We start from the raw sequence: 72,089 nt of genomic DNA on the forward strand, positions 1-72,089 counted from the left end.
GCAAGGCTATGCATTTATTATAGTAAAACTTTGAACTTAATATCAACATGCTTCTGTAACTCCCATTCTATGTACCCTTTTTATCTCTGAGGTAATTTTCTAAAGACCTTTTTGTTTAAGAAGGTATTAAAGAACAGAGAAAAGAAATAAAGTTGATTGGTTGAAAGGTTTGACTTGAGGAGCATTGCCCCATTCACCCCCCACCCAAATGTATATGTCTGTTTGTCTATGTGTTTGTATGTAGGTATATGTGTGTGTATATAAGCATGCATGAATAGTTGTGCAGTTGATTGAGACAGATGGTCAGGCCAGGCCAGAGTATGGGTATATGAATATTTGAATGTATACGTGTCTGTGTATATTTGCCTGTTTAGAGCATCTTAATTCTATTCTTTTCATTCCTCTCATTTACAAAGAGTTAACCAGAGAGGCTTATAGCTGAGTCACCAGAGAAAGGAGCAACATCAATAAATCCTTTCACTTAATCCCCTGCGATTTTAAGATGAGGTGCTAAACAGTTTCTTGCCTCAGAGGAAGTCATAGAAGGCAGGTCTGCTATTGAATAATAGTGTCTTAGGTTTAAGACAAGTAAATGTTTTATTATTATACAGCAACCCTAAACATCTTGTAAGATGAAGTCTTATCCCACCAACACTCTTCCCCCCTCCCTCAGTTGCCTCAAGAAAAACCAAACCAGAAAGAAGAACCACCGTCTGGGGCTGGCCCCCAATATTAGAGAGCAGTTGGTTACTGACAAAATATATGCACCACTACTACCCTTTTAGTGTTATTGCTTCATGCTTGCTGTTGATGTGATTCATAGTCATCATAGCTAGGTAGGACTCTTGTTTTACCCCTTTCTTTGAAAGCCTACATTGTGCATTCTGGTACCATGAAAACAAATCCTCACAGAAGCAGCATTTTCATCTCAGAGGTCTCTAGATCTTATTTCTGAAGTGCTTGTCACCTTCATCAATATGGACTTACCTTCCACCTCTGGAGTGTAATGAAAGGTAACAGTGAAAGGATATGTACTGGGGGAGTCTTTTGAACATCACTGGCCAACAACTCAAAAGAGGGCTTCTCCTGTCTGGTATTTGTGTTTTTGTTAAGTGGCCTTTGGTTCTTGGATGAGCACCATAATCTCAGATAAGAAAAGTTCATTAAACTAAATATGTATATATGAAGAAACACACACACACTCATACATACACATTAACTTAAAAAGAAATTAATAATGGAAACTTTAGTGTCTTTTGAAGATAGATAATGTTAAAAATAATCACTATACTTTACTTACTAAACATTTTACCTCAAAACAATCTTGGGAAATATTATGGCAATTTCTAGATTTAAAAATCAAAGTACATTTTATTGATTGTTGAAGAAGAAACAGCCAAGAAATGTGGAAAGTAAGACATCAGAGTCAGCCAGTAAATGGTCTAGTGGGATTGGCTATGGCATGATGCCCAAGCTTTTCTTTGACAAGAGGTTTGCATCCACAAAGAGCTTTTGTTAGTGTTTGGTTTGTTTGATTTCATTCCCCATGAAGTGATGCTCCTTTAGTAACAGGTCCAAAATATAAACTATGAATATAACTATCCATGATTAAAGTTTGTACGTATATGAGTAGAAAGGGGAGAACTGTTGACCTATTAATCAAGAAGAAGTTGCAGACTGAACTCTTGGGATCCACATATGAGCTGTTGTGAGGAACTAACATTAGAGAACCCTGAGAGCCCAGCAGTTCTCAGCTAAATGTAAAACCTAGTGACTTCTTTCATTTAAAGTTAAAACCCGTGACTCCCAGAATGAGCTTTGTACTGGTTATTTCACCAGGACACTGCTTATTGGGCGAGTCTAGTAAGGGAGCATAAATATTTAAACCTTGTCTTTCTTTAGATGCAGAGTAGCAAAGATGATTTTCCATGGAATTTAGCATTAAACTCAGGCAATTTGTACAGCTGTGCATATAAATGGCTTTTCACATAATCTCTAGAGGCCAGGGTCAATGTTCCTCCTACATTTTAATGCTGTAGATGACACAGCGACATCTTTCCAATTTATGTCCCCTCATAATTGAAAGGGGCTTAATAAAAGAGAGGAAAAGACAGTGTGTACACAGTAACATCGATTTATGCTGACAGTTGAGCAGAAGTTAATTGTAATTTTAATGTAATTTGTTCCATGGTTAACGTTGATCCCTGGAACATACCTAAATCCATTTTAAAGGAAACTGTGTTTGTGTGTATACTATATCAGAATGACCCAATTATATAGCTGTCATGAAGACACCAAATACAACTTCCCCAGATGAATTCTTTAATTATTTTACTCACAGGTTTGTTTGTTTAAGAAGTAGAAAGTTGGTCTGCTATCAATACTGAATGTTTCCCAGTCAGATTTCTAGGAAACACCAATGTTATGTTACTGGAAATAAATGCACACATGAGTTGCCTAAGTAGCAGCACAACACAGTTCTAATTACTAAATTTAAGCTTATCGGTGTGAGCTCTAGTTAATATTTACTCTGGGTGAAATACTTTTTATTAAGTTATTTCTTTCATGTACTCGAGCTAATAGTTTTGATGATAATTCAAACATGTCCTGCTGTGAGTTAAAAACAAATGTAAAGCTACAGAATGGTGGTTGTTCTTCAGTTCAAAAATTTGCTAATTGCACAGTTATTTAATTGTAGGTAAAATTCTTTCATTGCTCATAAGATTACCATGTGTCAGCACAACTGCAATGCTGAAATGGAATTCACCCTGTTTGTCTTGGATGGAATTTAAAACTCTCCTGTATAGAGGACTCGGGAACATGAACACTGAACTATGCAAGACAAGGCAAAGAAGTTACTAAAAGGCCAGTCTGAATGTTTTCCACCCAGATGTTTTTCTTGTGGAGGGTGCTTTTACAGTGGATTGGTAATTTTTTTTTTGTTTTGTTTTGTTTTCATCCAAAAACAAACAAACAGTCCCCAGTATGCAATTGGATCTATTACCATCTACATTTAAAATTCTTAAAGTAATTTAAAACTTTATGTAATTTAATGCTATGCAAACATCCTAGTCAGTGGATAGTATATGCAGGGTATATTATAAGCTATGCCTTTGGTGTGAGGCTTGAAGTATCAGGCTCCAATCGTAAAGGAGATAATGGAATACAAAATGCATTATTACTAAGTCTTGCCTCAGCAAATTCTTATAATACCAATTCACAGGAATGTGTATGTTTGCAGTGATCTTGTGTTTTTCTACCCTTGAATCTCAAGAACTACGATCCTGAAAGGATCATCAGATGTCCAAGTTATGGCTACTATGCATATCTGATTTGGTGGGTTTTGACCTTGACTTTTGGCTATCAAAACAATAAAAATGGCTTTCATCTTCCACTAAGGAGATCATTAGTTATCTATTTACTGGCGAGCAGAGCTAAACAGAAGTGTTTCAATGTATCCTGAATGCTAGCTCGTGTATTACTAGTGGTTCATTTCTAGCAGGTGCTGCTGCTCAGGCACTTTGGGACTTAGTCCCTCTCTCCTCTACTTTCATATCACATATGTCTTAGAGCTTTTTACTCATTGTGTATTTCTAGTGTTCTGGATTCTACAGATATTTCAAATCAAGCATACACCTTAAACAGGAATGATATAGGAGGGCAAGATGTAGGGGAGGGAAGAGAGGAGGGCTAATCAAAATTAAGGAAAAGTGAAAATTCTACATAGGAACCTACTAATGTATAAGCCAATTCAAATATAATAAAACAGACTTTGAATGGGAATAACCAATGTGGATGGATAATTTTGCTCCCAGAAGCTATTAGAGAAAAATCCCAGTATCAAGTGTGGGATACTTCCCTATAGGTTGTTGGTTTGGGGAGCCTCTATGGATTCTATGTAGGCTATTGCTCCTGGTCCTGGTTGCATACCAGAAATAGTAAGACAAGATTACTGAAGATATCACACTACTGTACTGTTTTCTTGACAGAGAAATCAAGCTGGAACTGAGCTTAAATCTGCCTTCCAGCTGGCTAGCTCACATAGTACTGGCAGGTGCTAGGCAGGCTGCTGAATGAGTAAAGATATCCATACTTTCCCAGAAGTAGATCTGCATGATTCAGTAGCAATATTCCAAGCATGATATGACCATTAGAGGAAGAGTGGCATGGATGTCATAGGGATAAGCAAGTACTTTCTGCTTGGATTTGAAGGGTGCTTCACGGGAGAAAATTCATTCTTGTTACTGTAAACAAACATGGCCCCCAAAACTCATGATGGGGAGGTCATAGACCCCAAGAAAGGGCCTCAAACTGCAATTTCCTTACATGGGTCTATTTCAAACTATCTTATGAGTATTTATGTTTACACCCATAGATAAGTGATCCCTGCTTTCAACCTTGGTCAGAGAAACTTCTGTGTTTGTATGGCAATTAATGCAGTCTCAGAACCCTCTTAATAGCTCATGGAACATAATGGCAGATGAAGAGGAAGTAATATAGGAGCCAAAGTTGGAGATAAGTACTAAAGTAACCCTGTTCTGTGATTGTGATATGGCTGCTGCCAGTGGTATAGTCATTGTTCAATTTCCCATGCCCCAGTAAATAACATCCAAATGTATTCATGTCTGCAACCCTAATTAAACTCAATGGACCCCCCACACACACACACACACAAGCACGCACGCGCGCGAGCGCGTGCTTGTGCGTGCTCGCGACATGAAAGAAGGAATGCAATTTGTTGGGAAGGAGAAAGGGTGACTGGTAAGGGATAAAAATGGGTAATGGGTGAGGGCATAATCAAAATACATTCTATGGATGTATAAAATTGTCAAAGAATAAATTTAAAATTATCTTCACTATACAACTTGGTAGGAAGGGGGCTATATTTAACTCATTTATTATTTAAATATTGTATCCTGTTCTTGTGTGAGATAAAGAAGGAATGAAATTACAGAAAGTATAAAAAGAGTATGAAGTAACAGATCACTTGGGAAATGTGATTTTTTTTTCTTTGTAAAATGCTATTCTCTAAGTGTCATCTGTGGACCCTTGATCTCACCACAACTTAAAAAGATATCAACAGTGTATCCCATACAGTTAATTCCAAGAGAATGGATCAAAAAAATGGATTACCATGTTTTTTCACAATGCAATCCTGGTTCCCAGTGGAGTCATATACACGAGCTGAACTCAGGGAAACTCTTTCTGCTCTTCCTCCTTCTCCAAAACCAAACAAGTACGTCTCAGCCTCTACTAGCTTTAATTCCGGAAGTCACGTGTCCTAGGAAATTCCTCATCCCAGAGTAAACCAGTATAGTTGTTTTCATAAAGCCTAATTTCAAATTCAGGTTTACCAATATGCATGCCCATAATCGGGCTTTGAGAGTAGCACTGAACCATGTTAAAATCCAATTTCTTCAATGTTTAGTGTCCATTCTATAGAGATATTGTGTGGATTAAATGGAATTAGATGTGATTACATATTTGAATTATCTATCAAGCAGACCTTCCACAAGCATGATTTCCTTTTCCCACCCTTGCACTAAGTATTCCTAGTCCCAAACAGAGGCTCCTATTCCAACAGGAAGGTTGATTTCACATAACTTATTTTACTTTCCCCCCACAAAAAAAGGAGATACTTCTTTGTCAGTAAATAACAGGTTGTCATAAACAGCTTTTAGGCAGATGTAGATTTTTTTCCAATTTGCCAGTATGCAAATTAAGTCATGATTCACTTCATTTCCATGTAAAATTAATTAACTATAAGGCTTGGTATGTAAACAAAAAAGAAGGAAAGGAAACTTTAAAATATGGAGATGTATGTCTTAGAAATTATTCAAGATGGTTGAACCCGTATATTGCAGAGCAGGTAGTCCTTTTACAGTTTGACCTGTATTGATCCATGTGATTTCACCTGTTGGAAGTGACCATGACAGTACAACATTTGACCTTGTTAGTCTTAGTTGGAGCAGATGGGAATATTTGCATTAACTTTTAACTTACCACTGAATAGCTTCATTGCACACTGATAACTTGGATAAGCATATGTGGACAAAGCCCTGAGGTCAGGTTATATCCCCACTGTTGGCTTCAATAAACAGCATGGATTTAGATAGGTTTCTATTTTTTCAGACCTCAGATTCCAATCTTACAAAAGGATGGGCTTGGGGAGAACATTAAATTGATCTCAAAGGTTCCTTCAATTTCCATGATCCTATTTGAGATACATTATTTTGCATCTATTTGAATCCTCTCCATCAAAGAGATAAACTAAAGCAAGGAGATTGGTTCTAGATTATTTTCTTTTGTTTTTAATTGAAATATTTGTTTTCTATAATGGACTTCCAGCCGGGCGTGGTGGCGCACGCCTTTAATCCCAGCACTCGGGAGGCAGAGGCAAGCGGATTTCTGAGTTCGAGGCCAGCCTGGTCTATAATGGACTTCCACTATTTATAAGTCTATTGTTAGCCAGAGTCAGAATCTCTTTTACTTCCTTTGCCACAGAGCCATTTTATTTTTATTTATTTTTTAATTATTTAAAATGGAAAATTATATTGATCATGTGATTTCACCTGTTGGAAGTGACCATGACAGTACAACATTTGACCTTGTTAGTCTTAGTTGGAGCAGATGGGAATATTTGCATTAACTTTTAACTTACCACTGAATAGCTTCATTGCACACTGATAACTTGGATAAGCATATACAGACATAAAAGTATCGGGTAGCAAAATGAAAGGCATTACTATTTCTAGGAAGTTCAGTTAGAAAAAATGTCAGAGAGTGAAGACAGCATGAAATGGAGAAGGTTAAAGCTTTGGAAAAGCTCAATTCTAGAGAAACCACCAGAACAAGTAGATTCAGAAATGTACCTGATAAGGAGACTGGGAGGATGGTGTGAAGTTAATTTCTCATTAGTAACAAGAACCATAACACTTAAGGTAGAAAGGGTTTGTTTTGGTACACACTTTTGAAGCATTCACTCCATAAACACTTGACCCAATGTATTTGAGCAGAACATCATGGTGGCCAGAGCATGTAGTGGACGCTACTTTTAAATATTGGAAGACAGGAGACAGAGAAGGGGGGATTCAGGAAGAATTTAGGGCAAGATGTTTGTAGCAACTACTTCCCCCACCCATGTCCCACCATCTGCCTTTTACCAACCCTCCCCCCCCCATAAAGTCGCTGTAATATGGATCAATGAAAGAAGAAATAAACCTATTGCTTAGATCAGAGCCCTCATGATCTCAAGGTTCTTCTGAAAATTCCATCATACACACAAGCACACAGACACACACAGACACACACACACACACACACACACACACACACACACACACAAAGGTATAGTTTTTCAATGCAACTCAGTTGACAACCTAAATTAGCCACCCCAGAAAGTGTTTAATCAATACTAATATCCAAACCCAAATCTGAGTAACAACAGGCCTCAAATTTATATGATAGATAATAATCCCATCAATAGCCTGGTTTTTAAGAACTCCCTTCTGTCTTTCAATTGCCCAAGTGTAAAGATCAAATTTTACTAATGGTGACTGTGAAACCAAATCAGGAACTGCATTGTTGTTAAGGAGCTACATTGTTATATATTGTTACTAAATCTCCATTGTTGTTAAGGAGCCTCATTGTTACTAAGTCTCCATACCTCACTTAGGAAAGTCTATTTCTTAAGCTCAATGTATCCTGCAAACCATGTTTTTCAACCTGTGCTGAATTGGTTTGTATCCCCATGATGTCTGCCCACCCTTCTGCCTTGCTAATCTCCCGAACCTGTGATATATGATTGCCTTTTTGCCTTATGAAAATGTGTCTTCAAGGGTATCTTGAGGCCTCCCCTTCCATGTGGTGTATTCTTGCACTTTCCCTCCCAGGCAACCTTGAGCCCTGAGTTGCCCACTCTTCATTCCAGGTGCTAGTAACCAATACCAATTATATCAACAGTTCTTTTTCTATCAGCCTTTACCATTCCCTATAATAGAGACCTCAAAAGCCTAAAAATGAGCTTCTGCTCTCTGAAGCCCTGGCAGGTGTCTGGCCAGTCCCTTGTGCACTTCTAAATACAGCTTGCTTTAGTCAGATACTCGTGAAAATATGTTTTTCTCAAGTCTAAATGTAACTATTGAAATGTCTATCATTAACATATAAATGATATATTTGAAGTCTTCTTGTCACTAAACTGTATGAAAAAAAGATAGCATTTCAAACCTGTAGCCAGGCATAGTGTGCACAAATTATGATTCCAGTTCCTAGAAGGCAGAGACAGGAGGATTACTGTGAATTTAAGTCCAGCATGATCTGTAAGTCAAATTCTAGCCAGAGTGGGCAACAGTGAGATATTCTCCAACTAATCAATCAATCAATCAATCAATCACACATGTAATTTTGATTGACAGGTTTAGCATGAGACCCAAGGATACACAGTTTAAATATACCTTCTTTTTTTTCTAGAAGTCAGGATTAGATATTTTGAAAACTTACTAGAAAGAGAAATCAGATTGTGTAAACAACAGATTCTTTGAACTATTCAGGAGTCCTACCTATCCAGGACAGCTGAAATAGTATTTCTATTTATGATACATGACTTATTTGGAGCCCTGACAAATTCCTCATCATTTTACATATTCATGATGTCTTCTTACTTTAAGGGACAAATAAGGTAATCTCTTTCACCAAAGTGTCTGAAAGATACACAGGTACACATCAGTTGTGGGAATTACTAAGCACTACTTAATTAGAATTAAGGTGTACCCTCTCTATTGAATGGAACCCCTACCAGACAATGCCTGGGTAGCCAAGAATCTGAGAACCGATAGGCCGTAGACATAGGGGAAAAATCAAACACTACTGCTCTTCTACAGGAACATAGCAATTAAATGACTCCTAAGGACATTCTGCCCATTCTTACTCAGCCAACCACAGAGAAACTTTCTCCTGCAGAAGATGTGGACAAATACAGGGACTCACAACTGGACAATATTCAGAAAGTACGAGACCCTAGAACATTTAGTCCTAAACAAGAAGTCTCCATCAAATCTACCCTCATGGCTCAGGAAACTCTGAAGAAGTGGAAGCAGAAAGATTGAGAGAGCCAGTAGGGATGGTAGACACTAAGGAAACAAGGCCTTCTAGACACACTAGGATTGATAAGAGGGCAGATACACATAGGAAATCACAGAGGTGGTGGCAGCATGTACAGGGCCTGAAGCACCCCAGGGCTGAGAGGGGAAGCAGACACAAACCTCCATCTCTAACCCAGAATCTATCTCCAATTGATAGCCATTCATAAAGGAAAAATTCGTGTTCTCCAATGAGTCTCAGTAGGAATGCAAACCACATTTGAGGGTAGCTCCCTTGCTCAGCAGTAGGTCATCAATACAATATGAACTGGGTTGTATTTTTGGAGGTTTTTTTTTTAACCTTATAGATGTTTTGTTTATGATTTCTGATTTTGTCTTCATATTTTCTGTGTGTATGAATAGATGCTTGTTTGTATTCTAATGAGGGACAGAAAGAAAGGGTGTAAATTTATGTGGGTGGAGAAAGGAGTATCGAGGAGGAGTGGCAGAGGAGAAAATGTATTACAAATATATTATATGAAAAAATATTATTCCAACACAAAAAATAAAAAAGAGGGCAATGGGGAATAGTAATTGAATTACAGTAATCTACATAGATTATAGATATGTGTGTGTATGAATTTGTAAAAATAAAATCAAAGTTGTATGTGTTCTCTCAAAAATAGCCTAGAATTAGCCAAGTTTTTCTGATACTTTCAACCAGCTTGTTGGTATTTTCACCTTTATATTTTTGACAGCAAACATTTACTAGTGAGTTAAAAATGTGCATTTATTCTCATCAATGAAGTTATGTTTTCACATGTTATTGATCTTGCTCTCAGAACATTCACTTCTTTGGTGTGTATATATATATGAGATGAAATTCCACCATCCAGTCATGTCTGTTTATCTATAAGATCAGTTCTTTACTGAGCAATAAATCTTCCAGTTTTTAATCATTCTAAGTTTTACCAAGTTCACAGTTCCTTCAAGGGCACAAGTTGCAGTTTCAACGCATTTATGACTGTTTTCCATATGGTTTCTCCATTCATACATCCTTGGGTATAAACAGACACCCAACATTCAGCACAGTCTAGTGTAGGGATGCTGATTGTGGTACTTCACATTTCACACACATGAGTGCCTCAATCCTCTTGTTCCTTCTAGAATCACATCACAAGCATTCTCTATTTCATTCTCACCCAGTTCTTTTACTGATGTCCTTATCCTCTTGGTTAAGTGAAATGTGACTATGTCAAAGACATCATGCCTCAATCACCTTCTAAATGAAGATACATTCATTTACTGCACTCCACACTATTCATGTATGCTTCCAATCACTGAGGCTATTTGAAGAACATTTTTTCTGAAAAGGGAGTTGTTGTTTGTTTGTTTCTTTTTAATAAATTGAGTTCATGAAACATATTTTAGCCCCCGCTTTTTCACTATTACCTATACCAACCGGCATTTATCTGCTCCTGGCTTGTCTTCATCTCCTAAGTCCTGCATTTCTAGAATTATCCATGGAATTATGCAATCCCTATAATGACCACAGTCCTGAAACGTTTACCTATTTGTTTCCAAAATTTTATTTCAGGGCAAGTGGGTCACACAATTATATGATCTATGACTTTTCATTGACTGTATAACATATAAGACTCTAAACATGATTATTCAGATATTTCAGTCCTGGATTATCAACTCCTTCCCTTCAGTGATTAATACCAATATTTTCTCCAGCAATTCTTCAGCCTCATGAGATCCTGCAGTCTGCTTATCCTAAAACCATACCTCAATTGTGCCATATCTTCATTTTCCACAAAGGTTTCGATCCTTTGGCTCAATTTCTGAGCCCTTCAAGACCTTATAAATCCCACCCCCTTCTCCTGATTCTGTTCAGCTGGAATATCCTCTACCTTTAGAACAACTTAAAAAAAATTTATATCTGTGAATGAATGCCTCAGCAGTAGCACTCAAGGAAGCCTCATTGATTGGACTGGCTTTAAATTTATGTCCAGAGTATTAAAATAAATCTCCACATTGACAGACAATCTTGCTAAACTTTCCTATTAAATTAGCTTAGCCACTTTGCAAAGTGACAATCCATGTCTTTACCTTAAATCTTCAGTGCCTACTACTCACATACTAACGACCTTGAATACAGTAAATGAACTTAAATGAGAATTACTTCAGCTTCAGCAAAATACACAGCCAATTATAATGGTTCTACTGTTATAGTTTTCTTTATTGTGGCTTCACATACTATAGTAAAAATAATGGTGCAGCTTAAGTCCAAGTTTATTTCTACCACAATTTTCATCCATTATTAGCATCTTAAAAGTTTAATTTGTACCATTAAATAATTTATTTTCCAAGTAACTATTCTTTGTTAGTTTTCTCAAAACACAATAAAATATCGTCTCTCATTTTCATGTAAATTTGAAGTTTGATCTTTATTATTCTGCCCAGATTCATGGGGAAAAAAAATCATAGTTGTAGTTCCTTGCCTTTGTAGGGTTTTTTTTTTTCATATGCTTAATACATACCTCATTTTCTACTTTTGATAGTTAGAATTTTAACTTTATTGCTCTGAATAAGGTCACCACCATGCAACATATTATGGCCTATAGTTCAATCCTAGCTTTCCACTATTGTGAGAAATCATGGCTGAGACAATACATTACAAAGGAAGAAATATTGACTTTTGCTTATAGCATCAGAAGCTACTGATAGTTGTTAGCTAACTCCTTAATTTGGAGCCTGAGGCAACACAGAACAGGGTGGCATGGAGCATGCTCTGAGAAGAGCTGGTCACCTCATGACATCCTCAAGAAGCAAAAGAAGAAGGCAACATTACCATCAAATCACTCTCAGGTGTATCCTCTCATGACCTAACTTCCTTCCACCAAAATTCATATCTTAAAGGTTCTGCCATCTTTCAGCAGCAACCTGATCTGATGACCAAGTTTTCAATATGTTGCATTTGGAGAGTATTTAAATTCTAGATCATTATAGTTCTCTGTAACATTACCAAATGCTATTGATAATATTTAATGTGATAGATTATTTCAACCATCCTAAGATACTATTTCCTTTACTTTTATGCACCTATACGCTTCTGGGCTTCTCATTTTACTAACTTAATTTTGTAAATCTTATTTCATAACTCTATGGTGGTTATACAATATGTAATACATAAAATGGCTCAGGACTCTGGCCTTTATCTCTTTGACTGTAATCCTCTTTATTTATGCTCTTTAAGTGGATGCTTACATGTACAGATTGTGACAGTTGTTTCAGATACTATTTTCATTCCATTTATCTTTTAAGATCATTTAAGCATTTACTGCATGGAAATTGAATATGGAAGTTAAGAAAGCTGACTGACTGTCCTGGACTATTTCCTAGGTATCTAAGTCTAAATATGGCAGGAGAGGTCTATTAATTATAACTCTTGCAGCTTGCTCTGTCCTAGTATTTTGTCACCTCAGGAAATGGGACTAAAAATTTAAAGAGGATTTCAGTCTATTAATTTAGGAGTCATCATTCTTGGTACTTTTTTATTTCTTTCATATTCTAGATCAATTATATTAGTTTAGTCTTACCAATTGTCCTGCCAATGTATAGGCCATATTCAGCTATTTCTCTTATTGTCTTGGAGCTCATCACAGTTCCAGAAGCCTTCATAACTATGGAGTCTCTTTTTATGTTACCATGTATCTTAGTTAGGGTTTCACTGCTGTGAACAGACACCATGACCAAGGCAACTCTTGTAAGGACAACATTTAATTGGGCCTGACTTACAGGTTCAGAGGTTCAGTCCTTTATCAGCAAGAGGGGAGCAGGGAAACAACCAGACAGGCATGGTACAGGAGGAGCTGACAATTCTAAATCTTCATTTGAAGGCTACTAGCAGAATACTGAACTTCATAGCAGCTAGGAAGGGTCTTACGATAATGACACACCTACTCCAACAAGGCCACACCACCAAATAGTGCCACTCCCTGGGCCAAACATATTCAAACCATAACACCATGCATTAACTTTTAGAACACTTTCCACAAAACAGATACAGTGATAATTTAAAAAGCATGTTAGTGCATGTATTTTTAGGGTATCACTGTGTTATGGCCTTTTGTTATATTTAGAAGAAAATATTATTGAGTCCCATGAGATCTCAATAAGTATGGATTTACTTTCTTGTTTCAGTTGCAAACCTATTGCTGTTGCAAAACACCATTACCAAAGCAAATCATTAAGGTCAGTAATTAATTTAGCATTCAGAGGTTTAGAGTCCATGATGGCAGAAGGAAGTAAACAGCTGAGAGTTTATGTCTTGATCTATAACCATGAGACAGAAAGATGTACTGGAAATGGCATGATGTAGATATAACTTTTATTCTCCTGGCTCTATGTGTTTATCTGAACAAGCTCATCCTATCTAGTTCTTTCAGAACTCTGGCTGGCTAGTCCAACTCAGATGCTCTGGCCAAAACTCCTCTCGAAGACGACTGATTCATTCTGACTTCTCTCAGCTTCTCACCGAATTGCTCTGCCTGGTTTCAAACTACCTCTGACAATTTGTTCTAATCTTCTGGCTCTTCCTTATTCTCTGTCTTTCAGATACCTCTGAAAACATGTACTGAACTGTCTGAGCTCAAAAAGGAATTCAAGTCTACTGCACTGCACTCACTGTACTGACTCCCAACAGGCTACACTGAACAAAACTGATCTCACTGACCACTCTCCAGCTGACACTCTCTTCCTGCACTGCACTTAAATAACTTCCCTTTCCTGTCTGCTCTCATGAGAGTTGGACCTATCCTGTCTCTGTTTCATTCTGTCAATCTTTCTCTGATTGTCACTTTATCTACCTCTCAATTAGATGTCACTTTTAGACATGGCTATTTCCATCCACAAACTAACTTCACCTTCATTATTTGGGATTAAACAGCGTGTCTGTATCCCAGCCAGAGTAGTCATGTTGTTGGACTACAATTCCTCTACATCTTCTCCCTTTCTCTATAAGCTAAAATTGGAACACAGTTTAACTTTTATAGAGAAACAGTTATTAGTCTCATAAAGTTAACAGTCTGAATTTTCTTATGAAGATCTACTCAGCCATTTATGTAATGATTCCTTATAACTGTAGTCCTGATCATCTCTCCTTCAGCAAATGCCCATTCCTGCATCAAGGTTTTTAGTCTGCCAGTCTGTCAAATGATCTGTCTTTCTTCAGCTGGTTTGTTAAGCTGTCTCCATGCTGGGGAAATCAGCTTTGAGTATCATCTGTGATGTTATCTTTCTGTGTCTCTTCCTCCCTTGAGTTGTATAGATGCTTCTCTTATTCATATCAGATCTTTATTAATTTTGATGGAACCCATAGTCTTTTATCACCCGTGGAAATATAGACAAAACCTATTCCCAATGCAACACATTCACTGACTTTCATTCTGATGTTAGATCATTTTTGAAGGAATAGTTGAACTAACTCAGCAGTTTTTCTATAATTCCGTGTCTTCCAGCTAATACGTGGTCTTTTGAAATCTCAAAGATCATTTCTAGCACTAAAAGTCCTACAAGAAGGCCATACCCCCATAATACTTTCCAAATAATATATCAACAGGGGACCAACTATTCAACCATATGAGCCTATGGGCCCATTCTCATTTAAGCTACCAAGTCTAGCTCCTCATTGACATTATTTCTGATCTTCAAACACAATAAAATTTCCATCTCTGCCTTAGAATTAAAAAGAATTTTCTGACTATTTTAGACTATTATTTTCATTTTATATGTTTGCATAACTGCCTATTTATTATTTGGAATTCAGTATAAATATTAATTCCTGATCAACGTGTCCTCCTAGTTACTCCAAGCAAAGGAGACCTTTCAGCCACCCATCATATGAAGAGTTTTTATTACAATTCATATATTTAGTTTCTAAAATTCACTTCTGTATTTTATAACATTTCTCATCTATATAACAAAGTACAGGTTCTTATAAACATTAATAACTATACCCCCAAAGCTTAAAAATAGCATCTAATAAATAGTACACATTCAATACTTTTTGATTGAACAAAGGCCATGGCAGTACTTGTCCGATATTTATAGATCTGCTGAGCAACCACCCAAATGTAGACTTGCAAGATAGGTCAATATTCCATTCCCTTGGTTTTAGTCAGTTGATCTGACTCACTGAGACTCCCTTTTGCCATAAATCTTACACATCTATCTATTACCTTTCCTTTCTTTTTAATTTTTAAGCTTGATACACAACTGCATTCTGCTTTCTAACTTATAGTTATTTTATATACTTTTTGTGAAATATCCATCCACTTTGAGAAATGGAATTTTTAAGTTGATAGTTATTTGAGATGGCACTAAAAGGCTTGTTTTGTAATTAAATAAAAGTCAAACAACCCAATCAAAAACTGGGGAATAGAACTAAAAAGAGAATTCACAACTGAGGCATCTTGAATGACTGAGAAGCACTTAAAGAAATGTTCAAAATCTTTAGCGATCAGAGAAATACAAATTAAAATGACCCGAGACTCCTCCACCTTATACCAATCAGAGTGGCTAAGATCACAGCCTCAGGTAACAGTACATGTTGGTGAGGATGTGTAGAAATAGGAACACTCCTCCTTTCTTGGTAGAATTGTGAACTGGTACAACAACTCTGGAAATCAATCTGGGGGTTCCTCAGAAAATTGGAAATAAATCTAATTGAAGACCCAGCTATACCACTCTTGGGCATATACCCAAAAGATGCCACATGTTCCACTACCTTCATTGCATCCATATTTATGATACCCAGAAACTTGAAACAACCCAGATGTCCCACAACAGAAGGGTGGATACAGGAAAATGTGGTTCGTTTACACAATGGAGTACTACTCAGCTATTAAGAACAAGAGCATCCTGAGCTTTGCAGGGAAATGAATGGAAATAGAAACTATCATGCTGAGTGACATAACTCAGACCCCCCCAAAAAATGCATGGTATGTCTCACTAATAAGTGTATATTAGCCAGAAAAGTACAGAATTCTTAGGATACCATCCATAGAACTCAAGAAGATTAACAAGCTGAAGAGCTCCAGTGAGGATGCCTCAATCTCACTTGGGAGGGAGATGAAAACAATCACAAGGGAGGGAAGGAGGGAGGGAGGGAGAGACCTGGGTGGGAAAGGCTACAGAGAGAGGAAAATGAGAACACGATCAAGTATTGGGTGGGTGGAGGGACAGAATTAAAGACTTGACTTGAGGGCCAGCAGAAAGAATGGAAAGCAGGCAACCTTGGGAGGTAAGAAGTAGGAGGGGACCTTCTAGAATGTACTAGAGACCTAGGAGGCAAAAGGCTCTCAGGATTCAAATGGAGGGACCCTAGATGAAATGCCTTCAGTGGGGAGAGTGAACTTGTTGAGTCCACCTGCAGTAGGAAGATAGGACATCAAGTGGAGAGATACGGTTTCCATCGCACAGTCAAAAACTGACCCAGAATTGTTCCTGTCTGAAAGATCTGCAGGGTGAAAAGTGGAGAAGAGCCTGAGGAATAGGAGGCCCAGTGACAGGCCCAAATTGGGATCCAGCTCAAGGGGAAGCCTCAAAACCTGACACTATTACTGATGCTATGGCCTGCTTTCAAACAGGGGCCTATTATGACTGCCCTCCTCCAAAAGGCAGCTGAAAGAGTCAGTTGCAGATATTTACACCCAACCAATGGACAGAACCTGGTGACCACTGTGGTTGGACTTGGGAAAAGCTGGAAAAAGCTGGGAAGGAGGGCAATTCTATAGGAAGACCTGCAATCTCAACTAACCTGGACCCCAGGATCTCTCAGACACTAAGCCACCAAACAGGCAGCATACAGCAGCTGATATGAGGCCCCAAACATATATACAGCAGAGGACTGCTGGATCTGGACTCAGTGAGAGAAGATGCAGCTAACCCTCAAGATACTTGAGGCCACAACAAGTGGGGAGGCCTGGTGGGGTGGGAGTGGGGGAGCATCCTTTTGTAGACTGGGAACATGGAACAGTCAGAGGGTGGACCCTGAAGGGAATAAAGTTTGGACTGATAAAAAAAGAATAAATAAAAAATATTTTAAAAAAATTTTAAAAATGCAGACACACACAAACATATGTGTGTGCAGAGATTAGCCCCAATTGACTAATCTACAACACAACTTCTGCACCTAAGGCTCAGGATACATGTCAGAAGATTGGATAAAAAGGTTGTGTCAGTAGAACAAAAAGTCTGCTGTGAGATTATGTTTATTAGAAATGTCAGAAAACCTACACACATAAAGTTTTAATGATAGTGTTACCTTAACATGACCTGAAAAAGGATGACATAATAGACATGTTAATATAGAAGAAGGAAATCCCACAGGGCTCTAACCCTAGACAAAGAACTATAAGCAATGAATTAATGCTGAGAGTGGGAGAAAATAATCTTCTACAGGGAGAAGTCTCTCAACTGGTTATCCAATACCAAGTACTCTTCTCTGAAATCATTTGTATACAAGTAACATTGCATGAACTGAGTATATTTAACAAATGCATTTGAGTACACACACACACACACACACACACACATATATATATATATGTATATATATATATATATACATATATATATATATATATATGTAAAAAAAGTTACAGAAAAAGAGGCCAGAGGCTATGGATTTGAGAGAGAAGGGTATATATATGGCAAGAGTTAGAGGGAAAAATAGGAAAGGGAAGATAATATAATTAGATTTTATTTTAAAAATTAAAGAAAGGTATAAATGTAGAAAACTGTCAAAACATGTTTATTATCTCCACATTATCTTGTTTTATGGAAAGCAACAGGTTTGGCATCTGTTTCTCAGTTTCTCCTGGAGTTTGCAGCGTTTTGCTTGAAACATGGGATGTTTAAATTTCTCCCTGTGTAGCTCAATGTGGAGAAGTTGCACATAAACAGAGAGTAAGCCACATATTATCTGCATTCCTAAATGAGAGGTTAGTTCAGCAAAGCACAAATCAAGGCAGTCTGTCCTCAAATGCTATTTTATACATTTTAGGCTTACAATTTCATGCATTACAGAGTTACCATTTAATCTTCTATTAATTTCTTTCTTCTAAAATCATATGGGCCTAAGAGAAGAAATGGCTTGTCCTGGGCTTCCTGAAGAACCCATCTTCCTATTTCTAGTTCATTAAAGACTTGGAGTTTTGTATCTTGCATTTCAATCTCTTGCAGATTGGGAAGAAGAGAGTTAGGAAGCTGGATAGGAAAGATTCACACTGTGGATTGGAATCTTCCAAAGGAAGGTAGAGTTCTGATGTGGGAAATTGTAAGTAAGTATATATAATCAGCTTATTATGGGTCTCCAGAAATGAGAGGAATGAGAACATCAGGACATATTAGCAGCACAGTGAGAGGAAGGATGTTATTTTTGTTCAGTTACATCAGAGCCTTTACTATCACTGGCAAACATGAGCCTACTAGCACAGGATGAAGTTCAGCTTTTGTTATAGAAGATCTAAATCCAAAGACAATGCATGCTTCTAAGATTTAAATCTAAATCCATATTATTTATTATTATTATTACTATTATTATTATTATTTAGTTGATTTATGTGATAATTTGATATATGTGTCTAATGTGCAATATCAATTTCACGTAGTTAATATTTCCATATTCTTAGTCATTAAGAAATTTCTTGATTAATCTATAATGATACTTTTTAGCTATGTGACCTTCACCAAGACATTAAGTGTCTCTAAGTATCAATTGTCTCATTTGTAATAATTGGCATATCATCTCCCTCATAACTCTTACTTTAGATAGTTGCCCAGATAAATATAACATAAAATGAAACAATTAATCAATATTTCTCAGTCTTCCCTGATAATGAGAATCACCTGGATTTTTTTTCTCAAAAACACAAATTTTAATTACTGACCTCAAGAAAGTCTGACTCAGTAGAGTCTGTTTGGTGACTAGAATTTTTGCTTTTATTAGTCAACAAAATTATTTACCTTGAAACAAATGTAAAGATATTATGGTATTTTGCAATGATTGTTTTATAACTTAATAGTTTTGTAAGAGCTAGGTATGCCTTTTGTTGACTAAGCCCATGCAAAAGCAGGCAATGACAGCTTTCCCTTCATCCAGTTCTCATTGCATAAAGTATGTGGCACTGTCTGTCCAAAAGAATTGTTCTAGATAGTGAGAGATGGAAGGATTTCAAGACATTTTGGGTTTGGTGGTTGTAATAGGTCTCAGTGAGCTCAGGATTGCCTCAAATTCAACAGTCCTCCTGCCTCAGCCTCCAGACTGTTGAGATTGTGGGTCTGCAGCACCATTCCCACTACTAGTTAGATTTTAAAATTGAAATTGTCACTGAGTATGTACCTCATCTTCACATGATTCTTTAGGTTCCCTAGTGCACCAGTAAAGAATGAAAGTTTACTCTGATCTTTGCCTCACAGGGTAATAGTGGCATAGGATAACCTGGTTGCGTCTGTCTCTCTAATTAGTGGGCTGAGCTCAGGCTAAGGTACAGAATCTCAGAAAACAAAAGGCAGTGATGGCATGTCATATCCCTGAGTCACTCACTCACTGGATTACTAGTTGTTGAAATCACTAGTGATGTCTTAGATAGGTGATTTTGGTCTATGTGACCGGTGGCTGGACTACACACAACATTATGACCCTTATAATGAAGAGAGAGAGAGGAATGCATGATGCCTCATTTTAAGACTTCCCATGTCACTATCTTTGGCATCTGTTCCTGCATTATCATTGGCTGATCAAGCAAAAACAAACAAACAAACAAACAAACAAACAAACAAACAAACAAATCCCAATGACTTACATTCACCAGAAGTTTGCTTCCATCATGTCATAGAGTCCTGATTGTCTAGTGCCATCATCTTGGGAATGAGGATTTTTAACTTCTGGACTTAGAGGGGCTGTAATGGTTCCAGTCACTACACTTTTCCAGTTTCAATTGATGTTAGTCTACCTATTCTCTTAGGTCTCTGTCATGCCATTTCCTGATATAGACTTCGAATTGGACACTCTATATCTGGCAGGGTATTGTCAAAATGTTAGTCACAAACTGATTCATGAAATCAGCCTATAAATATATTGATGACCAGAGTTCATAGTGTTGTAACAAGGTCACATGGATGTTATTTACTTCCAGTCTAGATTACAATAGCCCACATATCTGTTCTTTATAAAACACCTTAGTGGATTCCAATAACAAATATTAGTCTCCTGTAAATTCTGGGTTTGAGACCTTGGAGGTTGTTTAGATAGGTTCTGGCATAATGTTTTCCATGGTATTAACATATAAAATGTATCTAGGACACAGTTATCTGCCATATGTAAAGTTAAACATAAAATTGACTTTCTTCACTCAGAGGATTGCCCATGGGTGAATGCTAGCATCTGGTTTTCTTTACGAGCCATAGTGACACATACCTGTGATCCCAGTGCTCCAGAGACTGGGGCAAGGGAATCACTTGCAATAGTCTAGTCTGTGCTTCATCCTGAGATGCTTGTCAGGGTAAATAAATATAAAAGTATAAAGAAGAGTGGAAGGATCCTCTTTTCACTTAATAGGTAATTCTCATAACTCTACACCTCTTATTATTAAAAAAATATATATTTTCATTTAATGACTGAAGGAAACAATTTATCCAATATTTCCCATGTAATAAGTGGGAAAGCCAGACTCTGAATATAGTCAGGCTAATGCTGGCAGTGTTTGGATTCTATAGAGTAACATGTCACATTACCCTCGTCTTGACTTTTCCTATTCATTTGATGCTCCTAAGTGCAGGCATCTTCATTATACCATCAATATCCATTTTGGCTTTTTCCAATGATAAAGTCAAGTCACAAATTAGGTATAATTTCCTCCCATCCAGATATATTATCTCTCTCTTCCTATGAATTTTTTTTCTACTGATCCCTTAGCAGATGAAAGATCAGAAGAGAGTCACTACTTTGGAATATCTAATTTCCCAAAGAAAAAGAATTTCCATTTGCCAGCAGTAAAATGCAACCTTTAATATCCATCATGAATGATTGCAGTTCTACTGCTATTCTGGTTAACATCACTCTTGGAAATCACCAGTGGACAGGCCCTTCTTTAGTCGGAATGTCGTTTTGTGTGTGTGTGTGATGTAGATGGAAAAAGGATATTTTATCTTCTACTCATGAGTCTTTGTGACTCCTTCTGCTTTCCCAGATTCATTATCCCTTGGGGAAGAAGTGTGTATAATAAGTGCAATTTTTATTCCTACCACACCTCTCAGGGTACAGAGCCCTGAGGATATGCTATGTCTTTGCCTTGATTTATGGAAATGTTAATGCCTATGGTTAGCATTTATTGCACAGGTTTCAACTATAAAAACACAGAGATTCTTGCTAAAGGGGTAGAATGAAATAGCAAGCTGTTCTTACAAGACAGGTAGCTCAACGTAGTCTCATCAAAAGTCAAAGGTTCCTAGTATGGTATGCTCATCAACTGAGTCACGATGAATTGGACTTCACATGTAAGTGTCAAGATCATAAATGTTGAATGTATAAGTCCTCATTTAATTTTACAAACTCTGTTGCTATAAACTGTCTTTGTATCTGTTTCATTTATTATTCTCCTAGACTCAAATAGTGAGACTGATTTCTAGTAATCCTTCATCCCCTAACAAATAAGAAAATTTTCATCATCACTTAGTGTTTCCTGACATGCCTGGCATGAGAAGGAAAGGCAGACTACTAAAGGCTCACCAGTACTTGAAGATATCACTGAAGATGGAAAGTCATGCCTGTGTTCTAATGACTAGTCTCTCTCAGGCTGAGCATGCCAATATTTCTAGGACAAGTCTGAGAGTCTGGACTTATTCTTCAAAGGAAGTAACATAATTAATGGCAAATCTGTAAGTTACTATCTACAGATGCTTGATCTTTTAAAATACAAAGAATTAAATTTAAAAAACCTGTTTGGTTTCCCTTTTTAATATTGTATTTTTATGATGATTTTGTATCATTTGTATGATAGAATATATGATTACATTGTTGAGCTTAAAGTATTTTAATTATCTTGGGTATAATAATGATATCGAATTCTCATAGGAAAAATGTCTTCATTTTATACTCCTTCATGTTTGATTGCACAGGATCAGAATGGACAGTTTGATCTATGTTATGTAGATGATTATATTATCTACAATTTGCTGTAAGCTTCATCATCAGTAAAGCAGGTAAGTCTGCAGGTGGCCAATGTAGATAATTAATATTTACAGATGAAATATTTGCTACTTCTTAATAGCAGGAAACAAAATGAACATGAAACAAGGTCCAAAATGTTGAAAGCAAACTTCATAGGTCAAGAACAGTGGTAGCTACAATGAGCTCTGAGTGGAGTAAAGAGACCATCAGCTAGTTTTATTGCTTGTTCCTCCTTAAGGCAGCAGTCATATAACTGTGTAAATAAATAATGAGCAAATATTTAAAAATATATTCAAATAAATGTTAGATGATGTGTGTGCCTAGAAGTTTGGCTTTTAACAGTAACTTCTTACATATCTCTAGGTCAGAAACAGAACTAGTGGAAGAACATAAGGCTGAAGAATTAAGAAAAGGATGACATCAATCATAGGACTACAGGAGGATCTTACATTAGGTAAAGTTAGATAAGAATTCTGTTACCAAGAAAGCTGACAGACAGGGCCTTTAGGGTGGGGGTAGTCTGCAGAAACAATTGTACAAGAGCCCCCAAACTATCATTACTTCAGTGATGTTCACAGTGACAATTCAAGCTTAACAATGAAAAACAACTTATTTATAGAATGCTTTGTAGAAAAGATAAAAATATAAAGTAAAAGTTATCAGAAAAGAAGGTTTATTATCAGATTTTATCAAAATACAAAGAAAGTGAAGTAAAGGCATAATGGGCAGAGAGGATGTTATGTGGCAAGTCATTTAGGGAGTGGTTTTGCTCTGTTAAACTATTTCACCTCACTACCATATCCAGAAAGCTTTTCTGAGCCTGGTGTAAAATGGTGAATTCCATTTTCTTAGCAGGGCTCCCTCTTCTGATCTCGCCATTGCCTTTCCATGCAAATGAGGTTTCCCCAGAACCTTAAACCTCAGGCAATGAAACTTCTACCTACAACCACTCTGGAAATCAGTCTGGCGGTTCCTCAGAAAATTGGACATAGTAATACTGGAGGATCCCGCAATACCTCTCCTGGGCATATATCCAGAAGATGTCCCAACCGGTAAGAAGAACACATGCTCCACTATGTTCATAGCAGCCTTATTTATAATAGCCAGAAGCTGGAAAGAACCCAGATGCCCCTCAACAGAGGAATGGATACAGAAAATGTGGTACATTTACACAATGGAGTACTACTCAGCTATTAAAAAAATGAATTTATGAAATTCCTAGGCAAATGGATGGACCTGGAGGGCATCATCCTGAGTGAGGTAACCCAATCACAAAGGAACTCGCACAATATGTACTCACTGATAAGTGGATATTATCCCAGAAACTTAGGATACCCAAGATATAAGATACAATTTGCTAAACGCATGAAATTCAAGAAGAACGAAGACCAAAGTGTGGACATTTTGCCCCTTCTTAGAAATGGGAACAAAACACCCATGGAAGGAGTTACAGAGAAAAAATTTGGAACTGTGACGAAAGGATGGACCATCTAGTGATTGCCATATCCAGGGATCCATTCTATGATCAGCTTCCAAATGCTGACATCATTGCATACACTAGCAAGATTTTGCTGAAAGGACCCAGATATAGCTCTCTCTTGTGAGACTATGCTGGGGCCTAGCAAACACAGAAGTGGATGATCACAGTCAGCTATTGGATGGATCACAGGGCCCCCAATGGAGGAGCTAGAGAAAGCACCCAAGGAACTAAAGGGAACTGCAACCCTATAGGTGGAACAACAATATGAACTCACCAGTACCCCGGAGCTCTTGTCTCTAGCTGCATATGTATCAAAAGATGGCCTAGTCGGCCATCACTGCAAAGAGAGGCCCATTGGACTTGCAAACTTTATATGCCCCAGTACAGGGGAACCCCAGGGCCAAAAAGGGGGAGTGGGTGGGTAGGGGATTGGGAGGGTGGGTATGGGGGACTTTTGGGATAGCATTGAAAATGTAAACGAGGAAAATACCTAATTAAAAAAATAAATAAATAAAATAAAAAATTAAAGAAAAAAAAAAAAAAAAAAGAAGAAGAACCCCTTCCCACTTCCCAGGGTTTATATAACCCCATGTATGATGTTAGAGCACAAGCTGTTTTGTTAACTATCATCTAAGAGAACTGTTTCCTAAAAGAACTGTAACATGAAAACCAGGACCACATTAAACCTCTTTACTCTTTCAGCAATGTGATATACGTACATTGGTTGTTTGAATCCCCACCCCCACCCCCCAATGACCACTGCCACTTTTCTTAAGAATAGGGGATTTCATCAAATGTATTCTAAGAAGTCTAACCCTGAAATGTGTGGTGATTCGTTGAAGAATAATTTACACATGGTAAGAAAATCATCATCACTGAAAGATTCTTTTCTTCCTTTTCTTCAGAGCAGCTTCCCAAGAGAAAACAATCTAGAATAAAGGTGATGCACAAAATGGGCTAACTAAGTGTACAACAAAGAGGAGAAACCTTAGAGGGAAACTGAAAATCTCTGTCCAGATGGTTCCTCTGACTTCATCACTGGTAACAAGTGTATGCTATTTATTAAATACTGTAGGTAGGGACAAGGTGGGAATTATGTCTTCAGCATTTTAAATTAAATCTTATGTTTTCCAATTTTTTAAAAGCAAAACTATTGTATACTTTTCAAATAACTCCTAAGTCAATAATGATAAATCTCAATTGGATATGCTATATACCACAATATATGTGTTATACGTATGAGTGTATGAATAGGTGTGTGGAGGTCATGAGTAGAGTTTTTCTTCTATTCTTTACTCCCCTTGTATTTTGAGATGGTTTTTTCATTGATCCTGGAACTCACTGTTTTGGCTCCACTGACTGGGCAGGAGTCCCTGAGATCGTTTTGTCTCTGGCACTAGAGTTACTGGTTCATACCACTGTACTTTGTTTCTTATATAGGAGGGGGGGAATCACACTCAGGACCTCATGCTTATTCATCAAATGTTTTAGCATTTGCACTGTCCCCCAAGCCCTAGAGATATTCTTTGCTATAATGTTAGCCTATGCTTCCTTGAGTAGCACCAACGTTGATGGAATGTGAAAGAATTGTGAAATTAGGCATATTCCTTTGTGTTATGTTTAAAATACAGTTTCAAAATATATCCTGGTAACAAAGAAACAGAGTGTTGTTTCTATTATAAATTATAATTTTCAGGCTTTCTTTTTTATGCTTAAAATGTAATTTAATTAGTGAATATTGTAATTCTGTGAAGATAAAAATATAGTCAAAATGAATGCATTCCTTTCTCCTAATAAAAATATTATTGCATTTGGAAAGGGGACTCACAAATCATCTTGTTTCCAATACTCTCTTTAGTTGGTTGAAATGTGAATTTGACAACAGTTTTGAATTAATTTTGTAATAAGGTAGAAGAATATTTCTTTTACACCACTATAGAGTTGAAACAACATTTGACTTTGTACGGAAATATTACTAGGAGAAGACACATATTTGATCATCACTAATAACAAAGATATCATTCAAATCATATGTTAAAAACAAAGGCTTAGGAAAAGAATAGTATTGCTTACTTTTCAATCTATCCATCTGTGTTTATCTCTATATTTATCTTTAGATATACATAACACATGAACACTTTTTAAAACAGTGATGTGCAATTAGAAAGACGAGGAAGACTATAGGAAACAATGCACCATATGGCTGGGGCTCCAGAGGAGACAGATTCTCACCTTCTACAGTGAAAGTATCTGTTTCAATAAAAAAATAAATAAATAAAAAGCTAAGCATACCTGTTTTTGAAAGAAGTACAACACATATATAGACTTCTGAACACACAAAAAAAATATGAATTTAGTGAAATTAAGTTGAGAGCTGGCCATCACCTGTTTGGATTGATCCCTGTTCTCACAAGGGTAAATCCTTTACTACCATTTTCTTTTCCCATTATAGATTCTGGCACCAGGGCAAGATATCTGGATTTTAATATCTTAATATATTCTATGAAATATACTAGTGTACTTTACTATTTTGACCTTTTGGTATATCATATTTTGCTTCAGATGGTCAAATCACTTTTGGCTTTCAAGCTCAGGAAGGCCATAAAAGAGTGAAAGAAACAGATTGACTGTATCTTGTCACCATACCGAATACTAAAAAGGTCACTTTAGCTCATCATCTGTACGGTTACTCATGGAATATACAGGATCTTAAATATCTGATAGTACAGTCTTCTGACAAAGAAATCTAAGACAAATGAAGTAAAAAAAAATCACTTCTCACATGGCACAAATTCACCATTATTTAAGGAAGAAAAATATCAAAATAATAGCATGAGAAGAAAACAAAATGTATTTCATTTTGATCTTCTCCTTTGTGTTTTAGCTTCTATCTCACCAGAAAAGGCTTTAATGGTTATCCTTTATTATTTTATGCCTATAGAATCTGTTTCTACATTCTTATTTTGATAGTAATTTTTGTAGTACCTCTCATACGTATATTCATATATTCTCCTCAATCATGTTAACCCCATTGAATGCTTGCTCCCACTATTCCTCATTTTACAACTTAAATGCTGGTACCTGTCTATATTAGTTAGGGTTTTTAAAGAAACAGAATTTATTGAACACATGTATAATGTATATGGTATATATGATGTATATGATATATATATGATGTATATGTATATGTGTATATGTATATTATTAGAGTAGCTTAGAGGCTAATGATATGTTCTCTAAATGGAAAGTCCAGAATTTCTGAGTTGTTCAGACTATGAGACTATGAGTGTGGATTTCTCAGCAGTTAATTCTGGTGCTGGAGTCTGTAAAAGTACTAGACAGCTACTAATCTTGAGTATTCATTGGAATCCTGAATAAGTAGGTTCAAATACCAGTGAGGGAATGCTTAAGGAACAGTAAATTAACTTGTCAGTCCAAGTTTAGGTAAGTATGTAAAAAGTTAAGCTTCCTTCTTCCATATACTACCTTCTATGTGGGCTGCCATCAGAAATTGTTCCTAAGATGGACAATGGTGCTTCTCACCTCAAATGATCCAATCAAGAAAATCCCTCATATGTACCCAGATGCTTAGGTCTTAGTTAAATACATATATACTTAGGTTGACAATGAAGATTAACTATCATAATATGCTTATGAATATTATGCAGTTCTAAAACTGTAGCTCTAATTTCCCCAGACCATAACTCTATGAACCTTATGGGACACAAGTGAAATGCTCATGTGTCTCTTACTGAAAGTTAATGTTGAATTTACTGTTAAGTCATTACAGATCTGTAGAAGTCTCCCACCTCCTCAAATAGCATAAACCTAGAAACCTAGTAATATTGAAATCAATACTGAAGGTAACACTCCAGGAGGCCAACCAAAAAAAAAAAAAAAAAAAAAAAAAAAAACAACCAAAAACCAAAAAACAAAACAAAACAAAACAAAAGAAAACCCCGAAAAACTGGGAAAAGAAAGAAAAAATTAAATTAAAAAGTTCATTCATTTGAATGGATGCTCAAAACACAACAACAAAAATAACAAAGAATATGAGCTACAGACCTACAATGACACATTTATAACCTCATAGCCCTGCAATAATGGAAACCAAAGGCACTGAGATATCACTCAACCATTAGAGAGAGAAATCAAAGTCTTGACTTTACAAAGATTAATGTGCATATGGAGGATTAAAATAAGCAAATAAATGATGAAAGAAAGTCAGTCCACAGCCTATACAAGATATTCAGTATAGACCTATAGAAGAGATCTAGTAAACTAAAGGCAACTGTGAGATATGTAAAAAAAAAAAAAAAACAAACAAACAAACAAACTACATACAAAAATTCAGCAAGGAAAATGAGAAATTAACAAAAAACTAATCAAATGCTGATAATGAAAAGTTAAATCACTGAGATAAAAATTGACAGTGATGAGTACCAACAATGAAGAAGACTAAGTAAAGAATGAATTTCAAAGATGGAGAGCAAAGTTGAGACAATAGCTTAAGAAACATATAATAAAAACAATTGATATGAACAAAAATTCCAAAAGGTCTCAAGATTATTTGAGAAAAAAAAAAAAAACCAAAAACAAGGAATATATAGGGTAAAAAGGGAACTAAGAAAAGTCAAAAGTCATAGATGATTTGTTCAGTGAAATTTGTACAGAAATTTGCCAAAATATAAAACAAGAAATAGACACACAAACACACAAATGGTCACAATTACTTGACCTGATTAGTTCTTTGCAACATGTAATTGTCATGGTGTCAAAAATACAAAGCAGAGAAAAAAAAATTTTATTCATTTTTTTTAATTAGGTATTTTCCTCATTTACATTTCCAATGCTATCCCAAAAGTCCCCTATATGCACCCCCCCACTCCCCTAAACACCCACTCCCCCTTTTTGGCCCTGGCGTTCCCCTGTACTGGGGCATATAACGTTTGCATGCCAATGGGCCTCTCTTTCCAGTGATGGCCTACCAGGCCATCTTTTGATACATATGCAGCTAGAGACAAGAGCTCCGGGGCACTGGTTAGTTCATATTGTTGTTCCACCTATAGGGTTGCAGTTCCCTTTAGTTCCTTGGGTGCTTTCTCTAGCTCCTCCATTGGGGGCCCTGTGATCCATTCAATAGCTGACTGTGAGCATCCACTTCTGTGTTTGCTAGGCCCCAGCATAGTCTCACAAGAGAGAGCTATATCTGGGTCCTTTCAGCAAAATCTTGCTAGTGTATGCAATGGTGTCAGCATTTGGAAGCTGATCATAGGATGGATCCCTGGATATGGCAATCACTAGATGGTCCATCCTTTCTTCACAGCTCCAAATTTTGTCCCTGTAACTCCTTCGATGGGTGTTTTATTCCCAATTCTAAGAAGGGGCAAAGTGTCCACACTTTGGTCTTCGTTCTTCTTGAGTTTCATGCGTTTAGCAAATTGTATCTTATATCTTGGGTATCCTAAGTTTTGGGCCAATATTCACTTATCAGTGAGGACATATTGTGTGAGTTCCTTTGTGATTGGGTTACCTCACTCAGGATGATTCCCTCCAGGTCCATCCATTTGCCCAGGAATTTCATAAATTCATTCTTTTTAATAGCTGAGTAGTACTCCATTGTGTAAATGTACCACATTTTCTGTATCCATTCCTCTGTTGAGGGGCATCTTGGTTCTTTTCAGCTTCTGGCTATTATAAATAAGGCTGCTAGGAACATAGTGAAGCATGTGTCCTTCTTACTGGTTGGGACATCTTCTGGATATATGCCCAGGAGAGGTGTTGCTGGATCCTCTGGTAGTACTATGTCCTATTTTCTGAGGAACTGCCAGGCTGATTTAAAAACTGGAAGGGAAAAATAATCAAATCAGGGACAAGGCAGAAATATTAAGTCTTTTATTAACAAGATCCAGGAAAGTGTAGAGAGTTACATTCCAAGTTCTGAAAGTAAATAATTAAACCAGAATAGCTATAGTGGGTAAAATGATCTCTTATTCTTGGTGCACAAATAAAAACACTTCAAGGCAAGTAGAAATTAATACCAATCTTGACAATAATCAATAATATATATAGAGAAAGAGAGGAGTAGAAAAGACAGGAGAGAAGAGAGAGAAACAGAGAGACAGACAGACAGACAGACACGCACAGAGAGAAAGGAGAGAGAGAGACAGAGATGGAGGCAGAGAGACATAGAGAGACAGAGACAGACAGAGAGAGACTCAAGCAGAAGAACAGGTAAAAGAATCATAGCATATAAAAAGAAAAAATGAGCCCTTATGGTCCACACCAGCACCAGGGTACCTTGGGCGCAGAGTCTGTGGACACCCCCAAGGTCTCCACAGGAGCATTCACAGGATCTTAAGACCTCCTGTGAGTGGAACACAACTTCTGCTCCAATCTAATCATGCGGGACCTGAGACTGCATTAATTAGGGAAGCAGAAAACCAGGCCTGATCAGGGTCACAAGTCCCTTCGTGTCCATGCCAGCACCGGGGTACCTTGGGCGCGGAGTCTATGGACACCAGCAAGGTAGCCACAGGACCCTCCACGGGATCCTACGACCTCTCTGAGTGGATCACAACTTCTGCCAGGAAGCAGGTTCGAACCCAGATATCTGGGCACCTTCCCCGCAAGAGGAGAGCTTGCCTGCAGAGAGTACTCTGAACACTAAAACTCAAGAGAGAGCTAGTCTCCCATGCCTGCTGACAGAGGCTAACATAATCACCTGATGAACTAGCTCTAACCAGAGACAACTATAACAACTAACTCCAGAGATTATCAGATGGAGAAAGGCAAATGTAAGAATCTTACTAACAGAAACCAAGACCACTCACCATCATCAGAACACAGCACTCCCACCCCAACCAGTCCTGGGCACCCCAACACATCTGAACAGCTAGTCCTGGATTTAAAGGCATATCTCGTGATGATGGTAGAGGACATCAAGAAGGACTTTAATAACTCACTTAAAGAAATACAGGAGAATACTGCTAAACAGGTAGAAGACCTTAAAAAGGAAGCACAGAAATCCCTAAAAGAATTGCAGGAAAACACGACCAAACAGGTGATGGAATTGAATAAAACCATCCAAAATCTAAGTAGGGAAGTAGACACAATAAAGAAAACCCTAAAGTGAGGCAACACTGGAGATAGAAACCCTAGGAAAGAAATCTGGAACCATAGATGTGATCATCAGCAACAGAATGCAAGATATGGAAGAGAGAATCTCAGGTGTAGAAGATACCATAGAGAACATTGGCACAACAATCAAAGAAAATACAAAATGCAAAAAGATCCTAACTCAAAACATCCAGGAAATCCAGGACACAATGAGAAGACCAAACTTATGGATAATAGGAGTAGATGAGAATGAAGACTTTCAACTTAAAGGGCCAGCAAATATCTTCAACAAAATTATAGAAGAAAACTTCCCAAACCTAAAGAAAGACGCCTACAGAACTCCAAATAGACAGGACCAGAAAAGAAATTCCTCCCAACACATAATAATCAGAACAACAAATGCACTAAATAAAAACGGAGTATTAAAAGCAGTAAGGAAAAAAGGTCAAGTAACATATAAAGGCAGGCCTATTAAAATTACACCAGACTTCTCACCAGAGACTATGAAAGCCAGAAGATCCTGGACAGACGTTATACAGACACTAAGAGAACACAAATGCCAGCCCAGGCTACTATATCCAGCCAAACTCTCAATTACCATAGATGGAGAAACCAAAGTATTCCATGAGAAAACCAAATTCACACATTATCTTTCCACGAATCCAGCCCTTCAAAGGATAATAACAGAAAAAAACCAATACAAGGACAGAAACCATTGCCTAGAAAAAGCAAGAAAGTATTCCCTCAACAAATCAAAAAGAAGACAGCCACATGAACAGAATCTAACAACACAAATAATAGGAAGCAACAATGACTTTTCCTTAATATCTCTTAATATCAATGGACTCAATTCCTCAATAAAAAGACATAGACTAACAGACTGGCTACACAAACAGGACCGAACATTCTGCTGCTTACAGGAAACCCATCTCAGGGAAAAAGACAGACACTACCTCAGAGAGAAAGTCTGGAAAACAATTTTCCAAGCAAATGGTCTGAAGAAACAAGCTGGAGTAGCCATTCTAATATCAAACAAAATTGACTTCCAACCCAAAGTTATCAAAAAAGACAAGGAAAGACACTTCATACTCATCAAACATAAAATCTTCCAAGAGGAACTCTCAATTCTGAATATCTATGCTCCAAATGCAAGGGCAGCCACATTCATTAAAGAAACTTTAGTAAATCTCAAAGCACATATTGCACCTCACACAATAATAGTGGGAGACTTCAACACACCACTTTCATCAATGGACCGATTCTGGAAACAGAAAATAAACAGGGACACAGTGAAACTAACAGAAGTTATGAAACAAATGGACTTGACACATATCTACAGAACATTTTATCCTAAAACAAAAGGATATACCTTCTTTTCAGCACCTCATGGTACTTTCTCCAAAATTGACCATATAATTGGTTACAAAACAGGCATCAACAGATACAAAAATATTGAAATTGTCCCATGCATCCTATCAGACCACCATGGACTAAGTCTGATCTTCAATAAGAACATAAATATTGGAAAGCCAACATTCACGTGGAAACTGAACAACACTCTTCTCAATGATACCTTGGTCAAGGAAGGAATAAAAAAAGAAATTAAAGACCTTTTAGAGTTTAATGAAAATGAAGCCACAACATACTCAAACTTATGGGACACAATGAAAGCATTTCTAAGACGGAAACTCATAACTCTGAGTGCCTCCAAAAAGAAACTGAAGAGAGCACACACTAGCAGCTTGACAACACACCTAAAAACTCTAGAACAAAAGGAAGAAAATTCACCCAAGAGGAGTAGACAGCAGGAAATAAACTCAGGGGTAAAATCAACCAAGTGGAAACAAGAAGAACTATTAAAGGAATCAACCTAATGAGGAGCTGGTTCTGTGAGAAAATCAACCAGATAGATAAACCCTTATCCAGACTTACTAGAGGGCACAGGGACAGCATCCTAATTAACAAAAACAGAAATGAAAAGGGAGACATACCAACAGATTCTGAAGAATTACAAAACACCATCAGATTCTTCTACAAAAGGCTATACTCAACAAAACTGGAAAACCTGGATGAAATGGACAAGTTTCTAGACAGATACCAGGTACCAAAGTTAAATCAGGATCAAGTTAATGATCTAAACAGCCCCATATCCCCTACAGAAATAAAAGCAGTCATTAATAGTCTCCCAACCAAAAAAAAAAGCCCAGGACCAGATGGATTTAGTGCAGAGTTCTATAAGACATTCAAAGAAGATCTAATTCCAGTTCTGCACAAATTATTCCACAAAATAGAAGTAGAAGGTACTCTACCCAACTCATTCTATGAGGCCACCATTACTCTTATACCTAAACTAAAGAAAGATCCAACTAGATAGAGAACTTCAGACCAATTTCCCTTATGAATATCGATGCAAAAATACTCAATAAAATTCTTGCTAACTGAAACCAAGAACAAATTAAAACGATCATCCATCCTGACCAAGTAGGTTTTATTCCAGGGATGCAGGGTTGGTTTAATATATGGAATTCCATCAACGTAATCCATTATATAAACCAACTGAAAGACAAAAACCACATGATCATCTCGTTAGATGTAGAGAAAGCATTTGTCAAAATCCAACACCCATACATGATAAAAGTCTTGGAAAAATCAGGAATTCAAGGCCTATACCTAAACAAGATAAAAGCAATCTACAGCAGACCACTAGCCAACATCAATGTAAATGGTGAGAAGCTGGAAACATTCCCACTAAAATCAGAGACTAGACAAGGCTGTTCCCTTTCTCCCTACCTATTCAACATTGTACTTGAAGTTCTAGCCAGAGCAATTCGACAACAAAAGGAGATCAAGGGGATACAAATTGGTAAAGAAGAAGTCAAAATATCACTTTTTGCAGATGATATGATAGTATATATGTGACCCTAAAAATTCCACCAGAGAACTTCTAAACCTGATAAACAGCTTCGGGAAAGTAGCTGGATATAAAATTAACTCAAACAAGTCAATGGCCTTTCTCTACAGAAAATATAAACAGGCTGAGAAATAAATTAGGGAAACATCACCCTTCTCAATAGTCACAAATAATATAAAATGCCTTGGTATGACTCTAACTAAGGAAGTGAAAGATCTGTATGATAAGAATTTCAAGTCTCTGAAGAAAGAAATTAAAAAGATCTCAGAAGGTAGAAAGATCTCCCATGCTCATGGATTGGCAGGACCAACATTGTAAAAATGGCTACCTTGCAAAAAGCAATCTACAAATTCAATGCAATCCCCATCAAAATTCCAACTCAATTCTTCAATGAATTAGAAAGAGCAATCTGCAAATTCATCTGGAATAACAAAAAACCTAGGATAGCAAAAACTCTTCTTAAGGATAAAAGTACCTCTGGTGGAATCACCATGCCTGACCTAAAGCTTTACTACAGAGCAAGTATGATAAAAACTGCATGGCACTGGTATAGCAACAGAAAAGTAGACCAATGGAATAGAATTGATGACCCAGAAATGAACCCACACACTTATGGTCACTTGATCTTCGACAAGGGAGCTAAAACCATCCAGTGGAAGAAAGACAGCATTTTCAACAAATGGTGCTGGCACAACTGGTTGTTATCATGTAGAAGAATGTGAATCGATCCATTCCTATCTCCTTGTACTAAGGTCAAGTCTAAGTGGATCAAGGAACTCCACATAAAACCAGAGACACTGAAACTTATAGAGGAGAAAGTGGGGAAAAGCCTTGAAGATATGGGTACAGGGGGAAAAATTCTTGAATAGAACAGCAATGGCTTGTGCTGTAAGATCAAGAATCAACAAATGGGACCTCGTAAAACTGCAAAGCTTCAGGAAGGCAAAAGACACCGTCAATAAGACAAAAAGGCCACCAACAAATTGGGAAAGGATCCTTATCTATCCTAAATCAGATAAGGGACTAATATCCAATATATATAAAGAATTCAAGAAGGTGGACTCCAGAAAATCAAATAACCCCATTAAAAATGGGGCTCAGAGCTAAACAAAGAATTCTCACCTGGGGAATACTGAATGGCTGAGAAGCACCTGAAAAAATGTTCAGCATCCTTAATCATCAGGGAAATGCAAATCAAAACAATCCTGAGATTCCACCTCACACCTGTCAGAATGGCTAAGATCAAAAATTCAGGTGACAGCAGATGCTGGAGAGGATGTGGAGAAAGAGGAACACTCCTTCACTCTAGGTGGGATTGCAAGCTTGTACAACCACTCTGGAAATCAGTCTGGTGGTTTCTCAGAAAATTGGACATAGTACTACCAGAGGTTCCAGCAAAACCTCTCCTGGGCATATATCCAGAAGATGTCCCAACTGGTAAGAAGGACACATTCCCGGCTCCCAAAAAGCTTTTGACGTAGGAACTCACACAATATGTACTCACTGATAAGTGAATATTAGCCCAAAACTTAGGATAAACAAGATATAAGATACAATTTGCTAAATGTATGAAACTCAAGAAGAATGAAGACCAAAGTGTGGACACTTTGCCCCTTCTTAGAATTGGGAACAAAACACCCATAGAAGGAGTTACAGCGACAAAGTTTGGAGCTGAGACAAAAGGATGGACCATCTAGAGACTGCCATATCTAGGGATCCATCCCATAATCAGCCTCCAAATGCTGACACCATTGCATATACTAGCAAGATTTTGCTGAAAGGACCCAGATATAGCTGTCTCTTTTGAGACTATGCTGGGGCCTAGCAAACACATAAGTTGATGCTTACTGTCAGCTATTGGATGGATCACAGGGCCCCCAATGGAGGAGCTAGAGAAAGTACTCAAGTAGCTAAAGGGATCTGCAACCCTATAGGTGGAACAAAGTTATGAACTAACCAGTACTCCGGAGCTCTTGACTATAGCTCCATATTTATCATAAGATGGCCTAGTTGGCCATCACTGGAAAGAGAGGCCCATTGGAAATGCAAAGTTTATATGCCCCAGTACAGGAGAAGGCCAGGGCTAAAAAGTGGGAGTGGGTGGCTAGGGGAGTGGGGGTGGAGAGGGTATGGGGGACTTTTGGGATAGCATTGGAAATGTAAATGAGGAAAATACCTAATACAAATATTTAAGAAAGTTAAATATAATCAGACTAATGCCAGTAGATCATTACAAATAATAAACAATGGAACATAAATTAATGAAATAGAGACAAAAGGAAGAACATATGAAATTAATCAGAATTTTACTTGGAAAAGATTAACAAATCCCTCGATAGTAAACAAAAAGCCAAACATAATAAACAAAATGAAAAAACATCATGTGAAACAGGGTTGTTTTAACACATACCAATGAAATCCAGATCACTTTAAAATAGCTTGAAAACATGCAATGCTAAAAACTAGAATATATAAAAATATATTTACAAATTTGTAAGTTGACAAATGCACATGACCTACACAAATTAAATGCCCAAAGTAGAAGAAATTTAAACAGACTCATGACAAGCAATGCGAACACATCAGTAACTGAGTTCCCAGACAAAGAATATCATGGACAGATTCACAAGTAACTTCTACCAAACTTCCAAGTAAGAGCTAACACCAACATTTTTCCAACTGTTTCACAAACTAAGCAAGGAAGGACTATTTTTAAACTCACCCTATGAAGAGAGTTCACCTTGGTGTCAAAGGGCACTACAGCCTTAGTATAGATCAGTAGTTTTTAATATGTATGCTGCAAACCCTTTGAGGGTGGGACAACACTTTTGCAGGAGTAGCATATCAGATATTCTGCATAAAAGATCTTTTATTGTTATTCATAATAGTAGCAGAGTTACAGTTATGAAGTGGCAATGAAATAAGTTTGTGAGGGGTCACCATGACAGAGGAACTATATTAAAAGGTTGTAGCATTTGGAATTCTGAGAACCACTACTATAGATCTTTCCCTTGATTAAAATAGATACAAATGTTCTCAATAAATAAAATTCAAGAACACATTAAGAAGATAATATATTATCCCAAGTTGGTTTCATACCACATATGCACAGAGATATCAGTAAATATACTATATAACTACACTTACAAACAGAAACTAGATGATCATCCTAGTGGATTAAACATGGCATCTGACAACGTTATATTTGGTTTCATTAATAAAGTTTGTAAGAAAGTAGGAATGAATGCACAGTACCTCAATATAATAAAGGATTTATTATGAACCTATAGCCAATATTTCACTAAGTGGTGAAACTGAAATTGTTGGTTTTAAAGTCTAGTGATAAGTGAATACTGACTTTTCATTCATATATTTGCTACTTTTTTGCTGCCAAGGCAATTTAAGGAAGTGTGTGTATGTGTGTGTGTTTCATGTTCTAATGACAGCAGAAGCTATAACTAAAATTTTACAAACATCATTACCCCAATGTGAAATTGAAACGGTTGGCACATACCAGCATGCCACACTGGATAGAGAAAGCCCACAAGGCTGCAACCTACATACATCAGTATAAGAACCTAAATAAAGCTTGGAGCAGGAGAGATTGTCCTTCGAAGGGAACAGCCCAGCAATTGGTTGTCTAGTGCCAAATGGTTAGCCATTGAAACATACATATAAGTAACATTATTTTGACTCATCTGGTTGTATTTAAGAAACATATGTATATACAAATATAAACAAGGACAGTTTTAAAGTATCAAAATAAGCCATACATCCTTAATGTACAATTAGGTTCCACTGTCATCAGGAATAAACCTTGATAGCTCCTCATTCCCTGTTGAGCTTCCATTTCTCATTCCTTAAAGGAGTTTTGAGTATAGATTAGTTCAACTTTAACTCTTAAGAGTGCAACATTTTTTATTTATTACAAAGCCATGAATGTACAGGTAAACAAGTTTACCTCTTTATAGGTTCCCTTCATTAAATTATGAAATTAGCCCATTGGGGAACCTTTCCCTGTCATAGTTTTCATTTTTTTAGAATGCCATTTGACATCAAATATCAAAAGCAACACATGCTACGGATTTTACTTACAAAGTAAAGCGTGCCACTTTGTTTTTTTGTCTCTGTATTTTATCACCCATCAGTTTAGAACTGAACCCTTACCCACAACTGCCCATGAATGACCTCTTAAACCTTTGTAAACTAATGTAGAAACATTATCTCGAGGGTGCCAGGAAGCAACAAGGGAAGTTTCTTTGGTTTTTTTAGTGTTTCTATATTTTTTAGTTGAAAAAGGAAGTATGTCACCCATTTTCCTAGTTGTTCTCTGATATTGTAGGTAGCCTAGTCATGGCAAAGATACTTGTGCTCTAAATATAGGATGGTTAGGCTAGAAAGAAGTACAAGATATCTGGGTCTCTTTAGAAAACCAGTTTTTGCCTGCTCATGCAAACCTTTACCCATCCCAGATGAAATGGATGGGTCAGAATAAGGTTTTCCAATTACTTTTCTGTCTAGCAGAATGGAAGTTGAGAGGCAAATAAGATTTGCTTTAAGTGAAAATGAATGTTGTAATATTTTAATATATTAAAAGTATGGTTAAAAAACTATAGTGGCGGAGGCGGCGCCATTTTCGGCTCCAGACAACCGGCCACCTTCCTGGTGAGAGCACAGGTGTCCGCCCGGCCCTAGAGGCTTCTGCCTCAGGTTCCTCGGGAGCCACCTTGGTTCTGGGACTCCGCTGAAAGTAGTCTACACAGGTGAGAGTGTGGACTACTGAAACAACGGCTTCTGTGACAGGCCAAAGCAACACAGCTTCTGGGAAAGATCCTGATTTGGGCCTTCATCTTCGGCCAGGAGAAGGTCCAAACACCAGATAACTGTGCACCTTCCCTGAAAGAGGAGACCTTGCCTGCAGAGACTGCTCTGACCACTGAAACTCAGAGGAGAGAGCTAGTCTCCCAGGTCTGCTCATAGAGGGTAACAAAATCACCAGAGGAACAATCTCTAAACAGAGAAAACTATAACAACTAAATCCAGAGATTACCAGATGGCAAAAGGTAAACATAAGAATCTTACTAACAGAAACCAGGACCACTCACCATCATCAGAACCCAGCACTCCCACTTTGCCCAGTCCAGGGCACCCCAACACACCTGAAAAGCTAGACCTGGATTTAAAAGCATATCTCATGATGATAGTAGAGGACATCAAGAAGGACTTAAATAACTCACTTAAAGAAATACAGAACTCTGCTAAACAAGTAGAAGACATTAAAGAGGAAGCACAAAAATCCCTTAAAGAATTGCAGGAAAACAGAACCAAACAGGTAGAAGACATTAAAGAGGAAACACAAAAATCCCTTAAAGAATTGCAGGAAAACACAACCAAACAGGTGATGGAATTGAATAAAACCATCCTAGACCTAAAAAGGGAAGTAGACACAATAAAGAAAACCCAAAGTGAGGCAACCCTGGAGATAGAAAACCTAGGAAAGAAATCTGGAACCATAGATGCGAACTTCAGCAACAGAATACAAGAGATGGAAGAGAGAAACTCAGGTGCAGAAGATTCCATAGAGAACATCGGCACAACAATCAAAGAAAATACAAAATGCAAAAGGATCCTAACTCAAAACATCCAGGAAATCCAGGACACAATGAGAAGACCAAACCTACGGATAATAGGAGTGGATGAGAATGAAGATTTTCAACTCAAAGGACCAGCAAACATCTTCAACAAAATTATTGAAGAAAACTTCTCAAATCTTAAGAAAGAAATGCCCATGAACATATAAGAAGCCTACAGAACTCCAAATAGACTGGATCAGAAAAGAAATTCCTCCCGACACATAATAATCAGAACAACAAATGCACTAAATAAAGATAGAATACTAAAAGCAGTAAGGGAAAAAGGTGAAGTAACATATAAAGGCAAGCCTATCAGAATTACACCAGATTTTTCACCAGAGACTATGAAGCCAGAAGAGCCTGGACAGATGTTATACAGACACTAAGAGAACACAAATGCCAGCCCAGGCTACTATACCCAACCAAACTCTCAATTACCATAGATGGAGAAACCAAAGTATTCCATGACAAAACCAAATTCACCCATTATCTCTCCATGAATCCAGCCCTTCAAAGGATAATAACAGAAAAAAAACCAAGACAAGGACAGGAACCACGCCCTAGAAAAAACAAGAAGGTAATAATCCGTCAACAAACCTAAAAGAAGACAGCCACAAGAACAGAATGCCAACATTAACAACAAAAATAACAGGAAGCAACAATTACTTTTCCTTAATATCTCTTAATATCAATGGAATCAACTCCCCAATAAAAAGACATAGACTAACAAACTGGCTACACAAACAAGACCCAACATTTTGCTGTTTACAGGAAACTCATCTCAGAGAAAAAGATAGACACTACCTCAGAATGAAAGGCTGGAAAACAATTTTCCAAGCAAATGGTATGAAGAAACAAGCTGGAGTAGCCATTTTAATATATAACAAACTCGACTTCCAACCCAAAATAATCAAAAAAGACAAGGAGGGGCACTTCATACTCATCAAAGTAAAATCCTCCAAGAGGAACTCTCAATTCTGAATATATATGCTCTAAATACAAGGGCAGCCACATTCATTAAAGAAACTTTAGTAAAGCTCAAAGCACACATTGCACCTCACACAATAATAGTGGGAGACTTCAACATACCACTTTCACCAATGAACAGATCATGGAAACAGAAACTAAACAGGAACACAGTGAAACTAACAGAAGTGATGAAACAAATGGACTTAACAGATATCTACAGAACATTTTATCCTAAAACAAAAGGATATACCTTCTTCTCAGCACCCCTTGGTACCTTCTCCAAAATTGACCAAATAATTGGTCACAATACAAGCCTCAACATATACAAAAATATTGAAATTGTCCCATGCATCCTGTCAGATCACCATGGACTAAGGCTGATCTTCAATAACAAAATAACTAATAGAAAGCCAACATTCACGTGGAAACTGAACAACACTCTTCTCAATGATAACTTGGTTAAGGAAGGAATAAAGAAAGAAATTAAGGACTTTTTGGAGTTTAATGAAAATGAAGCCACAACATATCCAAACTTATGGGACACAATGAAAGCATTCCTAAGAGGAAATCTCATAGCTCTGAGTGCCTCCAAAAAGAAACTAGAGAGAGCACACATTAGCAGCTTGAAGACACACCTAAAAGCTCTAGAACAAAAGGAAGCAAATTCACCCAAGAGGAGTAGAAGGCAGGAAATAACCAAACTCAGGGGTGAAATCAACCAAGTGGAAACAAGAACTATTCAAAGAATCAACCAATCAAGGAGCTGGTTCTTTGAGAAAATCAACAAGATAGATAAACCCTTAGCCAGACTCACTAGAGGGCACAGGGAAAGCATCCTAATTAACAAAATCAGAAATGAAAAGGGAAACATAACAACAGATCCTGAAGAAATCCAAAACACCATCACATCCTTCTACAAAAGGCTATACTCAACAAAACTGGAAAACCTGGATGAAATGGACAAGTTTCTAGACAGATACCAGGTACTAAAGCTAAATCAAGATCAGTTTAATGATCTAAACAGTCCTATATCCCCTAAAGAAATAGAAGCAGTCATTAATAGTCTCCCAACCAAAAAAGCCCAGGACCAGATGGGTTTAGTGCAGAGTTCTATCAGACCTTCAAAGAAGACCTAATTCCAGTTCTTCAAAAACTATTCCACAAAATAGAAACGGAAGGTACTCTACCCAACTCATTCTATGAAGCCACATTTACTCTGATACCTAAACCACAAAAAGACCCAACAAAGATAGAGTACTTCAGACCAATTTCCCTTGTGAATATCGATGCAAAAATCCCCAATAAAGTTCTTGCTAACCGAATCCAAGAACACATCAAAACAATCATCCATCCTGACTAAGTAGGTTTCATTCCAGGGATGCAAGGATCGTTCAATATACGGAAATCCATCAACGTAATCCAGTATATAAACAAACTCAAAGACAAATACCTCATGATCATCTCGGTAGATGCTGAGAAGGCATTTGACAAAATCCAACACCCATTCATGATAAAAGTCTTGGAAATATCAGGAATTCAAGGTCCATACCTAAACATGATAAAAGCAATCTACAGCAAACCAGTAGCCAACATCAAAGTAAATGGTGAGAAGCTGGAAGCAATGCCACTAAAATCAGGGACTAGACAAGGCTGCCAACTTTTTCCTACCTATTCAACATTGTACTTGAAGTCCTAGCCAGAGCAATTAGACAACAAAAGGAGATCAAGGGGATACAAATTGGAAAGGAAGAAGTCAAAATATCACTTTTTGCAGATGATATGATAGTATATATAAGTGACCCTAAAAATTCCACCAGAGAACTCCTAAGCCTGATAAACAGCTTCGGTGAAGTAGCTGGATATAAAATTAACTCAAACAAGTCAATGGCCTTTCTGTACACAAAGGATAAACAGGCTGAGAAAGAAATTAGGGAAATAACACCCTTCTCAATAGTCACAAATAATATAAAATACCTTGGCATGACTCTAACTAAGGAAGTGAAAGATCTGTATGATAAGAACTTCAAGTCTCTGAAGAAAGAAATTAAAGAAGATCTCAGAAGGTGGAAAGATCTCCCGTGTTCATGGATTGGCAGGATCAACATTGTAAAAATGGCTATCTTGCCAAAAGCAATCTACAGATTCAGTGGAATCCCCATCAAAATTCCAACTCAATTCTTCAACTAATTAGAAAGGGAAATCAGCAGATTCATCTGGAATAACAAAAAACCTAGGATAGCAAAAACTCTTCTTAAGGATTAAAGAACCTCTGGTGGAATCACCATGCTGGACCTAAAGCTGTACTACAGAGCAATTGTGATAAAAACTGCATGGTATTGGTATAGTGACAGACAAGTAGGCCAATGGAACAAAATTGAAGACCCAGAGATGAAGCCACACACCTATGGTCACTTGATCTTTGACAAGGGAGCTAAAACCATCCAGTGGAAAAAAGACAGTATTTTCAACAAATGGTGCTGGCACAACTGTCGGTTATCATGTAGAAAAATGTGAATTGATCCATTTCTATCTCTTTGTACTAAGGTCAAATCTAAGTGGATTAAGGAACTCCACATAAAACCAGAGACACTGAAACTTATAGAGGAGAAAGTAGGGAAAAGCCTCGAAGATATGGGTACAGGGGAAAAATTCCTGAATAGAACAGCAATGGCTTGTGCTGTAAGATCGAGAATCGATAAATGGGACCTCATAAAATTGCAAAGCTTCTGCAAAGCAAAAGACACTGTCAATAAGACAAAAAGGCCATCAACAGATTGGGAAAAGATCTTTACCTATCCCAAATCGGATAGGGGACTAATATCCAATATATATAAAGAACTCAAGAAAATGGACTCCAGAAAATCAAATAACCCCATTAAAAAATGGGGCTCAGAGCTGAACAAAGAATTCTCACCTGAGGAATACCGAATGGCTGAGAAGCACCTGAAAAATGTTCAACATCCTTAATCATCAGGGAAATGCAAATCAAAACAACCCTGAGATTCCACTTTACTCCAGTCAGAATGGCTAAGATCAAAAATTCAGGTGACAGCAGATGCTGGTGAGGATGTGGAGAAAGAGGAACACTCCTCCATTGTTTGTGGGATTGCAAGCTTGTACAACCACTCTGGAAATCAGTCTGGCTGTTCCTCAGAAAATTGAACATAGTACTTCCGGAGGATCCAGCTATACCTCTCCTGGGCATATATCCAGAAGATGTCCCAACTGGTAAGTAGGACACATGCTCTACTATGTTCATAGCAGCCTTATTTTTAATAGCCAGAAGTTGGAAAGAACCCAGATGCCCCTCAACAGAAGAATGGATAAAGAAAATGTGGTACATTTACACAATGGAGTACTACTCAGCTATTAAAAAAAATGAATTTATGAAATTCCTAGGCAAATGGATGGACCTTGAGGGCATCATCCTGAGTGAGTTAACCCAATCACAAAGGAACTCATACAATATGTACTCACTGATACGTGGATATTAGCCCAGAAACTTAGGATACCCAAGATATAAGATAGAGTTTGCTAAATGCATGAAATTCAAGAACGAAGACCAAAGTGTGAACACTTTGCCCCTTCTTAAAAATGGGAACAAAACACCCATGGAAGGAGTTACAGAGACAAAATTTGGAGCTGTGATGAAAGGATGGACCATCTAATGATTGCCATGTGCAGGGATCCATCCCATAATCAGCTTCCAAACGCTGACACCATTGCATACACTAGCAAGATTTTGCTGACAGGACCCAGATATAGCTGTCTCTTGTGAGACTATGCTGGGGCCTAGCAAACACAGAAGTGGATGATCATAGTCAGCTAGTGGATGGATCACATAGCCCCCAATGGAGGAGCTAGAGAAATTACCCAAGGAGCTAAAGGTAACTGCAACCCTATAGGTGGAACAACAATATGAACTAACCAGTACCCCGGAGCTCTTGTCTCTATCTGCATATGTATCAAAAGATGGCCTAGTCGGCCATCACTGCAAAGAGAGGCACATTGGACTTGCAAACTTTATATGCCCCAGTACAGGGGAACCCCAGGGCCAAAAAGGGGGAGTGGGTGTTTAGGGGATTGGGGGGGTGGGTATGGGGGACTTTTGGGATAGCATTGAAAATGTTAACGAGGAAAATACCTAATAAAAAATAAATTAAAAAAAGAAGTTAATTTAGAATGTACATATATGCACATATATAGTCATATATACATATGTGGTTTTATATGATGTTATATCTGAATTTAGGTATAAAATCCATATGTGTACACCAACATATATATTTTAGGACAGGTACACACACACAAAAAAAACTATAGTGGCAATGGAAGTCTGGGAATCATATATGTTCCAATCCTGAACAAAATGACTGGCTTCCATACATATAGTAGCACAGAATCTTTTTAATTCTCAGATTCCAAGAACTTTGAAATACCATAATTCCTCTGTAGTTTCTGTATTTGTCAGTGTTATTCAGCTATGGTGAACTTAGAGTGAAGAGCACATTGTTTACACATTTGTGTGTATATGCATGTGCGAGCAGAGGATAAACTCATGTTATCCTCAGGAATCCAAACCTCCTTTAAGAAGGGGTCTCCTCTCATTGTCCTTTAGCTCACCAGATAGGCTAGACTGCCCTTGTATGCATTGCAGGAATTCTCCTGTCTATGCCTTTCCAGGGCTGAGATTATGAATTCACTCCATCATAACTAGCAACTTTGTTTAAAGCTTTTCTGTTTATTTCTTGGTTTATTTAGTGTGTGTTAGTATGCATGTACCATGGTATACATGTGGTAGTCAGTGGTTAACATACAGGGATGGTTCTTTCTTTTCACCATGTTGGTTCTGAGAACTCTGATCATAAGGCCTTTATTAGCTGAACCATCCCATCAGTCAATATCTTAAGAATTTTCTGGGGACGTAGTGGGGATTACAATAAGGTCCTTTTTCTTGCAGGACATTTTTTAAAATATTTTATTATTATTATTATATTATTATTATTAGGTTTTTTGAGTCAGAGTTTCTCTGTGTAGCCTTGGCTGTCCTGGAACTCACTTTGTAGAAAAGGCTGGCCTCAAACTCAGAGATCCACCTGCCTCTGCCTCTCAAGTGCTGGGATTAAAGGCGTGCGCCACCATGCCCGGTCATGTTTTATAAGCTGAACTATCCCTTTAGCCTGTTCCTCTTATTTTTTGAAAAGTGACATGTATGTCAATTTATATACCTAGACAATATTACCTACGGATCAGAATAAGAAAGATATTTTGTATACTTTCAAATATTGCACAGTAGGTGTGGGTTAGAATAAGATACTTCAAAATACAAGTTTTAATTTTCTCCATTTTGTAGATAAACCAGAGTCACAGAAAACCATCATGGATTAAGGTAATGCTTCTCTACCTTTATAAGTAAGCAGTGCATTGGATTCCTGTAATTATAGAGTGCCAGGATCTTTCCATCAGCTGATGATGCTCTGAGTCCAGTGCCTGAGAATTTGCATTTGATGGTTCTAATGGGAACCTGTGGTAGTCACATTTGATGACCAAGCTACTGTAGACACTGTTTCTCTATGTCCAATAATATTACTTACAATAATTATTCACCATAGCTTTTATTTTTTTTTATGAAAATAACACCAACATATGTTAAAAACAATAGTTATTTTTAGGATTGTAAAGTAAAACAAGTATCACAACGGAACTGAGGGTAATGAGCATCCTCAGTTCTTTATTGTTTGAGTCAGCTCTTTATTGAAGAGCTAGCCTGTCAACATGACACATGGACCTTCTGTACTTCTTTCTGCTTGGCCACATACTAATAATAATTCGCTTACTTTTTAGAGATTCTCAAAGCTTCTGCAAACTTTTAAGTTTATGTCTCCCATTATAGACCTAGGCTTTTGAGAACTTTGTGTCTCCCATCCCATCAATATAGGAGTTAGAAGACTGTCTGTTTGCCTCCTTCCTCTGGGCTTCAGTGAAGCCCCAGCCAAGATGAAATCATGTCCTAACACTCAAGACAAACCAATATGGGTTTCATATTTCTGTGTACATAAAGACTGAATGTTGAGATATGATTATTCCCTGCCAGACCATAGAGCACAATCTGGTGATATTTGATGAATCCTGAGAGTCAAAAAGCAATAATGTTTTAATGTGTACATAATACTGCTTTTTGTTTAATAGGAATAAGTAATGTTCTCATCACAATAATGCCAAATCTGTGCACACAGATCTGTGGCCCCTAATGAGATAAGATTTCTAGATGTGAGGTAGGTACAGTGGACTGCAGAATGCCACAGTGCTGGTCTGATGTTCTTCTAAAGAAAATTGCAGAGGAGAACACCATGTGATTAAACTAATTTTCTTGTGAAAATTTAAAGTTATAGATTGATGGTGCTTTAAATTGGGGACAGGGAACACAAATTTTCAAAATATGATTACAGTAATCACCAGAACTCCTGAAGTATATATATATATATATATATATATATATATATATATATATATATATATAAAATAAAATATATAAAATACAAAAAAACCTTCCATCTTCTTGCCTCTACAACTACTCATCACTTCCCATGTACCTATGTGTTTCTCAGATTATGGAATTTTGTTCCTCTTTGTCAGTCAGAATATCCTTACTATCAGTCAATAAGGGAAATTACATTGTTCTGAATCATTTTAGAGATTTCAATCCATAAGTAAGTAGACCCATGGCTTTTATGTTTGTGGTGAAGCTATCAAATGGTAATCCATAGAGGCTCATTTCATGGCAAGAAAGCATAAAATAAAAAGGAGGTTATGTCTAAGAGCCTCGTGATGCCACTTAAAGCCACAACTCCAGTGACCTATATGCCTTCCCCACCCCCCCATTTCGACTTTCTAATGGTTGGAGCAACTCACAATAGCACCTCCTGGGATAGGACATCACCATGAGCACAGTAGTTCTTGATACCTCATGATAGTCCTTTAAATTTGCTTTTCTGTAAAAATATGTTAGTATAACATGTATTTGTAGAATTAACATGCTGAAAATCAGTTTTCTCCTGAAATTATCTTTAAGAGCTATTTGACTGTCCTCTGTTGTTATTGGATTTGTGCCTCATTTTCCATGACTTCAGGCATTAAACCCTCTGTGATGTCCATAGGTTTCCCTCATCCTGCATGATAGGTCCTGTCATAATGGAGTTGATCCTTCTCATTTATCACACTGCTCCTGCTCTCCCTTGACTTACCCTATACCATTGGAAGTCTCTGCTGCGTATGTTCTCTTTGCCTCTCTCTGGCCTTTCTATGAATGTATTTTCTGAATAACCCAAACTGAATTCAGAATGAAGGAGTGACAGTAGATTTGAAGCACAATGTATAAGTAAAGGGGCATAACAGAAAGCCCTCACTGTAAGAATCAGCAGAAGCCTAAATCACTACTGATATTAGCCAACACCAACTAAGTGGGTGACATGTAGACTCTTCCTTACCCGTAAGTAATGTGTTTTACAGCTTATTCAGCAACTTAAACTGTTTCCATTCAACTGTTTCTTTTTATCATGTATACATTTTTTATTAATCATTTTGTTCATTTACATTCCAATGATAACCCCTTCCTGGTTACCCCTCCACAAACTCCCCATCCTCTCCCCCATCTCACCTGTCCCCTTTGCTTCTATGAGGGTGCTCTTTCACCCATTCATCCACTCCCACCTCACCCCCTAGCATCCCCCTAGGCTGGGGCATCAAGCCTCCCTCCCCTCCCACTGATGTCAGATAAGACCACCCTCTGCTACATATGCAGCTGGAGCCATGGGTCCCTCCATGTTTTCTCTTTGGTTGGTGGTTTAGTTCCTGGGAACTGTGAGTGGTCTGGCTAGTTGATATTGTCCTTCATATGGAAATCCCCTTCATCTCCTTCACTTCTTCCCCTAGCTCTTCCATTGTGGTACCTGGGCTGAGTCTAATGGTTGGCTGTGAGTGTCTGCATCTGTATTGGTCAGGTGCTGGTAAAACCTCTCAGGGAACAGCCATATCAGGCTCCTATAAGGGAGCATTTCTTGGCATCATCAATAGTGTGTTGGTTTGGGGTCTGCAGATGGGATGGATCCCTAGGTGGGGCTGTCTCTTGATAGCCTTTCCTTAAGTCTCTGTACCATTTTTTTTTGTTCCCATCTTTCCTTTAGACAGGAACACTTCTGGGTTAAAAATTTTGAGATGGGTGTCCATCTCTCAACTGGGGGCAGTGCCTATCTACTGGAGGTGGTCTCTTCAGGTGTTGGAAGGGACAGGAGAGAAGTACAGAGGGTCAGTAAATCGAATAGAAATGTAACAGTGGAGGATGGGGAACTGGGGGTAGGAGTCCCAGGCCCCAGGAGTCCCAAGAGGGTCCCAGGACTCAATGTCAATGACTTTAGCCAGAATACCCAACTACTTATTGTATAAATGATTTATCATTTTTGTTGATAAGTCTTTGTAAAATCTTAGTCCACATTTATTTTTAAATTTCTGCCTACATAAAACTTTTTGTATAAGACAATGATATGTCTATATTAACTAACATGTTCCCGGCTCTGGGAGTGAGAATTTAACATGCATCCAACCCTCAGGATAAGGTTTCTGTGAAAGGTTGTCAAATAGATGAAGGGAGGGGAGGATATGAAAAGTAAAGTTTTGAGATCCAGGGCATGTCAGGCCTGCCTGACTTATTATGTGAGTTCATCAAAGTACGAAAGCCAAAGGGCTGAGTGAAGTGAAAACTCGTTCTATACTTCTCAGAGATTTAGAGTGTGAAACACTGAGACAGTTGAACAGTTAAAAGTTTTTGAAGTGCTATAATTGATGATTGGTTAAAGTAACATGATTTCCATTTCCCACATAAGAAGTGGAAGGGCTCAGCATTAGCTTTCTAAATCATTGATCAATCCTTTTTGTTTGAATCAGGGTTTCATCACAGCAAATTGGCCACAGTTCACTAATTACTTGATTTGTTTAGATTCACAAAATGTGTAGTTTCTCAACTCTTCCCACATCGCCACCTTGCCCAGCTGTTTGTGCAGGAAACCATTACTTGTCCTTGTGTGAAGACAAATAATGTTGATTGTAAGGGACATTCTTTTCTGCATTGATGATTGACCATCAGGAGCTTCTAAAAGAGCTTCCACAAGGACAATATGGATGCACATCCTGGGAGTATTTCCTTTACTGTAGCGACCCAGTTTTATGGAGTATTAAGCTGGTTAGGAGGACCATGCAAACTGACACTGTCACAAAAGACCTCCTGATTTGCGTCCCGTGTAAGTTTAGCCTACTGAGCAGAGACAAACTGCTCTTTTCCCGAGTCACATTCCTGCTTGCCATTTTTCCTACACCTACCAGATCTTCTTATACTAATTCACATCTCGGATTCACAGCCTGTGATTGTCTCATTGTCTTAAACTGAAAATAAACACAGCCGCCAGCAAGGCTGTCTATACAATATGCTCTCCTGCTGCAAGACTCCCACAGAGCAGATGAGTGTTTACGCATGTGAGAGTTCACTTTCCACAGGGTGTCGTGAGTATTTGCCAACTCTATCACTACTTGGGAAATTTTCTCATTTGATCATACAGTTTGTAATTCCCTCACATATATATTTATTTGTTGAGATATATTTTCTATACAATAAAATGAACAAATGATAAAATATTTTTGGTAAAACTTGTTAAATACACACACACACACGTATATGTATATGTATATGTGTATGTGTATGTGTGTATGTATATGTATATATATATACACACATAAAGCATAAGGCCATCAAATAATTGTAGCAACCAAAGCATAGACTATCTCCCAGAAAGTCTCTTTGGTTCATTTTTAATATGCTTAATATATTTTTCCCCAACTCATTCTCAGCCCAGGTATACCCAGGCATACTCACTATAATTTCACCATTGCTGATTTTCCTGTTGTTAGTTTTTATATAAATAGATCTGTGCAATATGCTGTTTTCTGTGTTCAGGTTTGTTCTCTAATCATAACATTTTGATTTGTCCACGTTGAGTGTATAAGAAGTTATGTTCCATTTTATTGCCTGGTAGTGTTTCATTATCTGATAATACCAGTTTGCCAATTCATGCTTTATTGGTGGATATTCTAATTGTTCACAGTTAGGGGCCATTATGGCTAAAGTTGCTATAAATGTCATACAAGATGTTCATAGGCAAATCCTGTTTTCATTTCTGTCGCATCTGCAGAGCAGGTGAACACTGGGGTCATTTGTTATGTTTTAATATTTTGCTTATAGGAAACAGCTGAATAAGCCTGGGGCAGACGGTTTAAAGATATCCCAATGTTCTGTTGACAGTGGAATGGCAATGGATCAGTGTAATAGACTTAAACACTGGAAGAAAGTTTGTATGTTTATACCATTAAAAAAAAAAATCTTGGCTTGAGGAGATTAGCAGGTTTACCCATATCTGAGTATAAACAACCCCATGTATTATGTTGAAACACTATAGATTTAAAGGTAACATGCATGTCAAAGGTTAACGTACATGTGAAAGGTGATTCTGGGATTTTATACTTCGAGCAAAAATGAAAATCGATGAGATGTCTTTTTTCCCCCCATTTCTGTCACTTTTACCAAATTTGTCTTTGCCCTTAGAGCCAGTTGAGTATACAGAATCATATCTTACCTTATAGCCAGATGAGTATACAGAACCATATCTTACCTTATAGCCAGTTAAGTATACAGAACCATATCTTACCTTATAGCCAGTTGAGTATACAGAATCATATCTTACCTTATAGCCAGTTGAGTATACAGAATCATATCTTACCTTATAGCCAGATGAGTATACAGAACCATATCTTACCTTATAGCCAGTTGAGTATACAGAACCATATCTTACTGTGGAACTGCTTTTCATTTCCTGTATGACTAACAGCACAAAGCACATCCCATTTGTTTTCCTTTATAATTATTGTGCTATTTTTATGAGATGTCTGTTTAAGTCTATTTGTACTTTTTTGTCCTCAAATTTAAGTTATGTGTCTCTGGTTGTTCACTCATAATGATCTCTATATACTTTGAATATAAATCCTTTTGCTAAATTTTACTTTATAAATGAAATAATTTTATATCTATATTTTTCTATTTAAATATCTTGTTCTGTGCAGAACTAGTTTTACTTACTTTTGCAATCACACTTGATATTTCTCTTGTAAACAACTGATAAAATAGGTGGATCTATTTGAATTATATATAATTGCTTCCTAACATTTTTGAAAATTTATTCTGATATAGCACTGGTTAGGTTACAGTAACTTTTGAGGACATAGTAAAATTGGGCAATGAATATGCACTAAATTTTTATGTTCTTTTTCAAGGTTATACTGACTTATCTAGAATCTGGTTAGAATTGCATTATAACTGGTATTTTGAGAATGGATACCTTGACAACATTGAGTTTTCTAATGCAAGAAATGAATATTTTTTATTAGATTGCATTTTATTTTGCTGTAGAAGTACCTTATAGTTTTCTGATCTAAGTCACAAATATTTCTATTTAATGTAATCATATGATGCACCTTTGTATCTTATGTATTCTTTGAGTACATTATTACTCTTAAAAATTTCACTTCTAATTATCACTATTACACAAAGATCCTTCATATCTTTGCTACGGACTAAATCTTCTTTGTGTAAGGACAGCGTTTTTTCTTTTTGCTTTTAATTATTATACCCTGACATTTTGCCCATATGCAACAATTTCACCATAACTTCTTTTATTGTACTGGCTGAAATTTGAAGTGCCATGAAAAATAAAATAAATGTAGGCATGGTGCAGAATTTAAAAAATGGTATCAATGTATTGATCACAGTTAACATTTTGATAGTCAATAGTTTAATAGACATACTGTCTGTTATATTAAGGTGTGCTTACAGACAGGAACCTAGCATGACTGCCCTCTGAAAGGCCCAACAATCAGCTGAAAGAGTCAGATGCAGATATTTTCATCCAACCAATGGACAGTATATGATGACCCCTGTTGTTGAATTAGGGGAAAACTGGAAGAATCTGAACAGGAGGGCAATTCAATAGGAAGACCTTCAGTCTCAGCTAACCTGGATCCCAGGATCTCCCAGACACTGAGCCACCAACTAGGCAGCATATACCAGCTGATATGAGGACCCCAACACATATATAGCAGAGGCCTCACAGGTTTTGACACAGTGAGAAAAGATGCACCTAACCCTCAAGTGACTGGAGGCCCCAGGAAGTGGGGAGGTCTGGTGGGGTGAAGGGGTGGGAACATCCTCTTGTAGACAGGGGGTGGGGGCTGCAGGGGAGGAGGTATGGGATGTAGAACAGTCATAAGGCAGAGCAGGAGGGGATAAAGACTGTAAAAATATTAAATAATTTTTTAAGAAGAAAGTTTAGTTTTCTTTGTCTCCTGAATGTAACTTCATCATCATCCTCTTCCTCTCCTTCTCCTCTCCTCCTCTTCTTTCCTTTTTATCATCATCATCATCTTCTTCTTCTTCTTCTTCACTATTAACAATTGAAATTAATTAAACTTGGTGATTTTCCCTTGAATCTTTTGTAGAGACAACTCTTTCCGTTATCCTTCAGTGTGATGATGTACACTGATTGACCTCAGCTGTTAAATCATTTAAAGTGTCAGAATTATTTTACTGATCCCAACACATTTTCTTTGGGTGGATTGCTGGTTTTGTTTGTTTGTTATGATTTGATTTGTTTTAGTACCATTTAGTATGGATAAAGAGCCATAGTTTTCTTTTCAATAGCATTAGATTTGTGTTTATCTTATTCTGTTAATGAGGAACCACAGGGTCACCTCTTATCTGAGTTTGTATATGTTAGTACTATGTCTCATTGAAATGCTTGTTTCAAGTCCTCATTTGAAAATATCTAGAATAAGTTGCATTGTGAATTTAATTTATTGTACCTTCTAAATTTTATCTTTATTTTGTTTGGTTTTATTCATATTTTCTGAAAGTTTTTCATTTTATCTAAATTGTCAAATTAGTGATACTAATTACTAACATACTATATCATGCCTTATCATGTTTAATAGCCATAACAACTAATGTTGGGTGTCCTCCATCATTCCTGATGCATTTCACTGTCTTGGCCACTCTTTTTCATTGACTGTTCACATCTAAGATTTATCAAGAGTATTTTTTTATTATTATTAATCTGTTCAGGAAGCCACATACAGGCTGGGAAGATGGTGTAGGGAGCAAAGGTGCTTCTTGCTAATCTAGAAGACCAGCGTTTGATCCCCAGAACAAAGAAATTGGAAGGAGAGAACAAATTCCTGGAATTTTCCTTTGTGCCTACACATGCACAACATGGTGTGAGTCCTCACCTCTGGCATTCAATAAACACATAAATGGAATAGAAATTCTAAAAACCATATCATCAGGAAACGTTTTAGAAAAGTTATATTTCTACTTGTGTATTTTGTCTATATTTTTTACAACTTATTTCAGTGATTTGTTTTTACTCAGATTTATATTTCAACTAACGATTTTGTTTACTATATATTTTTTTAAGAAAATAATCAAAAGTCTTTTTGGCTCAGTTTAGGTGATATATTTAGACAAAAATTACTTCAAAAATCATATTCTAAGTTCTCAGTCCATGTAAGATAACTTGTGTATGTGTATTTGTGTGTGTGTGTGTCAGAGAGTCAGAGAGAGAGAGAGAGAGAGAGAGAGAGAGAGAGAGAGAGAGAGAGAGAGAGAGAGAGAGAGAGAGAGAGAGAGAGAGAGAGAGAGAGAGGAGAGAGAGAGAGAGAGATTGGAGAGAGAGAGAACAACAGCAGTAATACATACCAACTTATTAAAACTATTTCAAAAAGGGATCATGTTAAGGTCTTTAAATACAATATAATTTTGTCAACCTATCTCACTAGCTTTATAAATGTTTTTTTTTTGTCATGAAACCTACAGAGTTACATGGAATATTTTGATATCTAGCCCATCTTTTCATTCTTCATATCATTGTGGCTTGACTCTTTATCTCTTGTATCTTTAGTTTTGATGATTTCTTCATCTCAGTGTTTATATTTTCACATTTTTGATCATCTGATACTCAATCAGGTTGTTTTTACATTCAATTAGATGTTCTATAAGTGGTATATAACTGGATGTTGCTGGTTTTTCAGATTTCTCTCTTATTTATAGCTATGATCTCACTATTTTAATGATTCTTGATAGTTAAGTTTCTCTATACTTCTATACTTCCAAATATTAGATTTGTCTTCATTTCTTTTTGATAGATTTTAGTAATTATTATTGACACAATAGATTTTCTCTTTCACTTGCTCTCCCTGTACTGATAAAAATTTCTCAGATGTTTATATTTTTGATCTACTACATTTTTTACAAGAATACAATTTTATACATTGTTATTTTATTAAATAATTAATATTGTACAGAAGTGAGAAATATATATATATATATAATTTGTCTTACATATATACAAATATATAGATATGAAGGTATGTAAAATGAAGGGTGGGTAAAATATCAAACAGATATTAAAACTAGGAATGCCCTGTTATAATTTGCAGCTCACATGTAAAACTTGGTACTTAGTTTATGTATAATTATGGAAAGGGACAAAAATTTCAGGAAATGGAACTAAGTTTGAAAACATCACATTAGGGTACTCTGCACCCTATACCTTCTCTCCATTTACTTATCTTTCTTTTGCTTCTAGGTCATGAAAAGTGTCTTTCTTCTTAATATATTTTCACCAAGATGTTTTGATTGTTGTTGCAACTCCTTCCAACAACAACAACAACAACAACAACACACACACACACACACACACACATACAATTAAGCAGAAAAAGAAGTCCCTGAAGAAGGCAAAATACACCATCCATTCCTTATGTTGCTTTGCTAGGCTATTTGAAATTAACCCCAGAGAAGGGGGATGCTGTGTTATGAGACTATCTAACCACATAGTTCAGAGATTTTAGAAAATGTGTTGCTAGTGTAATTTGGAAACATTTGGAGAAGTACACTAGAAAAAACTCAGGCAAAGCTTATGGGTGATTCTAGTAGGATTTCAAGAAAGAAGATTGACACCTGTCAGTACTGTCAACAGAACAGATAATGCTTATGATGCTTCAGATAAGAACAAGGATTTCACATAAAATTTAGCTGGAGGCCATTCATGTTCCAGTCTAGTAACAAACTGATCTGTATTCTCTCTGTTCTCTAAAACAGACTGGGTAGGGGAGTTTAGAGTGATGGACTAACAAATCTGCCAGAGAAATTTCTGCAGCAATGTAGCATTCAGGCTACAACATGGATATGGTAACTGCCTGATATAGGTTTACAGTGACAATTTGGAACAATAATCACAATGTAAAGAACTGGAAAGCTTACAGTTTACTAATAATCAAAGCCTCTGAAAGTTTGGGCATAAGGAAAGCATAACTTTTATGGCTACTGAAAAAAAAACAAAACAAATAAACAAAACCAGACAGAAAACCCCACTGGAATAGAAGGGTGCTTTAAATTCATCTCAGGAGTTGACTAGATTCTTACTATTACAGGCTCAAGGATATAAATAATGTTGAAGCTACTGCTTTGGAAAGAGCTCTCTGTGGTACAGGACGAGTGAGAGAAGTGTTCAGTCACCCAAGTACCCCAAGCCCACCAAGACTCTGTCCAAGAAAACATGGCTACTGCTTGAGCTGGTAGCGTTCCTTAGCATCACCTATACGATGCTGCTTTAAAAAAAAAAAAAAAACGGAGAAGGTAAGAATTATAGAGTCACAGATTTCAAAAGAAAGCTTAGGCTGTGAATTCTTATCAGGGCCAAAGTCAGTGAAGGCCACCCCTAGGAGGGTAGTGAACAAGGTGATAATGTTGAAGATAGATGGGTATTCGAAGAAGTCGGTGACAGGAGTATCAGACACCTGCTGGGGAAAGTCACAGAGAAGGTGGCAGATCATGAGAAGTAACATAGGCTGCATCAAGCAGGTCCACGGGGTCGGGTGAGGTGGTGTTTGTCTAAGGGCTTGAGAAATGCTGCGCGACATGGAGAGACAGGATTTACCCTTGGTCATGTAGCTCTGCTTTTGTTTTCTTTGTAGAAAATATGATTACAATAGGCCAAGGGAGATGTTTATTCTTTTTAACAGTTTTGGAAGAATCAGCCATTATCTCTTTAAGTTTTAAATGTTACTACTGTTGACTTGTTTTTTTTTTTTTTTCCTAAGTTTCCTTAGATAAACCATATAGCCATATGTTAGGACATTTGATCATGTCTAACACCTTTTAGTGCTTTATTTTAGTGTGTTCTCTCTCTCTCTCTCTCTCTCTCTCTCTCTCTCTCTCTCTTTCTCTCTCTCCTCCCTCCTTCCCTCTTCTCTCCTTCCTCCCCCTCGCTCCCTCCCATCCTTCCTTCCTTCCTTCCTTCCTTCCTTCCTTCCTTCCTTCCTTCCTTCCTTCCTTCTTTCCTTCCTTCCTTCTTCTCTTATATAAGATGGACTAAAAAAATCTGCCAGAGAAATTTCCAATGCAATGAAGCATTCAGTCTTCAATATGGATAGTATGTGTTGCTTGCATATAGGTTTACAGTAACAATTTGGACTCTTACCAGTTCCCTCCATCTCCTTTCTCCCCCAAATCCCCTCCCTCCAAAAAAGAGTATGCCTCCCAGAGACGTGACAACACAATCAGACATTCAGTAAGGCCTGGAACAAACCCATACATAAGAGCTGAGCAAGGAAACCCAGTGGGAGGAAAGGGGTTCCAAGTGCAGGCAAAAAAGTCAGACAGACACACACACACCCCATTATCACAAAAACCCTAACCCAACATCCATAGCAATTTTGCAGAGGACCTTGTGCAGACCACCCGCAGGCTCCACAGTTGCCACTTCAATTGCTATGACCCTGGTTACTTGCTTGTGGGACCTTGCTCTCCCAGTGCCCTAGACCCCTCTGGCTCTCACAGTTTCCTTTAGTTCAGTTATTTCATTCTTTAGTTTTTTCACTTTCTGACTTGTTATTCTATTGAGGCTCTTTTGATACATAAATCTTTCACTCTGCTTTGTTCATTGACTTGAAGCCTATTTGTAGAGTCACATTTTTTTAAAATTTTTATGAGGTTTTCGCTTATTGCATTTCTTGGCACATTTTAACAACTTAAGTTTCTTCTGCAGCATTTTACACTCACACCCGTTGTTTCCTGTTACTCTGCTGCTGCAGAATCCAGTATTATGTTAACTGTAAACCCAGTTGATACTCCTTGTAGTCAATTCTGAATCTGCTTCTCCTAATCATATCTCACTCACCCATGTGCCACAAAGTCTTGCTTCTTCATTTATGTTTGGATACTTGTGCTGTGTCTCAATATGTTTAGGTATGTGAAAGAAGCTTGCATCTCCCATTGGTTAGCTCTCTGCACACCAAAGGCTAACCTACTTGTGTCAATGATAGCATACCTATTAGCTGGGCTGGATTTGAGCTTGAGAAGTTTTGAATAGATTTAGTATTTACCAATAATTCACAGTTTTCTGAGTGAAACTAGGTTGTGGAGATTCTGAGCATCATTAGGGTCACTTGTTTAAGGCAGGGTTACAACTTTTGAGTCACTTGGGATTCTGATTGCTTTTAAGACCCCCCCCCCCCATCATATGGTTCTTTACTCTTAGAAGCCACAAGGCTTGTAGACATACACCTGGTTTTCTCCTGGATGCTATTCTGTTTGCTATCAAGAAGTGAAGTCTCAAGGTATCTTCTTCAGCTCTCTTGGCAAACTTCAACCTTATTCTACAAATCTTACTTGATTATTAAAACCATCTTCTAATGTACTTGTGTTTGTAATGATTGATAGATTATCTGGCTTGCAGTAGGTGTTTGCTTGTGTGTATTTGTGTGGTTTGGTTTTTCCATCATATCAGGACATAAGTCTGCTATACAGTACCAACTTATGAAATACCAGCAGTTCTTTTCACATGATCAGGTGATTTTAACCTGCATTTATTAAGATGATTTAATATGTTTATTTTATAAAGATAATTTTTAAACCATAGTGTATTTTATGATGTTCTATATACACATACAAATACAAAGACATGTAAGGTTGAAAAATATTTATGTGTTGTTTATGAATCAACAGAAGAGGCTATCTGTGTGTTATGTAATTGTTTTAGTCTCATGGATTAAGTCAAGAGTCAGGGTTCTTGGGTTGAGGGACAACATTGAACTTAAATGCCATGGAACTATATTGCCAATGTAGACAAGGTCCTAGTGCTTAGGACTTTCCCATAAAGCCAGTTCAGAGTTAATCTTTATGTCTAGACATGAACACTTATAATACCACAGGTTCCATGTGGGCCTCTTATACAGGACAAGGTTGAGGTAAGCTTGGCACATGTGTGGGCACCTTCCCTGAAGTGAAAGCCACAAAAACATTTGGAGTTAGAGAACAGGACAGAGCTTTTCCTCTACTGCCTCTGTATAATACCATTTCATAATACCAGATGAATGAGAAGGTGGAAGGAAGTGAATAGTGAGAGAAGAGCTTGACTCCAAGGGCTGCTGGGAAACTAAGGGAAGTCAAAGAAGCAGCAGGTGTTTCTTTCCAAGATCATCTAGAAGGAATCCTCATCAGGATCAGGAAGAAATCACAGAACGGGCACCTACATGGTCTTTGTGCTTGTTTGGGTCATCTAACAATACCCACATGACAAAACTGCCTAGCAACTTTAAAGGTCTCTTGAGGCAACTATGAGCTCCATGGTATTTACTAGCCTTCAGATCAAGGGTAACTGTCATATTAGACTAACCTCTGAGAGTAATGACCTCAAGATCAAACACAAATAGAACATTTAACCTGAAGCAAATTACTATACGGTTACATTTTTAGGCATCTGAAACCAACAATGCATAATTTTTCTTACTTATGTGCTCAAATATTCCTAAAATTGGAACTTATAAATATTCATATTACTATTCCATATAGAAATCAAATTGGTTCTATTTATAATAGAAATATTTATCTTTTGGAAGCATTTTGTTAAATATTTTACAAATATTGTCTCATTTAATATTTATAATAACATTATAAATATTATCTGATCTTTTCTGTATCAGGAAGCAGAAGTAGAGGTCATGAATAGTGTGTTGCACAAGATATATACATATATTCATAAATAGAGAGAAATATATATTTTTATGAGCCCATTGCTTTTCCTATGATACAAGTAATTCCCACTATTTCTGTGATAACACATTAAAATAAATCATAATTTTCTTTTGACAAAATTGTTACATATTTTTACACTAAAACATCACATTATATTTCAACAATATAAATCATTATGATTTGTGAATAGAAATATTAATATTGTATTTTCACCAACAGAGTTCATGGCCTCACTAGCCAGGGCTTGGCTAACTAGCTGTGTGGTACTAGGCATGAATTCCCTCCTATTGAGTGAGCTTTATGAAAAGTTTGGTAGCTCCTGGTTGTTCCAAGTTATAAGTACTACTATTGTAATTTTGAGTATATCTTGACACACTGGCCATGAACTTTAATGCTGGGCAGATCTTTTAATTACTTTTATTGCCAGCTTGTATAACTTTTGAATGATAAGAGAGTAGTCTTCAGTGAGGACCCTTCCTGGTCAGTTGTAGTTTGACTTTTTCAAGTCCTATCTATGGAATGTGCATTTTCTCCAGCATGACAGTGTTTTCTTTAAGTTCTGACAGGTAACCAATGGCAATTATAATAACCTATATTGTTTGAGGAGTTTCTGGTACTACTGGGGAATATTGATTCTCTCTCAGCAGCCATTAATTGCCTTGTAGGTATGGAGGTGAGGCTTGTGAGATTTCCCCCACCCAGGTGAGAACAAAGGAGGAGCATGAGGTGTGTGGGGGGGGCTGATATGAAGGAAATACAGTACTTGTGTCTGAAATGTGTATAAAAATGATGAAAAGTAATATAAATTATTTATTATGAGCTTAATTTAAGGTTATTAACACTGTTGAATTTAGAACCATCTTCAATTACGAACACTTCTTGAAATTTGCAAGGAAACATGAGTTGAGAATTGTTCAACTCTTTTAAATTATTTATTCATGGTTTTAGTTCCTCTTTTGCATAAGAGAAACAAACACTAGAACAGAGGTAAGAATTCTGTCCCACATAAGGTTAAGACATGTTAAGTAATTGTCATGTTTTTAAACTTAAAGGTTTTACACACAAAAAGTAGGGTTTCCCATCTTCTTTTGAGATGCCAGAAAAATAGGTATTACATGTCTGAACCTGGTACTCATGGCAGCAAGGGCATACTGCTGTAAGAAGAGTGTGAGCACACCAGGGTTTAGTTGTCAGTGTTTCTGTCTCGCTACTTCTTTCCTTAACTTGACTGCTCGGCCCTTGACTATATTGACCTGCCAACCCCTTTTAGCATCATTGCTTTAACCAAAGAACTGAGGAACTGTGAGCCAACAGATGATGAAAGCAGCAAGATCCTTGGACGAGCACAGAGGTCATCATGTTCTCAGTTTCCAATTATCTCAAGAGTTAGTTTTAGCTTTGTTGTAAGGCAATTTATTGTTAGATTAATTTTTGAAATTCATATTTTATTTAATATAACTATTTTGCAAGAGATTTATAATTGCTTTAAAATGCCATTTATTTTTTCAATAAAAGCTAACATTATTGTTGTGATCTAGAGTCATCTCTCCAATCAGCACCACATAAACACAGTAAGTAAGAAATGTGATTGCCAGAAATGAGGAGAGGACAGTGGGCAACCATTCTTTAGTTACTTTCTTCCTTTTATTTTTCTTTTTGTATGTATTAAAATTGATTCTTCTTTCATATAATATATCCCAACCACAGATCCTCCTCCTTCCATTCCCCCTAGATCCCCCATATTTCTCTTCTCCTCCAGATCTACTCTCCTTCATTTTCCTCTTCAGAAAAGAGCAGGCCTTCAAGAGACAGTGCCAAACATGGCAAAGGACAGTATAATAAGCCAAGGCAAAAGTCCTTGTATTGAGGCTGGACAAAGAAATTAACTAGAAGAAGAAACTCTCAAAAGCAGGCAAAGAGTCGGAGACATATCTGCTCCCACAGTTAGGAATCCCACAAAACAGCACACTAACAGCCAGAACATATACCCAGAGAACCCAACATATATATATGTCTTAAGCTTTCTAATATATTCTACAAAATTACTTTATCTGTCTTTCCTCATATTCGGTTTTAGCATCTTGTTCCTTAAGTGAGGGAACTTGATTTTTATTCCTTTAAATATATAAGGTCATATTTATCTTATTCTACTAAGTAAAGAAAAAAACAGTAACAATACTCAAAAGCATGGTAAGAAAAAATATTGGAATAGAAACACATAGGAAACTATAACAGATGTTCCTATTTACATAATCATATATATATGTATATATACATATACATGCACATATATGTATATTTAAATATATACAGATCACTTGTAATAGTATGAATATATAAATATTTACATACACTAGGCAAGCAAATGCATTGGGAAGCATGTTTAGAAACAAAAATTTTGAGGCTAGAATGTTGAGATCCATAATATGTGTATGTATGTCTGTGTTACTATGTATTTTGTTTTGTATATAAATATTGTACTTGGATATAAGTTACTCTCTAGGTTTATAAACAAATGCACTCAAATATTTTTTTTTCTTCTTGGAGGCTGTCTAAGTCAGGGTTTCTATTCCTGCACAAACATCATGACCAAGAAGCAAGTTGGGGAGGAAAGGGTTTATTCAACTTATACATTACATACTGCTGTAGGATGTCAGGACTGGAAGTCAAGCAGGTCAGGAAGCAGGAGCTGATGCAGAGGCCATGGAGGGATGTTCTTTATTGGCTTGCTTCCACTAGCGCAGAAGGTGTAGCCCAGATTAAAGGTGTGTGCCACCATACCTTTAATTCCAGATGACCCTGAACTCAGAGATCTCCCTGTCTTAATCTTCTGGAATCCATAGCTGCTATGCCTCAAGATCTCCATACCAAGATCCAGGTCAGAAACTTCTATCTCCCAGCCTCCATATTAGGGTCACTGGTGAGCGTTCCAATTCTGGATTGTAGTTCATTCTAGATAAAGTCAAGTTGACCACCAGGAATAACCACTACAGAGGCCCTTTTCAAATCATATTGCCCCTGAAGAATGGAAAGAAGACAGGGAAGGATGATGCAAATAGAGCAGAAAGTCATAGGAGGCAGAGATGGATATATCCAGCACTCTTATTTTATCCTTCAGGTGGTGTGAAGCCATTTATAGCTAGAGGCAGGGAACTGACCTAATAAAGAAATTTTACAGGAAATCAAGTCCACTAAAATTATTTTATAAAGCTCTAGAAGATGAATAAAAAGTTACTGAAGCTTCAGGCTATTGTAAACAATGAAGATTTCCCATGTGGACAAATGGATACTACAGATTTAGAGCATGTGTAGGTGGTATGGTCAACTATATGACATAGCAGTGGGTAGAAAAAGCTGGGGAGAGTGAGAAATCTGGTTACTCCCACCCTGGATGAAGATGCTTGGTATTTCACATGACACAGAAGCATGGTGAAGATGGACTACTTTTTGTCTATATTCTCTTCCCCTCAGCATAGAAGTCACACAACAGACCTTCAAGATGTTTGCTAATGAATTTTCCTTCTCTCCTTCAGCTGCCAGTGGTGGGATTAAAGTTTATGTAGAGAATAATCAATATTCTTCAGTCCTTTCACCAGAGGCTTTCATATGCAGTAGTGACCACTAAATCTTTTTGTTCTTTTAATTTTAAATTGATAATCAATTAACATTACTCATTTTCCCATTATCCATGGTTCATCAAATGTTAATGCTGATGCCTATCATTTAGGACTATTTCAACATCAGTGACCTTCTCAGAGTGCATTATATATCCATTAGGCAAATTTGAGGAACATGATTGACAACTCTTGGAACAAAACTCAGTCTCTTCCCCCAGGTCTTTGTTAACATTTGTACACCTCATGACATCGAAGCAGCAGTAGTAGGCAAGCTCAGAAATAACTACACAGACATGATCACGTATAACATAGCACATCAGGAATGCCTCTTGGAAGGGATCTGAGCTGCTCAGAGCCTTGCATGCATGCCCTTGCTTGTCAGCAGGGAATCCAACTTGCAAAATTTCAGCCCTTTTGTCTCCTTAAGTTTTTCTCTAAATTCTTCTCCCACAAGCAAAATGGCTCTGCAGCATAACCAGGAATCAAGAGTAATCAGCATTTCATTTAACCATAGGGTGCTGACGGTCCTCTTCTGTTCATTCAGCCTTGGGCAGGGCAGCATATTCTGTCATTTAAGCTACTGAGTGCCATGATCAGCTGCATAAGTGAGCTGTAGAGTTCAAATTTCTGGATTTAATTGCAAGCGCATCAATCTCCAGTGGCAGTGCTGCTCCTTTCCTGCAGATTTCTTCAGGAGTTTTAAGTTTCAGGTACTTTAGTAAAACACGAGGAGTCAAAGCATTTAACATTAATTTTCTTTTCCCTGTAAACTGCAATCTTATTACACAACCCCAGCGTCTGCAATCGCATGGGGGAGATATAAAAGTCCTGATTTGTATTTTCATCTGGAAACCTAATCAGTTAGCCTTTCTGAATTTGACCTTCTATATCAGGAGTGAGGAAAAGCATTTATTAATTAGTTAATATTTTAGTTCAGATTGCTAATGCATGGATGAAATAGCACATACAAAAGGAACTTAGTGAAGAAAGAGTTTATTCAGCTTCTACATTTACATGGCACTATTCATCAGGACAGGAACTTAGACAGAGTAGAATCCAGGGTGCAGGAGCTGTTACTGAGACCATGAAAGGGCGCTACTTACTGGCTTGCTCAGCCAGTTTTCTTATAGAGTCCAGTACTACAATCTCCAAAATAGCTCCACCCACAATGGGCTAGTGTCTAGCCACTAGAACCTCTGTTATCAATCATTAATTAAGAAAAACCTTGTAGCTGGATGTTTCAGAGGGATTTTTCTCAGTTGAAGTTCCCTCCTTTCAGATGACTCTATCATGTTAACTTGACATATAAGTAGTCAGGAAAGTTAATAAACATTTATTGAGCTCCCACATGGCATACAATATATGAACTCTAAGAATCGGCTATCTTCTACATGTCTTTCATCCTGCATATATTCTGTGAGTATAATCCATAATTCCAGAAATGGAATAAAAGAAAACAAAAAAAAATATTAGCTAAAATCCCCAAAGGTCAAAATCCCATAGATATAATTCTCCACAAATATTTAACTGAAGGGATTAAGAAAACATATAGAACACAATAGAATACTTTTTAGACTGCTATACATAGTAAAATAGGTACTAATACTCTACTGGTCTCATTGGTGCAACCAAATAGCTGAGAAGAAGCAACTTCAGGAAGGAAAGATTTATATGGGCTCATCATTTGAGGATTCAGTCTATAAAAGTACAAGGATGGAGGAAGAACATCTCATAGCTATGGCTGCAGGACACGAGGTTGTTTTCTCACATCTCAGTAGACCAGGAAACAGAAAGAATGGACAGAACGTCATGAGACTGGGTTAGAGCTCTCAAGGCCTGCCCTACAGTCACCACCTTTCTCTGGATAAACTCCAACTTCTAAAGGCTATTCAGTATCCCCAGATAGTGCAGCCAGGTGAGGGACAAACATGCAGGCCTGTGTACTTGTTGGGGGGCAGTACATATTTAACCCATGACCAATAAACATTACATACCTATTTGCTTGTGTATACCTACAGCAGTGGAGCAGTTATAATAGGTATAAGCAGAGGAAATTTACTTGTAGTGGCTATTCTTGAGGCAATGGCAATTGTTAACTTACAAGGTTTAAAAAACAGAAATCTTGATGGCCCACATGTCAGATGAACAGTCTGTCTCCCATCTCAGAGAAGGATAGATCTTCCTACACTAAAGACTTGCACGTGCATCTCTTTTGTAAACACCCTTGCAGCCTACTGAAAAGAATGTTTTGTGTGATTCCACTTTACCTATCAAGATGTAGGTAGCTTTCATATAACTAATAGTCACTCCCCGTTTCCCCCAAAACTTTGTCTTTATACTGATTTTTTAAAATCCCCTGCCTATACTTTTCACCACAGGAATTATAGTTTAGGGATCATGGCCTTCAGAGTTTGAGATTGAAATGTTTTGAAATGGTCATTTCAGGAAAGTTTGATCCTAGGGATTTTGTTCTTTAGGGATGATAGGGATGATAACATTCAAGATTATGGCATTAGGGATTGCCCTTTGGAATGTGATTAGTTTCTGCTAGGTTACTAAACTCACTCTCTCTCTCTCTCTCTCTCTCTCTCTCTCTCATCATTGTCACTAAATTCTCCTATTTACAGGATATCTTGAGATGGGACAAGATTCTCCTCACTGGAAAGAAGGGACTATTGTTCAGGATTGTGGGCACCTTGATAGTTATCGCAATAGAACATTTTAATGTTAAGTGGGATTTTTGAATGATGTTATTAAAATCAGTCATGTAGCTTCCTTATGGACTCAGGCCACTTCTTTATTTGTCACATTCACCTTAAGAAACCCCCAAGTATATTATTTGCTTCAAGCTGAAAACCCTTACTCATAGAATTCAGAAGAATAGTTTTTTAAGAAGTATTTTTTATTTGCATATATGTCTGATCCTTGTGAGTCTATATGTGCTCTCAGGGTCCCTAAGCTATTGGATTCCCTGGTATTGGAGTTAGAGGCAGTTGTGAGCTGCCTTATGTGGGTGTTGAGGACAAAACTCTGGTCCTTTACATAAACAGTAAATACTCAGTACCATGTCTCCAGCAAAGTTAATCTGTTAGCACTTGCAAGTTAGGTATACATTTCGATGGCATTATTGAACCTGAGGAAGTAAAGGTATAACCCAGGATGAGCTTGAACTTGTGATTGTCCTGCCTATGCCTCTTAAACATATCCTATGCATTATGTGACATCATACTTGCAAGTGAATCTCGAGCGCTCTATCAGTTACTAATATAGACATGTTATATACCTCATATTAAGCTAATGATCCGCTGCACAATAAACAAATATTATTACACCGACCTCTACCACTATCCCTATGAACAGAGAGCTTTTCCTTTTGGATGCTTTTGTTTGGTTTGGTTTGGTTGGTTGTTTTGTTTTGAGACAGGGTCTTGTTACAGGGCTCCAGCTCTTTTTTCTTTATCATTTATGAAAACATGTCTTCATTGACTAGCCAACAGACTGTTACTGTGAAGTTAGAAATGTGCATTAGGACTGCCATTCACCATGTGAGGAAATTAAGTTTTCTTAGTGTTCTTAAACCTTTCCTTGTGGTCATATAACTCACAGATAAAAAGAGAATTATTTAAGTTTAATTTTTGTTGTTATAAATTTCCATCAACTGCAGTATGCGTTTGAAGCAACAAAATTCAAGTCTAAAAGGTTCTATTTCATCTCATGATCAAAATCATGAAAATTGTGATAAAAACATATTTTCTACACTTCCAATTTTTATGTTCTTTAACCACTCTTCCCAGTTCTACCTTTTCTTTTGACTTAAGCATTGAAAACATTTTAAAAAAATCCCAGTGATTATGGAATTTTTATGTTCTATGACGGGTTCTATGCTCTGTTCCTTTTCCAAAGCTCTTTGAACAAAGATAATCTTTTGTTGTTTTACTAAGTTAAGCCAAGTGCCTGGAACATGAGTCAGAAGAACCTAGATCACAACTGAGGGCTTATCATGATCATTTGTACAACCTAAAAATTGTTTGTTCTTTAAGTATTTAATTCAGAGAAACAAAATAAGCCTAATGACAAATATTTGATACAAAATACGTATGGTCCACAGAGCTTGCAGTTTTTATACTATCTGGTCCCTAATAGAAAGCATCTTTAGAGTTCTGGTTCCATGTACAGTTAAATGAAGGAGAGCAGCCATGCATGTAGGTTAAAGTGGTGGTAGTCTTTGGTAGTATGACCCTCAGCAAACCTGAGCTCTTCCTTCCATTCTGAGGCACTGGCATCTGGCAAAGATGATAGTATTCTTCATCCCTTTGTTCTTTCCATCTCCATTGCACAGATGTAGGTTAGACATCTGGAAATCAGGAGCTATTCATCAGCTACTGGAGAACATTCATTGTTATTTGGGCTGTCAGTGTAATTAGCTCGTCTTTTAGGAGCCTTTGCACTAAGGCTGGTTTGTTATTGGTGAGTTTGCCTCATCACTACCATTCACATGCATATTAGCGTTTCAAAGAACATGTTGCTATTTTGATTTTTTTTTCCTTAGGAATTAAGATAAAATATTCAATATTTTTCCTACCCTTTTATAGCCCATCAAGATAAAGCCTCTTGGTCGGTATGCAGCTAATGGCCAATATTCTACAGGAGCCTTTGATAATGGCCCAGATAAGAGTGAAGAGCAGCCAAGCACAAAGTACACTGTAATAAGGTCACTAAAGCTGTAAATTACTGGTTTTCATCCTTAGATATGCCTTACAGTGGCCTGAGAGAGTTTCGCTTCATTAAATGTGTGAAGTCGCAACTCCAGCTAAATCTCCCTAGAGATATTAAATGCTGAATATATGCAATTACACCAAATAATGCTTCCAACTTGAACAGCCTAAGCTTGTGCTTAAAACTGGTATCTCAATTTCTTCTCCATGTATCCTCTGTCTTCACTGTCCCCTTCCACTGACCTACCATGCCCTCCCTAATGAGCAACATTGAAAATACCAGACAGGGCCCTGGAAGAGCTGACTGGCAGGCTGACTGGCTGGCTGGCTGGCTGGCTGGCTGGCTGGCTGGCTGGCTCCTCTTCACAGTTCTTTGATGATTGCCACAGGCTTTCAGAATCAAGGTTGCCTTTGCCATTCATGGCAGCCTTTCCTGGTTACCTTTTAATTAATTCCTTGTGGTACAATGATGATAATTTGGCCCCAAATAAAAGCGAGACAGAGTTAAGGCTGTTATCATTAGAAAGATTTAATGTACAGAAGCAATTAGGACATTCTGGAAGTACTATGGAGTGTGAAGGAGCTGGTGCCCAAAACTCATTTATCATATTAACAAATGTGAGAACATGAGGTCCTTTGTGGGCTCTCTCCTGAGCCCCTTCCTTGATTACATCTGCTGGTGAGTTCTACTTAACATCAGTGAAACCTGTGTTTTCATTATCAGATGCTTGGTACTGAGATCAGACACAAACTCTATAGGGACCAAAATCCTTGTGTTTCTGTATCACTTTGGGCATCTCTGTAGATCAGACTTTTCTTAGTAGTCATTTTAAGATGAAGTACAATTTTACTACTTATTTGTTTTGTTTTGTTTTTGTTTTTAAATGGGATGATCAAACGGCAAAGGTGTATGATATCATCTGCTTTTAGAGATATTCTGCCCATTGTTCCTGTTGCATTTGTGGTCCTAGCCTTACCTGTTAGCCACAGAGCTAGATATCCTTGCTGTCATTATACTTCCCTATTCAAAAGGAACTGCCTAGAATCTAGGCAGATCCTTTCTAAACTCTTTTCAGACACTGTCACAGTCACTGTTCTATTTATATAAAGAGAGCCCATGATCAAATCTTATAAGAGAAAGTATTCAACTGGGACTTGCTTATAGTTTCAGTTTCATAGGTTTAGTCCATTGTCATCATGTTAGGGAATATGGCAGCATGCAGGCAAGGCACTAGAGCAGTAGCTGAGACCTACATCCTAATCGACAGCAGAGAGAAAAAACTGTTCCTAGGTTGGGTTTTTGAAATCTCAAAGTCCATCCCCTAGTGACAAACTTCCTCATATAAGGCCATATCTACTCCACCCAAACCCATACCTCCTAATCCTAATCTTATCAAACAGTTCCATTCCCCGGTGATTAAGATTCAAAAATATGAGCCTTCTAGGGACATTCTTTCCACCACAGGCATTAAAGCTCCGCTATCAATACTTTCACTAATGGGATGTTATTTTAAACTTGTCTGAGATTGGATAGAATGCGAACAACTAATCATGTCTCTGGTTTATAAGGGGATTAATTTGAAAATGTCAGAACTCAAAAAGTACGTTGATAATGGGGGCAAAGCTTGAGGCCATCCCTGAACGATAAGCAAGACCCTGTCTCCAAAAAGCCAAAGCAGGGAGGAAAAAAAGAAGGGACAGAGGGGAGTTGTTATAAAGGGAAGAAGGGGATAGAGAGAAGTACATTTGTTAAGCTTAGTCTTCATCCCAGCTTAGCTTAGCTGCATGGTGCCCTCTAAAGTATCAAGTATACACATGTGAAGTCACATGGGTGACTCAGGGCTAGGTGCAGTTTCTTGTCATAAAGGAATAGCTTTATGATAGTTCTGAGAAAAGGTGAGAAAAATTAAACATTCAAAGTGGATATTCATCTAGATGTATATTGTCCTACAACATTATAATACTGAAATATCTCAAATCCAAGCATTGCTTGATGCAGACCTTCGATATCTCTGGTCAATATTCATTGTGTTTGGTTGTCATCTTAATACAAGAGTACTGAATAAGAGTATGAATCAAGTCTTTCTAGATAAGACAGTGTTTTCATTTGTAATACAATGTTTTGGAATCTCTGATGTCTTCCTTTGAGTTTGATTTATATGGTCAGACTGCCTTTAGGGATACTGATTGTACAATCATTATATACATATTTTCAATTCATAAGCTCTTTAAGGAAATAATAATTCTTATTAATATAATTTTAACAATTTTATAGAAAAAACATTTTTCAAATTATGTCAATTCTAACTTTTAAGATTTAAAATGATGAACTATTTTTATTCTTTTTACAAAATATATCTATAGTCCTTATCATATATTTTAAAAGGTACATCAGGTAAATAATTATAGTGATATTCAGCAGATGTAGTCTCTGATGTCATAGGATGTGATATAAATACAAGGTATTTATTTAAATTTCAGCTTTATATTTAAAGAACATACATTTACATGTGTAAGAAGAATGTCTTAAACAGTATAAGCTACTTCTACTAAGAATATTTATCGTTTATTTGAACCCTATAGGAGGAACAACAATATGAACTAACCAGTACCCACAGAGCTTGTGTCTCTAGCTGCATATGTAGCAGAAGATGGTCTAGTTGGCCATCATTGGGAGGAGAGGCCCTTGGTCTTGTGAAGATTATATGCCCCAGTATAGGGGAACTCCAGGGCCAGGAAGCAGGAGTGGGTGGGTTGGGAAGCAGGGCGGGGGTGGGAGGGCGCGAGTATAGGGGACTTTCAGGATAGCATTTGAAATGTAAATGAAGAAATTATCTAATAAAAATGAGTTAAATGAAAAAAAAAACATTAATTGGATTCTTCTCATCTTGTACACTTGCTAAATCTAGAACATCTGTTCACAAATCTTGATTACTATCCCCATTAAATCCAAACTAATCCCAGCTGTCTTAATTTTGACCACTAGACAGACTCTGGTCCCTTCTCAACTCATCTTCTTGGGATTCTCCAGGGAATCACTAAACTGCATACCATAAAACTTCTCTGTTCCTCAGCTCCCCATCTTCATGGTCTTCCTCCTTTACTCATTTTAGGCAACTGCATCCATATCTCACTGAGTAATCACTCCTGCATATTAACTGTTTCTGTAACCATTCTCTTCTCACTGTCATTCAGTCTGATGGTGTGACCTCAGAATGGGAAGGAGTCTTGCATCCCCATGGTTTTAATGGTCACAAGAATGGTTGATCCCTTACCTAGGTTATTATGATCTGGCCTTATACCTCACCGTGCAGCCTTATTACTCTTCATCACTGCTGACAAGGAAGGTCCCTAGAGCTTCCCTGTATGATGAGTCAGGTATCCTATCTTTCAGGTTTCACAAGGTTCCTTAAGCTTTGCTCTCTTTCTGTGCCCCCAGAAACAAGCTGCTCATGTTTAACTTAAAGTAATTCTCATGTTTCTCCTTTTTTGACCCAATAAATAAATTCTAATTATTCCATTTCCAAGCAAGTGCATTTCCCCAGAGGTACATTCTTCTTCTTCTTCTTCTTCTTCTTCTTCTTCTTCTTCTTCTTCTTCTTCTTCTTCTTCTTCTTCTTCTTCTTCTTCTTCTTCTTCTTTTTGTTTGTTTGTTTGTTTGTTTGTTTGTTTGTTTTTTTCAAGACAGAGTTTCTCTGTATAGCTCTGGCTGTCCTGCAACTCACTTTGTAGACCAGGCTGGCCTCAAACTCAGAAATCCGCCTGCTTCTGCCTCCCGAGTGCTGGGATTAAAGGCATGTGCCACCATGCCCGGCTTCTGGAGGTACATTCTTAATACTCCAAATTGTTGCAGTGATGTCTTTCTTCATACTACTTCTTATTATTTGAGGCAATATGCTCTTTAGTGTTTAGTATGGTTTGGTGTAGCGTGGTATATTTCTTCCCTAGAAAATGTTAAGTACAAAGGCAAAAGGTGTTTTCCAATTAGCAATGAAGAAAATGACCCTAAACAAACTCACAGGCCAATCTGATCGAGACAATATTTCAATTGAGTTTCCTTTTTTCTAGGTGTGTCAAGTAGATAACTAAACAGGTGGACAAGGGAGATATACCAAATGAGAAAATAAACAGAAAGGAAG

The sequence above is a fragment of the Mus caroli genome, unplaced genomic scaffold (assembly GCF_978045245.1).
Source record: "Mus caroli unplaced genomic scaffold, Mus_caroli_1 scaffold_10, whole genome shotgun sequence".
In the NCBI taxonomy this organism is placed as follows: Eukaryota; Metazoa; Chordata; class Mammalia; order Rodentia; family Muridae; genus Mus; species Mus caroli.